The sequence below is a fragment of the Bemisia tabaci genome, chromosome 4, assembly GCF_918797505.1.
Source record: "Bemisia tabaci chromosome 4, PGI_BMITA_v3".
NCBI lineage: Eukaryota > Metazoa > Arthropoda > Insecta > Hemiptera > Aleyrodidae > Bemisia > Bemisia tabaci.
The window spans coordinates 21,140,495-21,212,583 of NC_092796.1; the positions used below are offsets into that span (position 1 = coordinate 21,140,495).

General features: G+C 38.7%; 4 protein-coding genes across 5 annotated transcripts; 3 read left to right on the forward strand and 1 right to left on the reverse strand.

Moving 5' to 3' along the window:
- The first annotated feature begins 7,867 nt into the window (after nt 1–7,867).
- On the forward strand, nt 7,868–21,922 carry LOC109036883 (uncharacterized). 2 transcript variants are annotated; one of them, XM_072299501.1, is made up of 5 exons: nt 7,868–11,011; nt 11,430–11,616; nt 13,614–15,339; nt 15,960–16,220; nt 18,034–21,922. In XM_072299501.1, exons 3-5 carry the CDS (start codon nt 13,614–13,616, stop codon nt 18,282–18,284), a joined length of 2,238 nt encoding a protein of 745 aa, XP_072155602.1. In that variant the 5' UTR covers nt 7,868–11,011; nt 11,430–11,616; the 3' UTR covers nt 18,285–21,922. The 2 variants fall into 2 exon arrangements, with proteins under 2 accessions (XP_072155602.1, XP_072155601.1); XM_072299500.1 differs by lacking the exon at nt 11,430–11,616 and having other exon boundaries at nt 7,868–9,477; nt 10,818–11,011.
- A 721-nt stretch (nt 21,923–22,643) lies between these two features.
- On the reverse strand, nt 22,644–33,409 carry LOC109036881 (uncharacterized). Its single transcript, XM_072299502.1, has 5 exons — nt 33,095–33,409; nt 31,875–31,960; nt 30,948–31,295; nt 29,871–30,180; nt 22,644–26,857 (listed from the first exon to the last, which is right to left on the reverse strand). Exons 2-5 carry the CDS (start codon nt 31,894–31,896, stop codon nt 26,155–26,157), a joined length of 1,383 nt encoding a protein of 460 aa, XP_072155603.1. The 5' UTR covers nt 31,897–31,960; nt 33,095–33,409; the 3' UTR covers nt 22,644–26,154.
- Nucleotides 33,410–36,516: 3,107 nt separating this feature from the next.
- On the forward strand, nt 36,517–54,057 carry LOC140224446 (uncharacterized). Its single transcript, XM_072299503.1, has 3 exons — nt 36,517–38,333; nt 38,865–39,037; nt 40,256–54,057. Exons 1-3 carry the CDS (start codon nt 38,102–38,104, stop codon nt 40,298–40,300), a joined length of 450 nt encoding a protein of 149 aa, XP_072155604.1. The 5' UTR covers nt 36,517–38,101; the 3' UTR covers nt 40,301–54,057.
- On the forward strand, nt 49,541–54,057 carry LOC109041657 (uncharacterized). Its single transcript, XM_019058066.2, has 2 exons — nt 49,541–50,470; nt 51,695–54,057. Exons 1-2 carry the CDS (start codon nt 49,881–49,883, stop codon nt 51,696–51,698), a joined length of 594 nt encoding a protein of 197 aa, XP_018913611.1. The 5' UTR covers nt 49,541–49,880; the 3' UTR covers nt 51,699–54,057.
- Nucleotides 54,058–72,089: the final 18,032 nt, after the last annotated feature.

Consider the following 72,089-nt stretch of genomic DNA (forward strand, 5'->3'; position numbering starts at 1 on the left):
GCAAGTAAATTTGATGATACTATGCCGGGCAATCCGGTGGATCAGCGCGAAGCCTTTATGTGTTAAATTTCTCGATTCATTTCCTTTTATTTCCTGGTTGCCCTTGCTTGAATAAATATGTAATAGGGTTTTTTTTTTTTTTTTTTTTTTTTTTTTTTTTTTTTTTCTGGAACCATCCGGCTCTTTATAAACAAATGACGGGTCCGACTGGGCACTTAATCCCTGAAAAAACTCTCATTTCCTCGGAAATCCGGGGGGCTAGAGCTCCCTTGGGCCGGCAATTTCCCTATTTAGAGTCCCTTTATAAGATTACGTGTCAATGCCCCGCAGATTATTGCCCCGTGAAACAAACTGGAATTTCATTGCTCCGCAAGATGCGGGGCATTGCAATAAAACTTATGGTGCGGGGCAATGAAACAAAATTTTTGCAATCCCCCGCAGGAATGAAATAAAATTGTTTCAAAGCCCCGCACCAAGAATTGTAGAATTTTATTCCCCCGCAGATTATGTTATTGACTTTTGACAACCTCACCTGGTAAAAAAAAAACATCAGTCAGCAAAAAATTCCTAATGCCATTTTTTATCACTTAACTAGTTACATTTGACAGCCCTCCCCCTTATAATTGGTTGATATCTCATCAGTATATTTTGCAAGGAAATAATATCCATTCAGCAGTCCAGTCCATTTATTTGTAAATATATGAGTGGACGGCAAAACTTGCATGCAACAAAGGAAAAGTATGAGAAAACTCACCACGGAATGCATCGAGCTCTCCAACAAAGGTAAGATCTTTAAATTTCAATCATCCGATATCGTAAAACACTTAAAGTACCGGAATTCACAAAATTCTCAACACTTCCAATGTCCTCCCTTCTCATTCATAAAGGAGTCAATATACTCATTGAAAATTTTAAACTAGCCTTTTTACTTTTTGAAAGTAAAGAGATAAAAATCTTAGACAGCGCTTCTGCTGTTTCAAGCATTTTTAAGGATCTTTTATCAAGATCTCGATGATGGGATTCTGCTGCTAAATCTCTGTTAATGACTGATCATATAAAGAAAAAACAGTCAAATCACAGAGTGCTAGTAGCTTTTATTTTACCAGGTTGGACTCCAGGAAAGCAGGCGCAGGGTGGATGAATTCTAAAAAAAAATAATACATAACAGGCATTAATGATTTTGTTCTCGTTGAACAAAAAATTTCAAGAACTGACAAAAGACCCTCCATAGTTTGGTATGTCGAACATGTTAGATGTAGATTTTTAGTGAGTCCGGAAAGAAGGAGACTTGTGGGTGAGCATGAGCCGAAAAGTGTTTTAGTGGCTTTCTGGAGGTTTGTCTGAAATTTAAAAAAAAAAAAAAAAAAAACAAACACATGCTTGCATTTATTAAGAACTTCACCTTACTGACTTCGCCGAATTATGACGAAAATAATTTTCTGATTTTACAAACAATTTTGAAAACTTGAAACCAATTTCAGCCGAGAAAAAGTAGGAAAAAATACTTTCAGAATTAGAAATTAGACGAGAAGTGAAATGAAATAACCTAAAATTAATAACAGGATTGATTTGTAAACATCTGCTGTAGCGAGGCTGCCAAGTTGATGAGAAGAGTTTCTAGATTTCACCGATAGAGGCGCTAGACACGCTTAACGAGATCGTGAAAGCACTTATCTACAAAGGGAAACTGATACCACATAGGTTGTTCTCATGTTCGAATGAGCCAAGGAAGTTATAATTGTTTGTCTAGTAGTACAGTCCATTTATTGAAGGCTGACCTGTATTTGCCTTTTCGTCCTAGCCTTTAAAGTGATTTGTCAAGCTCTCTGACGTGGTCGAACTGGCATGCGATCATGCGATACATCGCATCGATTAAGTCCAAAATCTCTGTAACAGAGGCGTGCGAAGGGCCCCCCCCCCCCCCAGAATTTGAAATAGTCTCATTTGCCCCCCCCCCCCCCAGAAATTCTGGATGGTGTAAAAACACCTTCTTTGATGCACGAATAACTTGTTAAATGCAACAATTTGAAAGTATTTTAACCTGTAAATGCATAAAATTGGGTAACTTGGTGTAAAAATTGTAGGAAGATTAGCGCCACGGATACCTATAGAGATGCGCTCAAATAGAGTTAAAATTTCAAAAATATTCCCCCTTCCGATGGGGGGGGGGGGATAGCGAGTAGTGCGGGAAATGATCGATATATATCCCCCCCCCCTCAAAAAAATAAAAATAATTTCAAAGATCCCGGAAATTCTCATACTAAACGTAATAAATTGAGAATGTCTGTCCTTGAAACTGGATAGTTTCAAAACTTTAATCGGCCGCCATTTTGAAATGATGTTAGACAGATTTGATCTGCCAGTATGCGCAATAAGCCCCTTTTATGCCAATTCTAACCATATGGACCGAAAAAACGATATTTGAAAATGCTGACCCCCCCCCCCCCCCCCACAGCACCGTGACTCATTTTTCTTCAATAAGAATTCTCCCTTAGTGCAATGAACTATACGGAAATACACTGTATTTGGGTTTTTTTTTTTTAATGTTAACCCCCTCCCACCCCCTCCAAAAAAAAACACGTGCACCAAAAAATAAAAATCCGCATCACCAAATAAGTGCTGAATAAGAACTAAAGAAAGCAAGCTGTGTTCAGATGCGTAAATTTTTTGCGCCCGGCTTGTTTTTTCTTCCTTACTAATGATTTGTCGCCTTTAAAAGTGTTTTTTTTCCGATTCCTCGTGAAAAATAGTGCATGTTCGTCGACCCGGATGGGCTTTTAAACGATTAAAACACCCCCGTTCGTCAGATAAAATTGAAAATGTTCATTGCGAGAATTTAAGTATCAGAGGATTTCCCGCTAAAAAAATCCCCGCGATCTCAGTGTAGCCAACCTCATTAAAATATTACATCCATTGAATCTCTAAATTTTCACTTAATCTACGGCTAAGGGCTTACTAAGATCGATTTTTATTAATAAGCTGAAGATTTTTGGCATAAACTTGTTGTTTCTTTGTAGAATTAAGTGATGAGCTGATGAGCTCGGCAAATCGTATGGTGCACATCTGATTTGGAAGGTTGGGAAAGCAAAAATAACAGTGGAGCCAAATTGGAGGTAATGGGCTACAGATAGATTTTGTAATTTCAACACAAATGGCATGTACTTACTGCGATTACAGTAAGACATGTCAGTAATAAAGTTAAATTTACATTAGTTATGTCTAAAGTTGACTTATTACCTCTCAAAGAGCTTTTAAAGGAATTACCATATGGCAACAGCGAAACGAGAAAACATCAACATAACCTAAAACTCTCTGCGTTACTCGTAGCTTTAGCTTACTAAATACTAACTTCATGCTGGCTGGCCCGAAACTCAGTGTTTATAATTATCTGGGCATTACTTTTTTGTTGTGATAATTTAAAATCAATTTTTCATCTCTTCCTCGTTTATGGTCCTTATTTTATACCCACTTTGAAGGAAATCTAAGCTTCTTCATTCTTATGAAAGAATCGATAAGTGCACTTAGAAACTGCAACTAGTTTCGCAACGACAATTCGAAATTCTTCTGAAAAGACGGGCATTTCATGCAGTTTCTGATGGTAAGCAAGTATTCCTTTTAATCAAGTATCTCAAGTTCAACATGAACATAATAATAGGAATCTGATGTTTTGCACATTGTAAGTAGATACTCCCTCCGGCAGTAGTCGAAGTACCTATGCGCAGTGCAAAGACCATGATCCCCACTAGATGATACAGTGTTCTGATTCTGTAACTTATTGCAAGCCCTGGAATTGTACAGGCTATGGTGCAATGTGGCATACATCTTGATGCCACAATAGTCCTCAACAGAAATCCAAAAAGAATGCCTGAGGCTGCACCAACACATGCTCAAACGCTTTTTTGCAAGCTTGAAACTGCGTAATGGCTGGTACAACCTGCTTAGAAGTCCAACCTAAAGTTGACCATACATTGATTTTTAAGTTTAGATGGTAGTTATTTTTATAACAGTTAAAAATCAGTTGGCAGTAAACATAAAGTAGTACTTTAACCAGCCTGTGGCAGATTTCACCTAGATGAAAGAGACTTGAAATTTGTGATCATACCTGGTGCATGGTGCACACACTGTAGTGCATTTTCCAGATTACTATGGTGATCTTGAGCGTGATGCGCAGATCTGTGGCACATCGCACCATAGCCTGGTGATTTACCAATTTTGTCAAACGTTCAGCCTCAAATGATTATGAATATTGTGTGGAAAATGCCCATCTGCGAATTTTGGGTTCAATTATAGATTATCTGGAGTGAATTTCCTGAACCCTCACTCCCTAACTCTATCACCTCTACTGCTACGCTCATGCCCTACCCCTCCTCCAATCAATGAATCTCTCATTAAGTTCCTGAAAATGCTCAGTAGCGCAAATCGACGGTGTAAGTCCGCAATCACATATCTTGTTTGCGGTGTCTGGAAATCTCCGGCTCTATGATATTTTTTGAAAGGAGAACAAATGGACATCATTCCTTGAAGTTTATGCTGAATTTTCTTCCCACTGAGAAGAAAAATCTCGGCAGTTTTAAAGAATTGCCTTTGACTAGTGTTCTTTTTAAAAAATAAAGTATGACAGGAAGTCTGCGATGTCGCAAACCGAGTTATGTGATTGCCGACTCACACTGTCGAAATACTTCGAGTGTGATCGAGTAAATGTAGGTTTACATGAATCCAATTGTAGTAGATACAATGAGATTTTCCTGACAATAAATTACATGGTTTAAATATTGACTAAGTCACAGATAAGATCATAAAAAGCTGAAGGGATTGCTCCTAGAAGCTGAGGTTGGGCTCTCAATTTTCACTATGCTTACCAGTGGTACTTATCAGTCAATTGTCAAACATTAGGTTTCAATTATTTTAAGTAGGAAATCTCTGTGACGGGACTTTCATTTAGGAAAATGAATTGAATATTAAAAATAGAAACGCAAGAAAAAATTCAAATACAGAAATTTACCTATCATACTTAACAACAAATTTATTCTTTATTTAGCATGACTTAAAAATCCAGCAGTCACTTATTTTTGCCTCATGTATGCCCTCTATCTGTAGTTCTCAATGTTATGGATGTAATTTTTTTTGGTCACTCACTTCATTCTGTATCCAACATGCCAAGGTGTAAACATTTCAAACGATGGAAGCTATTTTGCAATTTCTTAAAATTATTTGTTCAATGAGGAAATAATCACTAATGCCTGTTTTTTTATTCTTTTTTTCTAGAACTTCTTTACGAAGTGCTTGGTTTGCTGGGATCCTCATGGAAAAATGAAAGCTACTAGCACTCTGTGATTCAACTGATTTTTCCGCATTAGATCAGCTATTAACAGAGATTTAGCAGCAAAATCACATCATCAAGTTCTTGAAAATCTACCTTAAAATTTATTGAAAGATTGACAGAAAAACAATGCACTGCATCATAAAAGTGCAATCTCCTGGAAGGCATTTGTTTCAAAGAAATTTAGCATGTAGGATTTTTTTTTATTATTATTACTTTCTTCCAAAAGTACAAAGACCAGTAATAACTTTGAATGAGCTTATTAACTTTCCTATGAATTGAAAGGGAAGAAATTGGAAGTGTTGGGAATCCTGTGAAGTGCAATTCTGAAAGTGTTTTTAAAATATAGGACGATTGGAATTGAAATATCTTACCTCTTCAGGAGAACTAGACACAGTGAATGGTGAGTTGCTGCAAACTGTTTTTTTCTTGCATGAAGTTTTAATAGACCAGGCTGTTGAGTAGGAACTCCAAGGAATGGAAAATGTCGTTCAGAATTTTATGATGACTTTATGAAAAATCAGCAATTTAATTTGCGGGGGAATGAAACTCTAAATTTTTTGGTGCGGGGCTGTGAAACAATTTTATTTCATTCCTGCGGGGGATTGCAAAAATTTGGTTTCATTGCCCCGCACTAAATTTTTAGTTGCATTGCCCCGCGCAACAGCAACAGGCTGAGTTTCACGGGGCAATAAACTGCGGGGCATTGCTGTGATACCCCTTTATAACACAGAGTTAAGACAACTCGATTATCAGCTGACCAGCAGAGGGCTGAAAGAGGCCTAAAAAAAATCCAATTCTGATTGGTTCTCGCTCATGGAGGCCGAAACGAGTGCACCAAGATGGCGGCACCTCGAATGTGAACAAAAGTAATGAAAATATAACTAAATTGTGGTTTATCAAGAGTGAATTGTTATTTTAATCGCACCAAAATGAAAATAGATTAAGAAATTATCCACTAATCAATCTAATTTTAAGGTTTTAATCCGTTTTGTTGATGTTGTTGTTTTTGGATGACAGACATCGGAGGATTCCTTATCCTTATCCCTCAATATCGTTCGTTTGAGTGCACTCGTTTCGGCCTCCATGGCCAGCCAAGGCCGGCTGCCAGTCAGCTGATAATCGAGTTGTCTTAACTCTGTGTTATAAAGGGACTCTATCCCTATTGAGTCCTGCCTCCTGGTTTTTCGCGACGAGCAGCGCTGCCAACATAATTAGTCCACTATCATTGTCAATTTGGCTCCTGGTTTTTCTTTCCTAATACTTCAAATTACATTGATTGCTTTTCAATTTAATCGAGCTGCTTATGACCGTGACTTGATGAAAATTAAAACGCGCGATCGTGACTCTCAAAAATTGATTTTGGTTGCTTTTCACATTATAGCATAGAAGGTGGTATTAAAGCTGCCGTAGTGACAGTGCTGCTCGTCGTGAAGAACCGGAAACAGCCGGCCGGTCGTAATGGAGATGTTGCATGTGCATGTGTGAGGAATTTGCGATTTGGCTGTTAATTTTGGTGTAAAAGTTCGCGAGAAACACGATGGTGCCAGTGGTTTTCTCTGAAATCAACTCCCAAGCTCAAAAAACGCTTTCTAGTTGAGGCCAAAATGGAGGCGATATCCCACCCTATCCTGGGAGTCCACCTCTACATCAAGACAAACTCTCCAATTCTCCATGCAAAGATAGGGGTCAAATACAGTGGCAGGGCTGCCACTTTATTTGGGGACTCCAAAACTGAAAACACGGCAACCCTGCTAATGTATTTGCTCCTTATTTGCATGGAGAGTTTGTCTTGATGTAGAGGTGGACTATCAGGATAGCGTGGGATATCCCCTCTATTTTTGCCTCAACTTGAGAGCTTTTTTTGAGCTTGGGAGTTGATTTCCGAGAAAACCAGTACGTGACACCATTGTGTTTTTCGCGAACTTTTACAGAAGAATCAGTAGTCAAATCGCAAATCCCTCACACATACAAGATCTCCATTGCGGAATAGGTGCGTTAGCTTTTATTCTGGGGAAATGAGAGTTTTTTCAGGGATTTAGTGCCCAGTCGAGTCCGTCATTTGAATACAAATAACCGGATGGATAAAAAAAAAAACCAAAACATATTCATTCAAACATGGGCAACTACTTAGCAAACATACCTAAAGGAATATTAATGAATCGAGAGATTTCACACATCAAGGCATGGTACCTAGCTTGCTCTACCTTGTCATGGAAGTCTGAGACATGCCTACTTCAGGGTCTTGCTTACTTAATTATTTTTCATCCATTAGTTGGATTTACGCTATTGGGAATTCGCGTGTTAATTTTTTTTTTTTTTTTTTTTTTGTGGTATCCGCGTGAAGCAACGTGCATACCCAATAAGTGGGCGAAAATGTTGAATAGGGGATATTTCAAAGTGAAAGAAGTCTAAAATCAATTTCATCATTTCCCTTGGAGGTTGTATTTTCTCAATTCGCTGGACGGTTTTTGGGATCTTATAACGTACCTACATGGGCCCAATTGTTTTTGATTTTTTTTCTCAGTTTTCCCAATTCAAACTTCAGCTATTTGCGACGGTCGTGAGTAAACTTTTTCGAATGTCCCTGGCGCTTGTGAACGAATTTTAATGGGGATTTTTTATATTCTATTTATTGTCTTACAAGGGAGAAACTTTTGTAAATATTTAATGATGAGTAAGTTTTCGAATAACGTTTTTCTCTTCAAGTTGCATCATTGCAGACTAGGAGCCATGGTGTAGGTACGTGTGACTGTCGTGAGTTTGATACTATACTCAAAGGGTAGAAAAGTGTAAAACACCATTGATATTCGGCATTTATTTTATGTTACTTTTTAGAAAAAAAGCTTATTTTTCATATTAAGGCAAAAAAAAAAAATAAATAAAAAAATAGGAGTAGAACATATTTATGTGCAAATAAAATACCAGGGACAAGAATGTTCCCTATTTCAAATTTTCGCCCAATTACTTGTGTAAAAGAGTCTTCCATCTCACCAAAACCTTTTTCGCCGCAATCACACGCTGAATTTGTCAGCTGAATGTGGCAGTCAACAGTTAGCGCTCAACAGCTGAAATTTCACTAATTCGAGTTATTTTCATCCAAATGTGTATCAGAGCTATTCGAATAGTTCAGACAAATCCGACATTGTCCGATGGTCGCTGAGAATCTTTGCAAAAAAACCGTGCGCAAAATTCAGGCATCGGGCCTATGACTTCCACATTCAAGCCACATTCAGCGTGTGATTGCGGCATTACTCCCAGTCTACTCCCATTCCATTCGGCAATTTTCTCATGGGAATTCATGCATCTCCACGCTGCCTCTTCAAAAGCAACAGAATAATAAGTACGGCAATGAAATGATAAGAAAGGCGACAGTATATTATCGCCTCTCGACCAGGGTAGCCTCAGAGGACCTGCAAGCACTTTACGCAATCCAACCCACAATTTATATAAAAATAAAGCATAAATAAATATTCAGTGGTCTGTCTCCTGTTTCACTTTGGAGGTTGTATTTACGTTCACGGTGCAATCCCCCCCCCCCCCCTCCCGGTATGAATTAAATCCCTATGAAACTGTAAGACTTTTTACCGTACTTTTCCTGTAAAATTAAAAGTATCCCGATTATAATTTAGAAAGGAAATTATCGTCAATAATAGTGTTTTTTGAGTTCTTGGGGCGTAAGCGGTAGGAATCAGTGTTGAGAAATAAAAAATCGGATTTCACCCCAAAAAATTCATACGACTGCCTGCGAAGTGAATTGCTACCACTTTATCTTTTGCAAAATCGACATCCCTATTGCATGTGTTAACAGATGTCTACATAAGTTCGGAACGGTTAACTCTTGGTAGAGAATGTTAGTGGTTTCACGCACATGTAGTTTAGTTTACCATGTCAGATCTACACAGTTTTCTAATCGAGTTACGCGCATTATTTATTATTTCCGCTTTTTTGAATTTTCGCGGATTGCCCTCCGAGTGGGGAGACGAATCAGAGGTTACAATCCGCGCATGCGCCAAGCGCTTCGTAAAATTGGCGGGCTATTTCACATGTTGATCAGGTGACCGTTGTTTTGTTTTGTTTTGAATTCCCAAGGCGCGTGGTCTGCGACGAATGATGAAGTAGCATATGAAGTAGTCTGCTTTGCTGGTATATCGAAGGTAAGTTTCCACCATCCTTTTTCTCATCATTTATGACCAATCAAAGAATTCAATTCTCCTTAATCTTGTCTTGACTGGATGACAAACACAAAATTTCAACCATCAGGCTGCAGTCCATGTGCCTGACCGAAAGGCATGGTCGTGGACGGCCAGCTAAGCCAGCTTAGCCATAGAATAAAGAGACTAACGTCAAGACTGACCTACTCTACTTATTCTACGGTTTAGCGGTGATAAAGTCAAATTCAGAAGTAACGTTAAATGATTGTCGAACTAGGTGATCAGCAGGTAACCAAAGAGTCTAGCAGCTCATCCTGGTACAATTTGCTGCCTAGGTGGTAATGTCATTTCTGACGATTAGTTTTGTCTGCCAGAGAATATTTTCAGAACCCCTTCCTCTGCATGATCTCAATATTTCTGAAGTCAACATCAGATGTCTTGTCGGTAATCCTGGGACTGGTAGGCCACTTCGCTGTAATGCCTCTACAGCCACTACTGGCTTTAGAAATTGCTTAACTTCTATCAAACTACGCCGCAGCTGAAATTCTGTCATTGCGCTGTGGTGAACCAGTCAATAGCGTTGATGCATTGTCGAAGTAAACTTGTCCGATTCCTTTGGTTCTTCTGTTTCCTAACAGTCCCATCGACCTCCTGAGATCGTTGAGCATTTGGTTGAAACGTTAGGCAGTCACATGTAAACACACAATACATCGGGTAATTCTAACAAAGTTCAACAATGCCAACTGTTCGGAATCAGACAATTCCGTTTCCTAACGCGCAGTCCCAAACAACTTACTTTGACAACGCATCTATAATTTAGATGAGCCCTTTCCCGATACAAAACCTTACATTCAAAGCCGTCTCGCACCAGTTTCATTTCAAACTGAAGTCTTGACATTGAATGGATTTTCTCATTGGTGGTGGTCTTAAAGGTTTACCTATTGTCATCTTGGTTTGTTGATCGGCCAATTCATGGCTGTCAATGGCTTTATGACCAGGCACCCAAACAAGTTTAGTTTCTCTGTTTAATGCTCTAATGCCAGGATGTGTTCATTTGCAGAAACTCTCTTTTAGGAGCTGCATGGCTTTCATTTGGGTTAGTGGCGCTAAATTTCTCATTGGTGCTCACCAATTCTGTTGGTTTTCCTAAATTGTAAGATAGTCAGAGAACAGTCACGGAATGATAGAGTGAAATTTTGCCAGCCACTTTGGGTCGGGTACCAAGTCTTTTGGACAAGAAATTTTAGAAGATTCCAAGTGTAAGCATAATATAGTGTCACTGATTCTAGCGACTTTCAACTTATCTTAATAAGCCATGTATTAATTTTTTTCTTTCCCCACAGGTCTCACTAGCTGATAGAGGTTACTTGTGTGCTTATGTGGAAGTAGCATTTCAATCACACATATTGGCAGAGTTAATAGTAGTACCGTGCACTGAACGTTCATCAACTTGAGAAGTTAACCTTGTGTTACGTCATTCAGATGAAATAGTGGGTCGACTCAATCTATTTGCCGACGTTTTTTTATACATGACCAGGTATTTATTGGTATTTATTTTTTTCTTTATTTACAAACTTTTTTTGAAACATGAAGAGTCTCGTTCAAATATTAGAAACTCTGCCCAATGGGTGGAACTGCCTTTTGTTTCGGCTGGGACACGTACAATTTTCTCCTAAGAACTCAGAAATCTTAATATATATGTGTCACGAACTCTGTTCCAACATATGATGTACTTAATGAGCATCTAAATTATTCTCTCGAGTCGTGACTAAAGATTGTTGTTTAAGTAGAAAATCGGTATCGAATTGATTTTCCACCTGAACCCATATGTCAAGCTCATGTCTCCTATTGTAAAGATTCCTAGTGAATGATTATGTTGTTGACTGAAAATCAGGTGACAAAAATCTTCTTCAGCTTTAGGGTAGTAATAACTGCTCTTTTTATTTTCTTAACAGAAATTTTCTTTCTGCGACATCGCAATTGAGAAGAGTTTGCAACTCCGCATGTTGTGTCAGTAAGCCTTGTAGACCGGAAAATTTGTATTTAACTTCAGGCAAGGTACTAACCCAACAAGCAACTGTCGTTGTACACATTGCCATAGATGCTTAGTATCAGTTCGAATAGCTGACTTCTTGGGTCCAGGTGATATGCTTTGTTTGATAAAAAAATTAACTCTTCAAACTCAACGTTCCATCTGATTGGATAGGCTTTTCTATTTTAATCTCAAGGGAGAGGGAGGTGACAAAGCCAGTGTTTCTAGCCTCCGAAAGCACAGGGAATCCAACTTAGCAGTGGAAAACCATGAAAAATATTGGAACGTAGGGAGAAACATCTGAAAAGCAAGGAATTTGACACTTTACCGTAAGGACTGTTGAACATATTAGGTTTTGACTGTGTGAAATGTTTCATGGCTAAATTCTGCCCTATCCATTCCCCTGCAACTGCAGAAAATATCAGGAGAAAGAACAGGGCATTTGGTTCTTAATAAATACTGTGAACCATGGGGAAATGTAGCCATGACCTCAGAATAAGATTTTTGCATTGTTACATTAAGTATTAGCGCAAAACGCACAAAACTTGACGTTTAATTTACATACACCGGGTGTCCCATAAGTACTGCACTTTTCTATTTTTTGAGAAGACGATAAGAGCTATCGACATGCGGTTTAAACAGGCTTCTAAATTGAATGAAAACAAGACCAAGTTCAGGTCTTTAACTTAAAAATTGACTTCAAAGTTGACGTGCAAAAGTTGACCCTGTCGCTTTTCCGGCACCTTTTTTTAGTAAAAAATCTTAAAGCGCATAATGCAACAGAGCAAACTCTTTCCGGATAAACAAATGCAATGGAACAATCAAGCTGGCAATAAAGAGAATGCAAGCGGCAACAGTGTGAAGGTCGAGAAACGTTCCCATGGTAACCGCCGACAGAATCTCACGTACCTACACGCAAGCTGTCGCGCAAGTTTGGAGACGCGCGGGCATTTCTCTCATTCACGATGAGTTCGGACTTAAAGAAAGAGCAACATCATTTTATTCGTTATTATTTTCGGCGCGGTTCTTCAGCGAGAGAAATTTTCGGCTGTTTCCAGAACTTAAGAAAAATTTAAGAGGCAAAAGATTTAATTCAATCAAAGAAATTAAGTCTGCTGTTCAAACTTACTTTAAATCCATCCCGCAAGAAGAAGTTGAAAAATATTTCTTGTCAAGTGGAGAGAACGACTGGAACTTTGTGTCGAAAATGAAGGCAAATACTTTGAAAAGGTCAATGATGTTGACTCATCGGGGAAGAGCATTAACTCTCCAAATTTCAGTAAGCTTTATTGTTAACTTTTTTCAATAAACGAGGCTTCTTCTTTTTCAGCTTCTCTCGTTTTCTTTCTTACGAAAAAAAAGGTGCCAGAAAAACGACAGGGTCAACTTTTACATGTCAACGTTAAAGTGATATAATTGTGGCAATTTTTAAGTTAGGGACCTGAACTTGGTCTTGTTTTCAAGCTGAGGATTCAATTTAGAGGCCTGTTCAAATTGCCTGTCGATAGCTCTTACCGATTTCTCAAAACAGAGAACTGCGCAGTACTTTTGGGACACCCTTTGTAGGTGAGCTCTTTCAAATTTTACATTTTATTATGCTCAATTGATAAAAGAACCCTCTCTGTCACGTCTCGGGAAGAATCAGATCTAAAACCTGATTGGGCAACCGATTGTCTGCCTTTTTCTACTCAAGGCCATACCAGACCAACAGCTTTGACCTAATATCGAGTCATATCGATGTCATTTTCCCTCCCCCTCTATTAGTCACTTTATTCTTTAAATTTCAAATTTTTCCTCTCGTTACCTTTGGAATGCAAGATAATCCTATACCTAATTTTTTTATCATTAGTTTACGGTACCAACAAAAAAAGATTACTCACCTACAATGGATGTGACATTAACATGGAAAACGATGCACTTACTTCGCTCTAGTTCTCAATGTTATTCTGGACTCCTCAGGCTTTTAAAGCCTAGCCTCAAACATATAATTAATATTCTCTCCTAAGTAGCATCAATGAAGCCAAGCCTTTGTCACTAGCAAAGCTCTCTAGAGTTACTTGTCTGAATCTGACAATATTTTGCAATTTTCAATCCTCTTTTGTTTCAGATGCCAAAGATGTCTCTCACGTCAAACAAAGAAAAGCTAAAGTTGAAGCTTCAAAAATTCATGAGATCTTTAGATGCAAGCAGCGATGAAAGTGATTTTGAACAGCCAGTGTCACCTGTTGCAAATCCTCCAGTACCACCTGTTGCTGTCAATCCACCAGTGCCACCTGCTGTGGCGAGCACTCCAAAGAGGCCCTCCCTGTCTCATCAGGAGTGTAAAAATTTATTCAAACGAGGTGGGCATCTCACTGTGCCCAGTAGCCTTAGAGCTGCATTTGCTCCTTATGGGACACCGTCAACATCGAGTCCTGCACAACCACCTTCGAAAAAACATAAAATCGTTGCCAACACATGCACTCTAGGGAAGCAGGTAGTACTCATTCCTTTCGCTGCTGACCTAGGTGCTCCAAATAAAAATGATATTAGTGTCTTGAGTAAACTGCAGCTGGTAAAAAATTCAGTTACCGCCTCCAGCGTGTATACAGCTGATGGTCTGAAGTCCTTTCTGAAGTTTGAATTTAAACCTTTACTGGATCATATTGACTTTGAATTATTAATAAAGGAAGGTGGAGATTTGATTAGCCCTCAACTTCAAGAGGGTAGCTCCTTAACGAGTAAAAAGGCTTCTCAAATCTTTCACCAAAAAAAGGTTTTTTTGCGGCCGACAGAGGATCTCGCCATCGATATTTCAAATGTAATGGATATTCTTAATAAATTTAAACCCAAACAAAAGTTTGTAATTTTCAACGGTTACCTCTTTTATGATTTAAAAGACTTTGACACTCCTAATGAGGAAGAAGCCAGGGAATCGCCAGAAGATAGCTGTGTCCCCCCTGCCAATGAAAGCAACAACATGACTGAATCAACAGCTGCTTCTTGCAGCAGCAATGTACATGCTACTCCATCTGATCGTCCATCAAATATCCAGAGTGCAGCCCCAGCAAGTTCATCAATGGTTGAAGTTGTGGTGTCAGATGTAGATGGAAATTACATTCCTCTTGATGGTTTCGATGATATAGAATGGTGCGAAGTAACTGGAACGGAAGCTGATTTAGAAATAGAGTTAGGAACCGAAACTGAACCCCTTGCAGTGCTAACTCCTGCTGCCTTTCAGGATATTCAAGAGCTAACGGTGAAAGAGATTATTAAGGATTTGGGCCGTCAAATAATCAGCGAACAGCAGAGACCGCTGTACATCTCTAGATCCAATGTTTTTCGGTCTGCCCATATTGGACTCAACAGCCCACTCTTCGATCCAAAAAAGGCTTTATTTATTAAATTCGTGGACCAATGGAATATGGACGAAATTGGAATTGATACAGGGGGTTTAAGGAACGAATTTTTCCGATTAGCGCTGCAGGAGATTAAATTGAGTCGTATGTTCGAAGGAGAAGAGCTGTCTCGCAGTCTAGCGTTAGATGCAGATTCTCTACGTTTAGAAGACTACAAACTAGGAGGGATGATAATGGCACTATCTACTGCGCACAATGGTCCATCTCCTCAATTTTTGTCGCCAGAGCTTTATGACATGATTGTTAGCGGAGAATATGACAGACCAGTTGATATCTCCAAAATCATGGATGAAGACATCCGGAAGGAGATTGAAACTATCACCAACACCAAGAATATAAGGGAACTGGAATACGCCGTCACTAATTCATTGTTGCTCACAATGATAGGAGTCACCTCTGTGGACAATTTTAGGCGTAAACAAGGCATTATTAATGGTAACTTTCACGAAGCAATTTAATTTTCTCAATACTAACACATTGCATCCTTTCTCTTAACTGCTTTTATCAATTAACAATGATCACCTATTATTAAAGAATAAGATAACAGCTCATCCTTTGACGAAAGATATATTAGTGGAATCAAGTTTTAGATATTTGAGTCCCGCGTTTTATTCGCCCCCATCCCCCCTCTGAGATATGCCGATATAGAATCTTTTGATGAATTATTTTACCTAGGCCAGCTCACTTATTGGTATGTTAAGATGTTGTATATTAATTGTCAACATGAGACGTTGGTCCTTTAGATACATAAGAGAAACTAGAAGAAGGAAAGTTACGTTTTATGAAGTATTGATAATGTGCCACTCAATAGTCTTTCACAAACCATAATATGCCAGCATTCTACATTCACATACCCTGATTGTTATGGAATTGTTAGGTTTAATAAATTTAAGTAAAGAAGCTCTCATTAAGTTCAGTTCTTAGTATATTTAGTGAATGAAAGACATTTGAAAGAAAAAGAGAGGAGAAGTCTTGAATGAAATTATGTTTGCCTCTATACTTCTAATTTATACTTGCAAAGCTGATACACAATTTTCATTTATTCATTATTTCAGAGTTGATGGATTACTGCCTAAATATAAGGCTACAGCCCGCTTTTGAACAGTTTTGTAGAGGACTGAAGACCCTTAATGTCCTTGAATACATAAGAAAGCATCCAGCCGTGATGAGAGCAGCCTTTGTCAAGCCAGCATCTGTATTAACAGCTGCAAATATTAAAAGAATGCTGGATTTGAAATTCAGCACGGACGCAGAGCTGAGACGCAAGGAAGAACAGATGGCGACTCACTTGTTGTACTACTTGGACGATTTGGAAGGTGTGTATTTCACATGTATGCTTCTGACCAGTATTTTGCAAGAGGGTTCCTCTCATACTATTCCTGCTTCAGTGTAATTCATGATATGCCATCATAGAATGTATTTCTCACAATCTTTTCATCAGGTTTATGCAATGCATAAACCTGCTCAGCAGAAATTGTACAGGGTGAAAGTCTATGGATAATGATGTGAACCTCGATCTCTCCAAAATTTGAGTGTTCGGAAATTTAAAAAATTAAAACTGTCACCCTTCATTAACAATGTTCCAAGAAACAGAATAATTGAAGAGACAGCAGAAGAAGACAGCAAGAAGTCAGTGATGTATTTCTGAAGGCAGCAAAGAATGCAGGTGACATGACAAAAGTCTATTTTGATTGCCTACAGCTAGTTACCATTTTGTTCGTTACCTAGTCGAACGGCGAGATGGTCAATACTTGAGCATCAGCACGTGTAATATGGCAGCACCCACAAGACTACAGTCAGAGATGAAAAGGAGAGGAGGTTATTCTTTTACCAGAGGAGAAGTGTTGTTCAGTTTTGTAAAATTCTACCAAGAGCTGATCCCTTAAAAGTAACAATCTCATTTTTCTTTTTCTTTCCCCTGTCTAATTTATAGGTAGCTTTATGTGGCAGGCAATCGAACTTGAGTCCTGTAGTAATTTCTTTCCATGTAAATATATTGACCGCAGGACTCAAGTGTCCGCCTTACTGCCTCCAAGTAGGTCCATTTACTTATTCTTGGGGAGGGAGGACCTGAATGATTGATAACCAATATTTCCTCATTTGAAGCTAGTTGAAGAATCGATTATTACAGCATTTTCTGCGAACACCCTGTTTTTATTGATCCTTTTCCGTAAGTAGAGATGCCAAACCAATCGATATATCGCAGAACACGCCATGCCAATGTTGAAAAGGTGTACTCAAATTTAATTAGAAGTAGGGTGGCAAGTCCTTGTGAAGTGTTTGCAACTGTAAACAGTCTGAAAAGTTCGCCCTCAAACCATAAATTCTTTGGTCCTGATTAAACTCCAGAATGATTACCAGCGGAGCCATTTTTGGACTGTTGACAGAGCTCAAACTTTGACTCAGTGATTAGGACTTCCACTAAAGGGTAAAATTCTTTATCACTCATAAAATGCACATTCGGCTTAACTTAAAGTGAAGAAAGAATCTGCAAAATTCTTCTTATGCTTCATGTTACAACTCCGCAGTTCTGATGCCCTTAGTGAAAGCTTCCTGTAAGTTTCTTAAAGTTTTCGCAAAAGTGAAGGAAAATGATCTGTGGAATAAGATGTGGAGGAAAATTTTCGCAAAAGTAAAGGAAAAGGATTGTGGAATAAGATGTGGAGGAAATTTTTCTTTAAACACTGATGACATTCGTGGGCCTTGTGCAATAGTAGGTAACTCACTTATGTAGTTGCCCATAATTTTAAATATTTTACATTGATTTTGCGTGCTGAATCCGAATCTGCAAAATTGAATACAAATTATGCAAATGTTAAAAGGACTGTTAGGCGATTTTTCCCTGTCAGGTTGCAAGAAGTTTGAGTTAATAAGGGAATCTCCCGTAGGGATCTCCATGGTGTGGTAAAAATAGGATCAATTCGCCGATGAGCATGGTCCAAGACTGACATTCCCTCTAAGGCATCAGATCTTGTCATTTTAGATTTACAGGAAAAGGGCCTCTTCTTAAGTGTGTCTAAGAATTTGATCGGTCGGTTTGCATGGACTAGAGGTATTACACCCTTATGTCTGATTCAACACTCTTTGATAAATTATAACAACACATATTAATATGTTCTTCTGTTGCAGCTGGGTTACTTGACGCTTCCATAGAGGACTTTCTAATCCTCTTAACTGGGCATGCAGCTGAGCCTCTGGGAGGATTTGAGAAGAAACTTACGGTTGCATTTACACATGCTGTGAATGCAGGTGATAGACCTTATCCTACGGCCTCCTCTTGTGCCCTGAGACTCACTTTGCCTGTATTTGAATGCACGTATGAAGAGTTCAAGGAGAAAATGAACGAAACTGTCAAAACAAAATATTTTGGCATTAAGTAAACGGAATCATGTCTTCAAGCTGCTTTCTGGTAAACAGGAACCTTTACTTTCACAAGATGTCATTTTTTCTTATGGCCTCAAAAATTTCCTTAAAATGTCAATTCTGTAAGTTTATTTTTTGTTAAAACTAAAATTAACTTTATCTCGTTATCGGCGCGATATTTCACACCACAAGTAATTAGTAAGTTTGCCATGTGATTTAGAGTAATCATCTTTTTTTTATGAAAAATTGTAGGATCGCATAAGTAGTACTGTTCAAAGATTTGTTTTGCTTTGATCTTGAATGATTTGAACTTATGCTCCTGATACATTCAGCATTTAATTGACAGATATTTGTCGAAGAGTATTATGGATCACATTGTTATTTACTATTACTTAATTCGCCCACTAACTTGAAATTAATTGGAGAGAACTGAAGTCATATGTTTTTCTCTTTCATTATTTTGCTGCCCAGTGTGTTTTGTAAAGTAGGCCTTTGATCAAGTGGTTGATTTCAAAAAGTACCTAATGAAATTGAAACGCCCTCAACAGCTTTGCAACTCTGCTTTAATAATTTCCCATTTTGTGCTATTCCTCAATCGATCTCGTCATGTATCTCCTGATGTTGTTTTTATGCGTAAATAGTTTACTTGTTCAGAGCTAGGTTCAAACTAGTAGTCTGTAAGTCGGCGTTCATTCATGAAGCTTAATTTTTGTGCTCTTTTGTTAAGTTTTTTTTTTTTTTTTTTTTTTTTTTTAAATGTTTTCCTAATACACATGAGCATTTCAAGTAGCACAGCCCATAAATGAGTCAATTTGTAATGCCGGATTATAATGTCTCAGCCTCTGTGACCTCCGAGATTTCTATTCAGTTAGTAATTACAATGTCATGTACCGATTGAACTTAATCAGTTTTTGAGGATCCACAGTAAACTCGGGTGTAACTACTAGACCGGTATTTCAATTTATTTCATACCATTCGCCGAATCTCTTATTCATTAATTTCTTGATGATAAATATTCTTTATGTAATGAATTGAATTGTTCAACATTTTGATGGAACCAGACCTCTTTAACGTTCCACTTATTGATCATGTTTAATGTTTGTGCTCATTCGTTAAGTTGTAGTAAGTATTTATGTTTTCTCGATGTTTTTTAAATTTTATTCAAGCTTTTCAATTCACACAATGACTGACTGAATTTCCTTTGTCTGATTGTCTGTATGACCTTCAGTACTTTGGCTGTGTACCTCATTATAATGTTGTGTTCTTTTGAAAAGTTTAATGAAACTCCTATTCTTCCTTAATTGTTTTGTAAATTTTGTCGATTATTGGGTGGGTCCTTGCCAATGACTCAAATTTCCAAATTGGTGCCTTCCATGATTTTCACTGTCAGAATGTGCAGTTTCATCGGTAACATTGGTTTTGCATTTTTCGTGATGGTATTAAAAATGCAAAGCCTCGCAATAGTCTCTCGTTACCGTGCCAGAAACTGTGCATCCTTTTATAATAGTAGTGCGATTTGGTTGTTCATTGGGGGGACTGCTCGTTTTGTATTTTTTTTTTTAATTGATTTCATTGCTTGGTTCTTAAGGATGAATTTTCGGTTTCCTGCTTACCCTTGGTGCGCAAAATTAATTTGTTTAAAGTATTTTATTGACTTCTCTCCTTATTCATTTAATTTTGGCGTTCCTTAAACAAGCTGTAGGAAATTTTTATTGGCTTCTTCTTATTCAGTTAATTTTAGCGTTCGTATCTTTCTGCAAATGTTACGTAAAATTAGCTGAGCATTGAAAGTCTCCTGCTACTTGATGACTTATTAGCTGATACTCGATGGCTGATTCTATAATTTGACCTGTGCACCTCTTCCTAATTATTTAATTATATGATCTGTTGTTTCACTGATGACATTGGTTTACCCGCCATTGTCACGGTTATAACTCTTTTAAGGCGCTACAGTATTTTGTTACCTTGCCAGCATCCTTTAAACATTATTAATTAGGTGTTCCTTCAAAGTCATTTAGAAAATTCATCTGCTTAATTGGTTTGTTATGTTGAATTTATGTTTCGTTACTAAGTTAAAATGTTGAAACCTTGAATGTAACCAGTTGTTTTCAAGTTTCTGCATATGGTATAGTTTAATTTGAGTGTTCATTTGTTAAATTTCAAGTTTTGTCAATTGCTTTAGTAGAGTGTTAACTTTGTCAATATTATATTTTCTATTTCTTAGGGTTAATTTTCCATCTGGGTGACCTTCGTTAGTTACCCAGCCAATACCTGCAGAAAGGTCACCTTGATTCAGTTTGACCCTTCATAACGTAACAGTCCAGTTTGCGTAACTCTTCATTGCAACTAATTGTAGATACATACTCAAAAACTAATTGATAGCTTTTCATTTATTACACTAACACTTCCTATCAGAATTATTTAATAGTTTATAATTTTTCCCACCTTTTTTCCTTATTCTTCATTTCCTTACGTTTACGTTGGCATATACCTCTCATCTTTTTTGCTTATTACTCCAATGTGTCTACCTCTATTTTAAGTTTTTTACCTTTTAGTCTATGAAAATTGTTTACTTATCCATTTATTTCTTTTTTATTGTCTATTTTTTAATGCTTGCTGCATGTTTAAGGTGTAAGTACTTCGCTGCCTAAAGGAATTGAATTAAGTTCCATCAAAAGCATTCTAACATTATCCTGCATCAGTAGCTTTGAAACTGACCTCATCATTTCTGTGGGTTTGCCAATGTTAAATTTTATTAACGATTCTTTGACTTTCCATTTCTCTTTCTCCTGTCACATTTAGAGATGAGCACTGTCTGAATTTCATTTCTGTAGAGGAAAAGATTATTTCTTCACCTGCTTTATGAACATTAAATTTCCGTTCATTTTACGTAGATCAGTAAAGGCAAGTGAAAACGGACAAAATTTTTCCTGAATGTAAATGAAGGAAGGAAATGAAAGTATGCATCTCACTAAGTGTCTTAATCAATTCGAAAAATGACAAGATAGAATGCTAGCAAGAGGCGGAAGTGACGCTACCACATGATAGGTTCCAATCACGTTGCTAATCATTTGGGTTGAATTTGTCAGAAAGGTAACAAGTCTCAAAAATATTAACCCGAGAAAAAAAGGTTTGAGGTTCAATTCCTCCATCAGACTCAATTTCAGAAATGAACTTTCAAGTCCACGTTTTGAGATTAAATATTTTTGTGGTCTCAGAATTTTTGGCAGACAAAAGTGCGGTAATAATTGAGCTTGAATTCATTCATATCTGAGAGTTTCTTATAAATTTGACTTGGTTTCTTTTGGATGAACTCAGATCATTTGACTTTGAAAATTTCCTTCCCCACCGATTCAGTTTGCAGCAACCGAATGTACTGTCTTTCAGGCAATAAACCATGAAACCAAGGTTTTCATGTACAGCGAATGATAAATTGGGCTTGCTTATTCTTTGTCGATCCTGGAACCTTATTGTTAGTTAGATTTAAGGCAGTCCATACCAATTTGTTCATGATCTTGGTTACTTTCTGTCATTTTTAGTTTTTAAAACGCCTGAATTGTTTTCTCATGTGATCATTTATTTTGCGGTATGATTCTGTGTTTTTCCATTCATTGAATTTTTCATTTTAAATATATTTTTTACGTCTCTTTTTCAATTGCTTTTGTTTCTCTCAGTCCTTTTTAATTCCATTCATGACCATAAAGATTTCTCACGAATTACCGACGTTCTTTAAACAAAACCATTCCATTTACGGAAAAAATAGTGCTGAACATCTCGCATACCTATGTGAAACTCTAGCCCTGAGATTCCTAAGGACCCCTTAATTTTCAGCGTTCCTGTTCTGTAAAACTAATCGATAATTTAATTTAATTCGCACTACTTCAGGGGGATGCATTCCATTTAAGACAGAGGACTCTTCGAACACGTATGTCCGAGTATATTTCCTTCAAGGACGTCGTGAAAGTTGCCTCTTCTCTGGTCCTAAAACTGATAATAAGTATGAGAATCTAGATTTGTTATAAAGTGTTCTTGAATGGAAAGCAGAGGGACTCTCGTTCCATTTCTTAAGAGCATCATTAATTTTTTCGAGGCAAGTATTAGAATGTGGCTACGTTCTAGAGGCTGGTACGTAAACTTCAGTTTAAAACCTTAAGCAAATAAATTTCCCGTAAGTACCTGCCACTTGTTCAGCACAATGACACCATTTAATCATAGGAAGCATGTCTCAAATGGAAAACAAAATTCTCAGTTGATAAATTAATTTGAAAATAATTACTCTTTTAAAGAAGGTAAATTTTCTTACATGAACCATCGAGGAGTTTCGATCCCTAACATTTCAGGAACAGATTAATGGAGCATTGAAATAAACTAAAATGTTGACACCTTCATCACTAAAAGCTTTAATAAGAAATGTGGTCAGACAAATGCAGTTTTTTTTCTTTTTTTTTTCTTATTATAATTTAGAGATCAAGAAAAAATACAAGGATTTATACAATAAATACTGAACTTAAACTTAATCTATTACGGCTTCAATCTCTTGGATTATATTGCCGATATGTACAGCTGCTAATGAGCGATGAGTCAATAGACATCAGACTAGATTAAACGACTTATCAATAAAATCAAAATTTATATATACGGAGCAACTGGGACTTTCGAAGAGTCCAAATCTGCAATGTTTAGGAATCAATGAAGATTTCCATAACAGGGAGTCAAGCAATATCCGACAAAACCTACACACGGAAGGTAAAAATTCCGGATATGGTACTATCTACGAATCACTGAGGAATGGTTAACCTCCAACAGAATTAAATTCATCTGACAATCAGATATAGATACAACTGTTTATGAACTACGAAAAAGCAATCCAAAAATTATTTGGGAAAGGGCAACTACGTAATAATAATAATTCCACTCTCTGTTTCCAGAGTGTTGGTATTTATCAAATGAGATAAGGAACAGCTTTTAACTAATGTTAACAATTAAAGACTCGTAGCATCTCGTCTAAGATGGGGTTAACTTTGTTTTCAATGCTACGATCTCTCTTCTCAGAGAGATTATTTCTTTTTTAAGACAAGAGAATTCCTCCTAATATTTTAACTCTAGATTTTAACTAACTTCATTTTTTAATTTTTTAATATCATTATTACTAATTTTATTTTTATTTGAGAAATTCTCGTCTTCTTGGGTTTGGGTCTTAATCCTATCTGCTAAATGTCTTTTCTTCTAGTATTATATTTTTACATTCTTCTGCAACTTTTTTATATTGGTGTATTCTCTGCTTCCTTAATTTCTTGTAAAATTTACAACCCTTCCAGGTCGTAAAGTGATGTTCTTTGTAGTGCAAGCACACAGGCTTCCACTCACTCTGTTTAGATTTCTCACATTCTGAACTAAAATGATGATCGTTGCAGATTAACCATATTATTTTACGGTAACAAAAGTTCTTTGTATATCCATATTGGAGGCAATTTTTGCAGATAGGAATATCAATTTGTTTGATCCCTATTCTTTCTATCTTAATTTCATATTCATTAATTATTTTTATCTCATCTAATTTTTTCCAAGCGTTATTATTACTTTTAATATCTATTTTAAAGAGAGGGATCGGTGCTTTAGTGAATCTATGTCGGAGTTGTTGGATATTTTTAACTTCTATTGGTTCATGTTTTTCTAGCTCTAGTTTGAGGATTTCTTTATCAAAATTGATCGGTAGTCCTCGAATAATTCTTCTTGTTATTTTTCCACTAAAACTTTGAAAGGTAAAAAATTCGATTCCTAGTTCATTTAATTTTTGGGCTAAGATCCTGTGCTCTGGTATTGACTTTAGTACAATTTTTGTTTGTTTTTTAGAGCTAACTTTTAAAAGGAAATCGAATTTGTAGTCTTTGAGTATCTTCTTAATTTCTTCTGGATTTTCATGCATTATAAAGATTGGAGGAGGTTTTTGGTTTTCATTCTTGGCGTCAAGGTTATTTTCTTCTTTGGAGTTATTATTTTCTATTACTGAGTTTATTATTTCTGTTTCAGTTTCCATTTTTTCCACTTCTGGTTCTATTGAAAGGACTTTGAAACTTCTTTTGGTATTTTCTGGCTTTGATTCTTGGGGCACTTTATTCTGTAGGGTATCATTATTAGTTTTATTATGGCTATTATTATCATTCGATATAGGGTCTAATTTAGGTTTTTTAGTAACTGGTTTTTTAGACTAAGGGAGATATAATCAGCTTTAGTAATTACTTTAGTGGGCGCATATTCTTTTCCTCTTCTTAGCACTAGAACAAGTTGTTTACAATGATTGCATTCAAAAATTGGGACTCTATGCAGACATTCAGACTTGTCTTTAAGATCAGCCAATGACATAGGCAAACAAGAATTACAAGATAATAAAAGTCTATTGTGTTGGCATTTTAAATTTCCTTCAAACTGGAAGAGGCAATTTTTTTTCTGGAAAGAAAAGACATTTTGGCTGATTTATCAGTTTGTTGAGAATCATCTCTAGTCTGGTTAGACTGTTGATTATGAGTCGATGAAGATGGTGCAGAGAAGTCGGAAGTTTGGGTCACTGATGCTAGCTTGTTCCGATCAGATATGCTTATAGCCTGAGGTAAACTGGGAGACTGAAATAGCTGTGAGTATTCTGTAAGGAGAGTACTAAAGAGTCCAGGATGATGTTTCTTTAAATAGTCCAACGATCCACGCCTCATAACACATTCCCGAACTTAGCAGGGGAGTTTATCTTCATCATTAAAAAGGATTAATTTATAGCAAGTATCGCATAAATATCCAGCCTCTCGATGTTGGCAAGGTAGTTGTACATAATTGAGTTTTTGGCAAGATTCACAGTTTTTGAATTCTAGTTTATGCTTGCAAACATATTCCGGCAAAACGATGAACGAAGACATGATAAGCCTTTGTTGTTTACCGAGGCAAAAATTAAATAGACCGACTACATAGAAATAGTAAAAAGGCAAGTCTAGTGCAGCATATGTAACACGAACGAAATAAAAAAGAATAAACAGTCTAAGCAGAGTTTAGATAAGCAGTTCTGACATGTGCATGGATTGCAGCAGCGGTGTCAAGTTTTGTTAAAAAGTGCTGATAACGAGCTGATAAGACTCGAAACAAGACAAAACAGTTATATAATCACTAAAAATCACGCCGTGGACCAATCACAAAAAGATAAATATCTTCTGGTGACACAAAGTACAAAGGGAGTCACTGTAAGAAACACAGAGTCGCGATCTAAAGCTATCGGTAGGTATAAGAAACAAATTTTTTGGCCACTTCAAACCTATCAAACTACAGTAAAAAGTAGTAAATTCGCAGGAGCGAGAAGCAACGGAACATCCTTTGGCGAGAGCACGAAACGCATGCCAGACAAATGCAGTTGGAAACAGAATCAGAAATTACATTACAAATTCATCAACAGCAGTGAGTTCTTGAACAAGCGTAACAATTAATCTCAAAAATCATAGGAAGAAAATCTCAACTCAATGCCAACTTAGACATATCTGTCACCTGGAAGTTTTTCATGTTCTTAAACGCGCGGAAAATTGAGGCTCAGCACTTTCGGAAACAGCAAAACCAGATTTTCCACTTAATGGACGGAAGGAAATTCAAGCAATAGCCGATTAGAAAACAGCAGAAGAAGAATTAATGAAAAATGAGGTGAATGCATTCATGCAAAGAGTGGCAATCTGCCATGGGATCCTTCAGTAGATGGACTTGTTTTAAGTGAACAGCCAATTTTCTGGAGTGTAAAAATTTCATCATTGTTGGTGCTATTTTTTTCTGTTTTAAAAAAGGGGTCGTTTAAATTTCTGACTTGGAACTAAAGCAAGCAACAAGAATTGGTTCAGAATGAAATGCCGATATCACAAAACATTACTCGTTACGGCTTAAAGTTATAAAATTCTGCACAGATTCATATTCGTCGAAATTTTCAGGATTTGGAAAAAACATTTCTGCTCTTTCATGCCATATCTGTTCTGTTTCATTCAAGTCAGTATTATCATCCGTATCACTATCACTATCAGAGGGGTCAAGATCTTCTTCCAAATCAGGCGCTTTTTTGCCACACCTATATAAAACATTGGGCGCAGTGTAATTTGCAGTCCTTATTTTGTGGGCATTCCATCTGGACGCAAAACGATCCAAGAACTTTTGAATCACAGGAATGAAAGTATAGTGCAAATAAAAAACTTGCTCATCTTCATCTAAATTTAAAGCTTCAATTGATTCAAGGTTTTCAAATAAAACCTTGAACCTCAATGTTATTTTATTCACCTCTTTCCAAAATCTTTCAATCCGTACATTGTGGACGGACCGGCCCGTGATAAAAGGTCTCGTCTCCGGTCCTCGGCGCTCTAACATACACCTAGCAACACCAGTGTTCTCTAGCCCTTTATCACTCCTAACCCGTTTCGGCCACCCAAATCGCTGAGTTGCTGCTTTGAATGCCTTTTTCACGGTGGAAGCTTTTTTGTCTCTGGAAATCTTCAAATACATAACCTTACGGCTGTAACCATCAACAGCACCATGGATGTACATAGCAAAGGGTTGCAACTTCTCATTTGCATCCATATTCCTGTAAAAAGCAAATTTGATGGGAAATTATTTTTGTAATTAATATTAGGAATGATATATTTGTTATAAAGGAGGCATGACAAGCACAAGTAGATGCAAGGTATTAAATTATAGAGGTCCTCACTAGATCGTTTATCTAATACAAATACCGGGTGTTCCAGAGCATCCATCCACTATCTTTTTCTCGGAAATGGCCGAATATTGAGCGTCGGAACGTAAACTGTTTGGTGGTAAAATTTAATGAAAATATTTACAGTCTTCCAAAACCCCCGGGGGGTGGTTAAGGGAGGTACCCCCCGTTTCTTGCATACTTCAAATGGGAAGGGCATGTTTTGACTTCAGATTCGAATTCTATGGTCAAAAATGAGAACTTTCTGTTCGATGCATTTTTTCCCTAGACCCCCATTTGTTGGAGTTACAGGGCAGTTTTGGGGGAAATTTCAATTGGACACTGAAAGCGTTAAAATTATCCAATTTCCAAAATCTGATATTTCTCTGGAAGAAGAAATTAAGGCCTTTCTCTTGATGTGGCAAATGACCCGTTGATCCAAAATTGTGAGTCCATGGCCCGCACGACTTTGGGACTTGGGAAGTCAAAAAGTTCCGATGGTAAGGGTATGTTTTGATTTCATGGGAAAAGTTAAGTAGAAATGATACAGCATATGGCCTAATTGCCTCATTTTTTCCGCCTTTTTTTTCTCCAAAGATAAACGGCTCCTTAAAGAGCGATGGGATTGTAAGATAATTTGGGGCAAGAAGGCCACATGCCATATCAATTCTATGTAACTTGTCGCATACAATCAAAATCTGAAGTCAAAGCATACCCTTACCATTGCAGGGTGTCTACAAAATTTTCAAAATGAAATTCCCTGACAATTCCAGGTTTTCCATGACAAAAAATGACAAAAAATGACAAAATTCCCTGACTTTTTGGGTTTAGCCTTACGATGAGCTAGTTAGAAAATATTAAAAAAAAACTATCCTTAGGAATGACCCCGTAAAGTCATATTCTGAATTACCATAGCGTTGGAAGGAGTTGAGTAATACTTTTGAAAGGAACGAGATCCTAAATACTCAAAATAAAGCTAATTCCAAAATGGTATACTCAGAGCAAAATTCACCTTCAAAATTTAATTTTTAAGCTCTACTACGGTCTCTTTGTGACATATCGCCCCGTATACTTTTGAAAATTCAAACTATAGTTCATCCTGGTAATTTCATAAATATTGGCATATTACTTAATGCCCTGAAATACGAGTCTCTTCTCGATTTTAGGTAAATTTGCTTGCTTCGGGATATTTTTTTTTTTTTAAAGGTCCATTAATTCAATAGAGTCCATTCCTTATATCAACGTATTGTTGGCCGTGTTGCAAACTGGTTGAACAGAGCAGTTTATATTATCAGCCACGCGAACGCGCTACTCGGCCAATTCGGCAGTGACGAGCAAAAATAGCCGCGAAATGTTCGAATTGCGAAAATTCCCTGACTTTCACCGGTTTTCGATCGAATTCCCTGACTTTTCCCGGTTTTCCAGACAGTGATCAAATTCCCTGATTTTTCCCGGTTTTCCAGACCTGCAGACACCCTGCATTGGAAATTTTTGGTTATGGCCCTCCTAAGCCCCAAAATTTTTGCGGTCGTGGGCCCCACAATATGGGGCCAACAGGGGTCATGTGCCACATCAACAGAAAGGTCTTGATCTCTTCTTCAAGGGAAATTATAGATTTTGGAAATCAGATAATTTCAACGCCTTCAGTGTTTAATTGAAAGAACCCCGCACATTCCTTATGGGAAATGGCTCTCAGTAAAATCTGATGAGACTTGGATTTGTTACTCAGCTAGTCATTCTGATCAAAAGCTCTCATGGGCCGAAAGGGATCCCACGAGCGGTTTTCGAGATATTCGCCGTTTTATGTGCGTAAATTGAAGTTGCGTTGGCCGGACTATTGTGCGGTACTTCTCGTGCGTGCCCTTCCCTTCTAGTCCACTCCGGCCGCTCTCCGCTTCCCTGCCGCCCGCACCCGAGGCTCGGACTGGAAGTCTTATCACCACCCAGATAACACCCTCTGGCCGGGTTACGATGAGCAAAGCCTCGTGAGCGTCGGAGTCTGGGCCTCCTGGGTGGTGGGGAAGTGGAGAGCGGCCGGAGTGGACTAAAAGGGAAGGGCACGAGAAATACCCCACAATTGTCCGGCCAGCAAACCCTCAATTTACGAACATAAAACGGCGAATAGCTGAAAACCGCTCGTGGGGTCTCTTTCGGCCCATGAGAGCTTTTGATCAGAATGACTAGCTAAGCAACATATCCAAGTTACATCAGCTTTTACCGAGAGCCATTCCCCATAAGGAATGTGTGGGGTTCCTTGCCTCCAAAAATGCCCCGTAACTCCAACAAATGGGGGTTTAGGGAAAAAGTGCATTGAACAAAGAGTTCTCATTGTAGACCATAGCATTGTGGTGGACACGTCAGTGATTCTTCAAAATTTGGCAAAGGTAAAGAAAAAGGCTTCTGCAAGAGCTAAGCACAGACAAATGTCGCGCTTGTTGCATCACTCATTAATGAAGGAGACTATTCTGAAGATAAATACTGGACTTCAGCCAGCCGTCGAGAATTTAATTCCTACTGTTTAAAAAGCATATGTACGACTTGAATCGAAAAATGATGGACTTGGTGCGATAACATATTTCATATTGTTTTGGAGCACATAAAAGGCTCAGGAAAACCCATACCTTTTTCTTTTTAGTTTCAATAAAAAATGCAAATACTTAGTTACCCTGCATCCTGCAAGGGCTTCACATATACACACAAGTCACGACTGTTGCATTACTCATTGATGAAGGGGCCTACAAGCGATTTGCAGTGAAGTATAATGGTTCCGTTCCTGTTCGAGATAACAAGAAAATTTGGTTCCCTAAGTTTAAGACCTTGGCCGGATTCTTTACCCCTTTAAATTTGTTGGGTTTTAGCAGTTTTAAAAATTACAAGGGGCAAAAATAAAAATATAGATACTAACCAGATGTAATTAGGTCCTTTCACCCGATATCGCCTCCTTCTTGTGATAACTCTTCGTCTCCGAACAGTTCCAACTGGATCAACGATTCTCAATTGTTTCCGAACCCTACTGCGGGGGACATAAAACCCTAGAGCCCTTATTTCACCTGAGATGTAGGGCTGGCCGCAATGTGGATCTTCATCTTTCATCCTTACAATCATGTTTTGGAGGTCTTCATCACTTAAAGTGGGAATATTTCTGGGGCCAATTTTACGTTGCAGCGTACTCCGTGAAATCCCAAATGAATCGGCTATTTTTTGCTTGGAAACACCTGCAATTATTAAATAGTTTTCAACATTTTTGATTTAGTCATTTACATTTTAACCTTAATACTAGGAGTGAAAAAAATTCCCAATCTCACAAAAATTAAATATTCTAGCGGCAAACATGAGAAATGGGAGGGCCTACTGAGAGGTAATTACAAACAGAAAAGAACTTTTTTGTTGGCTCATTTTGAAATTAGTGAGGAATATAAAACATTTTCCCATAAGGAAGAAATACCGTCTTGCGAGAACAAAAAAAAGCTTGAAAAAAAGTCTATCCACTATCATTATACATGACAATGGATAGAGAGTAAAACCAAGAATAAAATAATTGGTCTCAGAAATTCTGAGTTATGACAAACCAAAATTTAAGCCGTTCATGTAGACGTGAACTTTGACTGAACAGTTAAAAAGCGTGGATTTTTTTTACCTTAATGCATAAGTACATAATATAATAAACCGTTGCGTGTCATCATAAAATTGAAAGCGATTTGTGTGTGCCAGGTATGCAAATATCTTGAGAACCCATTGGACGTACTTAACTTTCAGAGAAAATAGAAACACTGCGAGTATAAAAAATACTCTCTGGAATAATAGTATGCATTCTTGTCAAAAATAGGTGAAAAGACATTTCAGAGGCTTATAGATGACGATCCTCGAAACAAAAGTATACCTATGTGGAACTTATATGGTAGAGAAAAATTTGGCAATTTTATTAACCTGTTAACACCACACTCTGGCACTCTTGATTCTGAAATTTAGTCACGAAACTTACCATTTTGGATGTAGTAATTGATCAGCTCGTTGTCAAGTGTGATGCTTGGCCTTCCGCACATGCCATTTCTGGTGACTGATACACTTCCCTGCAGTTGTGGAGTATCAGTTTCTACAGGGACAGTTTCTTCATAGAATACGACAAACTCCAGCAGGTACTCATATAGCTGAATTAAAGATTCCTTCAGTTCAGTCTCAGGTAAATTTGATATAACGCTTTGTAGCTCCTCTCCTCGCTCATTTAACGACTGAAGACATGCAGACAATGCTGCACGGTCATCCTGCCTTGCAAACTGAGCTCCTAGGTCTAACTTGGAGATTATTCTGATGGCAAGCTCTCGGCACTGACCTGGAAAAAATCATTAAGAGAAAGCAATGAAGGACATTACTTTTGAATTGGCGAAAGAAAAAAGAATTTCACGCTTTTAATAAAAACTATTTCAATCAGCCACAAGACAAAAATTTGGCTTCATGTAAGAGATGCTTTGATACATCAGATATTCTAGTTGCTAGTCTGGTCTATCAGTTTAGTACTGCTTCATCAGGCATAGGCAGACAATCTACAAACGTCATGGAGTAGATTCACGCAAACCAGCTCCAATATAATATCGAATATCCTGTGGTAAAAAATTGTTCCAGGCAGGGGATGCTGCTGTGTTTGAACTGCTTCCTGAATTCGGAACCTGGGCAATTTGCAAAAAATCCTCGTTACCTTTAATTTGGAATTATCGAGCGTAAACTGTAATGTGCGTGGAGAATGCATGCTTTCCCTCTCAAAAAATTCAAGTGACATGTCATTAAAGAAATGAATGCTTTGTGCTGTGGAGGTACATCTGGCAAGCAGTCTTGATGGGCTCCTGGCTTTGTTACAACAAAAATAGGTATGCATGAAGTGAATCTTACTAAAGCCATTTCATTCGAAACTTACCATTGATTACCTCAGCATCCATTAGATCTCCAACTTTGGTTGTAAGCAAAGGAAACTTTGGTCAGGATGAAAACATGTAATGACGGCTGAAAAAAAAAAAATTTTGAGCTATGCAATACGAAATTTTCAGGCTACATTTACTTAGGTCTTCTAATTTCATGCATTCCAATAAGATGAAGTATCTTCCAGGACTCTAAATTGTGGATTCATAGTTTCATGAATTTGGGTCTCAGCCCCTGTATCCGATATTTCAGTGAAGGCACCTTAAAGAAATTATAGGTTCAGGTACAGTATTTTTGAAATCTGTTCCTCCATTATATCAAGGAACAGCAGATCTTGCAGAAATCTCAAATTGTCGTTGGGCACTGCATGATTATAGCATTCAACAATTATCTCCAATTTTTAAAATTACTACGGATGATCATGAACTTCACATAGATGAAACCGACAGTAGTTGATTTGATGTTTGACATTGTTTCGTATCTAGAATCCAATCTGCTTAGGTCATTAGGTACCTATGCTCATTCAAACTTTTAATTTCAGTATCTATATGCATTCCACTGTGGTTGAGCGAGGGAACAGAGTATCTTGATCACCGTAGGGAGCCATGTAAATGACGTAATGATAAGGATTCTGCAAAATTTGTACTGCGTAATACACAATAATGTGTCCTCAATATTACAAACCAGTCCTAACTTCTTTCTTTCAATCATGATTGAATGAGCATTCCATGCATGTTGACGCCGCCACAGTAAATAAACATACCTGATCTTTTTCTTTGTAAATCACATCAATTAAAACACTGTAAGTAATTGGTGCATCCTTCGCTAGGGAGGTGACAATGGCCTCATGCCCTTGCCTTTAACTTGGAGAACATCACTACTGTGAAAATTAAGGGAGCATGCTAACAGAGTCATAATTTTGAGGTGGGCGCCGAGTGGGCTGATTAATGAAATTTTACAACGTCCAGTCCATCCAACCAACTTCTAATTCATTGAACTGAAGATAAATGAATGTAGGAGGTTGACTGAGTTTACACAAGGTCGATTAGCGTGGACAAAAAGTAGAATTATGCAGATAGGAAGCTGATCAAGTAAAAATGGATTGGGTGGATGAGAAGTCGATTCAGTGGACTGGACTGGGCTGGGCTGCAGAAAATTGCTTTATCAGCTGCTGGCCAATAAAGTCTGTGGCATTTTAAACTGTAATTTTGAACTTACCTTCGTTAATTAAGTCTTGCAATGAGTTCCCTCACACACAAGCAATGAGAGACGAACAAAAATTTAAGCTGACGTATCAACAGCAACAGTAATTCGAGCAGAAGCGCATTGCTGAGATGTTTGTAGGTGAAGATACACGTAAAAAGAGGTTTATCTAAATGAAAAGTCTTAAGGTACTTGGACTTGGAAATTCATTGCACTTGCACCTGCACACACTGCACAACTAATCATATCACATTCACTCGCGCTACGGCGATACATGGATTGAATGGAAACTGGGTTCGGCAGTCGACTCTCGATTATGTTCATGCTCGAAAATCGAAAGTAGTGAAATCTGGTGCATAAGAATGCTTTTTTAAAATTTGGCAACATAGATAAATGCATGCAACCAAATGAGTCAAAAAAATAAATTAATTATTTTGTAAGTTTTGCAACAAGGCGAGAAAAATATCACTCACTCAAAAAAAAAATAACTCACGTACGAAAAAAATCCCTCAGAAGAGGAAAAAAATCCCACACGGGAAAAAATATTCCTCGGGGTAATTTTGTATTAAAGACACGGACGGCCAACCATACATCATGTTTCATGCAGACTGTGAATATATCGATGCCAAGAAAATGAGTGCTATTATTAACCGGTGATTGTTCTGTATTATAGAATTTATGTTTCATTTTTTTTAAATATTTAATTTTTCAGTTAAATGCATTTTTGGCTCTATATTTAAATTGTTTGGTGTTTTCACTTTTTGTCGTTTATTAATTCGCCTCATGCTGTTCTCTGACATCCTTGTGAGAATGGTCCATTTGAATTCTTCTATCATCCTAGTGGATATTTGGAATCCTAGGACGGAGAATTGGGAGCAAAAGTGGCTGCAAAACAACAACCTTAATTCATTTTCTATACTTATTTTCTTATTTTTCCCTACTATCTAATTCTAATTCCCTAATTTCTAATATTTCCCTTTCCGAGGGTGATTTGATCTCGTATTTTAAGTCACATAATATTCATCATGTTTCATGCAGACTGTGAATATATTGATGCCAAGAAAATGAGTGCTATTATTAACCAGTGATTGTTCTGTATTATAGAATTTAAGTTTCATTTTTTATAAATATTTAATTTTTCAGTTAAATACATTTTTGGCTCTATATTTAAATTGTTTGGTGTTTTCACTTTTTGTCGTTTATTAATTCGCATCATGCTGTTCTCTGACATCCTTGTGAGAATGGTCCATTTGAATTCTTCTATCATCCTAGTGGATATTTGGAATCCTAGGACGGAGAATTGGGAGCAAAAGTGGTGTAATTTCATAGCAACTTTTTAGAATTTCTGTACAGCTTTCCTAAACCATAGTTACGTGATGTGCACTTCCTTGATGATCTAGCTTGGAATTTCTTAAAATTTAATATGCAAAATAATGGTGTAATTGTGTAGATACTTAGAGTGCAGGAAACAATGTGTGGAATATTATTCAAAAAATAAGTAAGATTCAGAAATTTTAACAAGTATTTATGGACCTGCCCCCTTTTCTGTTCAAAGAGTCTCAAATGAACCGTTTTTCCTTGAGTATATTGTTAACGTATTCGTGGCATAATAATATGCCAGCATAATGCTGATGAGTATATAACCACACGGAAAAAAATTAAATTGCTGATTCAACAATTCAATTGCTAAAAACAGTGAGTGCGATGTTTCAACGTAGATTTTACAACAAAAAAATGCTACTTTAACCACTGGTTAAAGTAGCATTTTTTTGTTGTAAAATCTACGTTGAAACATTGCACCCACTGTTTTTAGCAATTGAATTGTTGAATCAGCAATTTATTTTTTTCCGTGCAGTATAATGCTAGCATTACACTCGTGAGTGTATAGCTAGCATTACACTCGTGAGTTTATAGCTAGCGTTACACTCGTGAGTGTATAGCTAGCATTACACTCGTGAGTGTATAGCTAGTGTAATGCTAGCATAATACAATCCTGTGTGCAAATAACATTATGCTAGCTATACGCTCGTGAGTGTATAGTGGGTGTATAGCTAGCATTACACTCATTTTTAGCAGGGTCCGCACCCCATCATCCGTTAAAGATAAATTTCAGGAGGTGAAACCAGGCCAATATTATCATTTCAGTCTGAAAGAAGGCATCATTCGGATGCTAGAGAATGTTTTGGTCCAAGGGTTTGAAGGCATAGAGCTGTCGATAGGTATTGATGGGATACCTCTTTTTCGCAGCAGTTCCACAGAAGTATGGCCCATATTAGCTTCTATCATTAGTATTCCTAGCATAGTGGACAATGTATTTCCAATAGGCATTTTTTCGGGCCCTAAAAAGCCTTTAGACTGTGCGGAATTCCTCGCTGAATTTGTCAAGGAAGCTAAATTTCTCGTCACTAATGGTATCGATATCAATGGTCACCACTTAAAAGTTACTATCCGAGGTTTTTCTTGTGATGCCCCTGCTAAAGCATTCATCCTCAATACCAAAGGTCATTCGGGATATTTTTCCTGCACACGGTGCAATCAAGAAGGAGAGCACATAAAAAACAGAGTGACTTTTCTTAAAACATCAGGATTAATTCCCAGAACGCACAAAGGTTTTTTATTGTACCAAGATGATGAATTCCATCACGGCCCTACACCTTTGACAAATATTCCCGGTATACAGTTCTGTAGATCATTTGTATTATGCACCTTGTTTGCCTGGGGGTAACGCGAACACTATTCTACATTTGGTTATTCGGAAAGCCTCCTCTGAAACTTGCTTCCTTTGTTGTGAATAAAATGTCTGACCAATTAATTTTCCTTAGTGCTTTTAAGCCGTATGAATTTTGTCGGAAACATAGAAGTTTAGAGTATGCAAAACGCTTCAAAGCGACAGAATATCGCCAATTGTTATTGTACACTGGTCCAGTCTTGTTGGCTGATCATACCAGCGATGAGCACTACAATCATTTTTTGTGTCTCCATGTTGCGATGACCATTCTATTGCATCCCAGGTTAAAGAATGTGTATCGTCATTATGCCAGAGACTTATTGAAGTATTTTGTGGAATCAACCAAAACTCTTTATGGGCAAGAGTTTTTAACTCACAATTTTCACGGTCTTCTGCATCTGACCGATGATCTAGATTATTTTGGTTCACTCGACGTTTGTAGTGCCTTCAAATTTGAAAACTACCTGGGTCACTTGAAAAAACTGATTCGCAAAGGCCAGGGTGTCTTACAGCAATTGATAAAGAGAATGTGGGAACGGACATTCATCATTAAAAAAGCACCAGTAATTATAACACTGAAAGAAACACTCCGGCCGTGGAAGCCGTACTTACGGGCTATAGAGACATACCGTCCGTGTTCCGGCCTCAGAGGCCGAAAGTTCCGGGCGTAACACCCGGAGCACTTCGACTGCTCCGGGTGCTACGCTCGGAACTTTCGGCCTCTGAGCCCGGAACACGGACGGTATGTCTATAAAGCCCGTAAGTACGGCTTCCACGGCCGGAGTGTTTTTTTCAGTGAAACAATGGTCTCACTGGCCAACATAATGTAGGTTTTCTTCCTGGAGGTTGCACAGGCCCTGAGTATAAGTTCCTGTCCCGAACTTCGTACAAACTATCAATAGAGAAACCTAACAATTGCTGTGGAAGTAAATCAGGGAAAGTTCTCTTATTAGAAAATATTGCCCATTCCACTGTTAACAACAAGCCAGTCGTAATTGCCAGGGAATTTCTCTGTAAAGAAAACCTCTATTCTACTCCTCGTGAAAGTTCACATCTAGGAATTTATAAAGTCCGTGAGCTATCAGAACTAATGGTAATTCCACTCTCAGACATTACTGGAAAATATTATCTTCTGCCATTGCAATGTGGCTTTGCCGTTTTTCCTATTTTGCACACCGAGCAATAAGATCTTCTCATTGTGATAAATTGTCGGTACCAACCCTAGTGCCAAGCTGTGTAGACACTAGTGATTTTTTAGAAATAATCAATTTAAATTAGTTAAGTAAATAGCTGCAATATAATTATCGTAGCAAAAATGAAATGGATATGAATATCTCCTGTAAATAAAATTGCGAAATACTAACACAGTAAGTTTCACATGAAGGTAGATCGTCAATTTCAACAACCATGGTAGCAAAAATGAAATGAATATGAGTACCTCCATGCCAATTGCCATTAAAACTTCCAAATACTGGCATAGGTAGTAATTTCCAGATGGAGGTAAATCCTCACATTAAATACATTGTGATACCATTACTGCACTAAACTGTAAATAGCTCTAGATTCTGTAAATTCAAAAACTCTTTATGTGCCTTGTTGGCAATATATCTTCAAAATTGTATGGAATAACATAAAAACCCACGTTTCTTAGCCTTCTTGGCACTTTTTCTACAATCAATTTGGAAGAGATAATAATGGACTCAGTAGCAACATCGTCTTTCGATCTCTGCGTTATCTACGATTAAATTCACCAACTGAAGAGAAGAAGTTGTGGCGCTTCGATAAGCCAGTCTAAGTTTCTTCAAAATCCATTAGAAAAGCTAGTGCATCTCAACTCTCCTTTTCCAATGTAAGTATGATAAATGTTCTGCTACATTCATTGACGGCAATTTTCATGATCCCATTACAGTACTGAAGCAATGGAGCTCCTAAATTTGTTACCACTGCTGCTGGCACGGACCGAGTCTTATTTGTTTTCCTTCTGAGCCTCTCATGTTGGCCATAGTAGCTTATTTTAGGTAAAAGTAAACTTTTCAATCGTTAAAGTTGATGAAAATTTCTTGCCTTCCACATATTAATGAAGGAACTTTTTTCAGCTTATTAGTTTCATTGCTTTAGGATAATTTTTTGTTTAGTCTCCCACCAATACACATAAATAAGTACAAACCCTGGGGAGTCGGAATTTTCCACACTAAAAATGTGTGGGGAAAATGTAAGTCCTAGGTTTACCAACTATAGTTTCTACTTTGTCAGCATACGCCTAATTCTAAATTCTACGCTCATGTTTTCAGATCATGAATAAGGACGAGAGCAACATAGATCTATCAGTAGTTCTCTTTTTAGAAGAGGATGATGCTCCGGCTGTTGTTGCATCTAGCTGGCTGAGATTTCGAGACAGAATGTGTTATTGGCCGTCTCACATTAAATCTGAGTGTAAAAGAGAAAAGCTGGTCCATTCCTCCGCTGTCCCAGACCCTGAAGAAGGTTGGGAGCTTTGCCCAATGAGGGTCCTTCAGAAAGGAATCAGTGAGTATAAATCATTGTTAATTTTCATCCTGACCCCTGGTCATCTTCATTTTTGCAGGCATTGGTCTAAATAATTATATTTTTCTCAAGCGTGTAAAAACTCGCTAGTATTGTATTTAAACCTACAGACTACAAATTTTAAGTATTTGTGTTATTCTAATCCCCTTGTATGCATATCTCAAACAGTTGCCAGCAACAGCATGTATTTAATCAGTATGATAAGAATATCTTTGTTCAAAATGCAGGAAACTGAAGGACTGTTGAAGAACAACATGAGCATATTCTGTTATATTCATTTCATGAAAGAAAATAATCTATTTTCTGGAGTCAGATGGAGGCTAAAGGTATTTTTGTAAATTTTAGTAAGGAAAAATCTTTATCTTCCTCCAAGAAAGGAAACTTCATAGGTGTACTTCACATATCTGGTAATATCCTCTTGCTACATATTTTTCCTTTCTTTTGTCCTCTTTTCTTTTCTCCCTGATTTTGATGCTTGATATTCTTCTAGCAGATATGTTTCTAATTTTACAGAGGATCCGTTGATTGCTAGGAACAAGGCAAAATTGGCAGAAACAACCTCAGACATAGATACACAGCCCCTAAAAAGACCCAAAAAACCTGTTCAAAAATTTTCTCCGGAAGAATCATCTGACGAAGAAAATCAGCGATCAAATAAGAAAGACAGGAAAAGGCCAAAGAAATCTGTAAGTTCTAAACCCAGCCAGGATTCTGACAAGAATGAACGCCAGGAACCTGCTCCTACTATTTATGCTTCGCCTGCAAATGTTAGTGGTACAATACCTTTTAATGCCTCAAACGCTTCCAGTAATTTTGAACTTCGTCCTAATGCTTCTTCTGAGAATTTTAGCAAATCGCCTGATACTCCAAACCTTTATGGTAGTAACTCTAATGCACACTTTGTAGGTGCTTCAAGCAACTTCGAATCTCACTTTGCCTTTGCTCGCACTGATGGTGAAGCACGTGATCCATCGCTATCCTCTGGTAACTCTCTTTCTTTTCTAATGCTTCTGATTCTCCTAAATTTCAGTTTTCCTTTTCGAAGTGTGTAATTCCAGCATTTTTCAATAAAAGGTTGTATGAGACTTCCAATGCTGTCAAGATTGTACAAAGTAGTTTTCTAGTTGTAAGTTGTAACTGATTAGACAGTCCTGCCATGAATTTTTCCTTGAATCTGCTCTGAGATTTTCCTCATCACTATTAAAAGGAAGTAAGTCGAGTGTGAATGAATTTCATCTGCCACAAATGCTATAACTAATTGCACAAATTTTGCACTAATGTTAAGTATTAAAGTATTAAATATCAAGGGCACCCACTTTCAGTGCACTGTTGTGTCATGGGAGTAAAGAGCTGTGCACTCTTGGTCTTGTATACTCTCGGAGAATTGGTCAAGACACTTGAGATCGTTGGCCGAAGTCAATGCTACTCGAGTGCTCTGACGTCAACTTCCAAACGTACACAAGACCAAGAGTGCACCGCTATCTTTACTCCATGACAGTTGGGTCGTGTCTGCTACCACTAGAACTATTCCCTAAAATACTAGGCGAAAGTAGAACATACCTACCAAGTACCTTCACGTAGGCTAGTCTTTCCACCGCTGCATGTATATTTTAATGGGTTCGCTGTAACTTTTTGACTCTTGCCACTTAGGGTTTTTTTTAATTTTGCCATTTGTATCCTGTTTTCAAAGTCATTTTATCGTTAGTGTTACGAATGAAGTCAGAACTTTCTAACTATTGACCTGCAAGTTCATTATGCCAATTCTATCGTTAGTGTTACGAATGAAGTCAGAACTTTCTAACTATTGACCTGCAAGTTCATTATGCCAATTCTTACTGTAACCGCTTGGTTTTTCAGTTCTAACTTCTCACTAATCATATTGCTTTCTATCCTCCCATCTTTAGGGCGAGATTTTTCAAGGGCTCTACAATACCTCAAATCTGCTGTAGAAAGCAATGGGAGACTACTGGAAAAAATTCTGGAGAAAGTAGAGAAGCTAGAAATTGGGGCAACAAGCGAATCTGCCGTAAAAACTAACGCAGCGGAAAGCAACATTGATGAAATGCTTCCATGTAAAACATATGAAGATGCATTGAAAGTGGAAGAGACTATAATCAAGCCGACTGATGCACTGAATAAATTGGTGAGTGTAGCCCCTCATTTTTAGTAAAATCATTAACTAAGCATGCATTTTGCCTAGTTGCAGCACTAGGATCGAGGAAGGGCTGATGAATAGATAATATGAAAAATAAGCCTTGTTGAATTTTTTATGGTTTCATTCAGAACACCGAGAAAAAAAAAGATGTTAATTTGACATACCGCAGAATGTTTAAAGAACTAATGGGATTTTCTGTTGCATCAACTTCTTTAGCAATTAAACTAACATTTTCGTTTTGTTACTTCAACTAACTGTGCATTGACTAATTTGACATCTGCCAAAGAATGTTGAATCAACTTCAGTGTTAGCTGCTTCAACTTTTTTTGTCAACTGTAAATTTTACATCCTGCCAAATTTAGAAATGACAAATGTACAAGAATGTTAGATCAACTTCTTACTATGTCGCCTCAACTTTTAAATCAGCTGTAAGTTTAACATCACGTCGAAAGTCTAAATAACAGCTATAATATAATGTTGTATGAACCACCCGTTTTGTTCCTTCAACTTTCCGGTTTTTGTAAAATCAACGTTCTGCGAAAAATGTTGAAAAATGTTGATTTCAGCGAGCATATAGTGTACACCTCGCGGAGACGATTATGTATGATTACCACGCGGCACTCAGTGCAGTGCAACTCGCAGCCCTCAACCCACCCCTCCCCCTCCATTTGCTATCGTTACGCTTAAGAACAACTACGCCTTGAAGAACATTTCAGATGGCATTTCCCGAGAAAGTCAACACGAACATGCAGGGTCTTCATAAATTTCAGCTCCCGCCCCCTCCATAACTTTTGAACCATTGCATTTAGCCAGATGAAATTTTTAGTGTGACTAGATCAATAGAAACTAATTTTGGGCCTACTTAAAATTTCGGGGTGGCACCCCCGGGCTGTTGGGCGGACCCCATTTTAAAAGTTTCAAAGGCAACCCCCAATTTAGGGCATTTTCAGAAAAAGGATAAAAAACGAAAATTTTTGAGCTAAAGAACCAAACTTGGGTTTCGAATGTTCAGAATTACAAGCACTTTCAAGAAAAATTGCAAATTGTGACTTGTGACCTGACAAATTGTGAAGTTCGTATGCCGCCTCCATCGGCTACTCCGCTAACCGCATCCCCCCACCCCCCGGTAACTTTGAAAGTTTTCGCCTAACCTTTTGACAGTGTTGGTAAGTCATACGGTACCTAGTCTTGAGCATACTCGAACTGTCGGGGCAACCCCCCTTCCCCTGGTCTCTTGGTAGACCTCAAAACAAAAATATCAGTGACCAGTTGCTAACGTTCCAAAGTTACGTGGGTGGGTGGGGGAAGTGCGGTCCGCGGAGTAGCTGATGGGGGCGGCATGCGACCTTCACAATTTGTCAAGTCACAACTCACAATTTGCAATTTTTCTTGAAAGTGCTTAATTCTGAACATTTGAAACCTAAGTTTGGTTCCCTAGGATTTTTCAATCGGCGCACACGCTTTTCTGAAAACAGGTCTATTTTTAAACTTCGATCGCAAATAATTTGGCGAGAAAAAAATTTAGAGTTCTCCACTTTAGCTCAAAAATTTTCTGCTTTTATCCTTTTTCTGAAAATGCCCTAAAAATGGGGGTTGCCATTTGAAACTTTTAAAATAGGGTCCGCCCAACAGCCCGGGGGTGCCACCCCAAAATTTTAAGTAGGTCCAAAATTCGTTTCATTGATGTAGTAAAAATTTCAGTTGGTTAAATACAACCGTTCAAAAGTTAAGGGGGCTCTGAACTTTTTGCGCACCTTGTATAAAATTAAGTCCAGACACATGCAGATTCAAATTTTCCCTTTATTTGACAAATATTTAAGCGATTTGTTTAAAAGTTTTTGAAATACCGTGAAAACTCTCCGCTTCGGCCATTCTGCGCGGCCTTTGCTTAACCACGCTAATTGAATTCGAAAGAGCCTCGGCAGTGCCGCGCAAACGCCAACCAATAGCGGCCATTCTCGTATCAACCAATCACAATAGCCGGCTCGCACAACTGTTCCCGCGTCCCGGCTTCTAGAAGTTTGTTTGTTAGTTTGTTAGTTTGGTGATTAGGCCCTCAATTAAGTGCGGTGTTTAATTCAAACGTGTATTAAGTGTGGTGTCTCTTAATCCAAATTACTTCACAGTTTCGTTTCACATCTCACAATGCCGGTCTCCAGGTCAAGAGGACTAGTGAGGCGAGGGCGTGCCCTGCACAGTCGTTATATGAACAGAACATGCAACGTTCCTGTAAGTTCTTTCCCATCGTCATTTGAATACATCTCTCAGGTTTCTATCGCATCACTCTGTAAATTATCATATGCACACCTGTAAATGACTTTAGATCGGATCGGGGAAAACCTAAGTATGTGCATGATGACAGCTTCTAACCTTAGTCGCACATCTCCTTTGATAGCCATATCTTTGCACGAACTTGCTCCAACTTTTTGCAAATGGTTCAGCTAAACTCAGGTTTTAGCCAGTGCTGTTAGTTGCAGCAGTTGGTGCGCTCTCTTCTGTTTTCTAGTTTACGCTACGAGTGGCGTACCCAATATTGACCATCAACATACCATTCAGTGATGAACGAAGTTCTTGGAGGTTAGAATCTTATGGTCAAAACCATTGACGTATAATTCAAATTGTACACGTGTATGCGTAAATTATGAGCGGCTCCAGTTTCACGAAAAGTTCATCCGATGGCTTCAGCATTGAGAACACATTTCTTTGACTTCAACACCAATTTTCATATCATCGACACATATAAGGCTGTTCTTCAAAAAACAACGGCAATGATCCACATAATCAAAATATACATCCGTAAACCAAAAGTCCAATATATTTCACCCGGGAAGTTTCAGACTAACCACACTGAGCAACGTTTCAGCAAATACCGACAACTTTGTGGAGGAAACTACAATGCATCCGTCCAACAGATTCTGGAAGCAGGAAAGAAGATAATGCATCCGTCCAACAGATTCTGGAAGCAGGAAAGAAGATAATGCATCCGTCCAACAGATTCTGGAAGCAGGAAAGAAGATAAGGATGAAATCGCTGCCAGGAACCAAGTCTTCTCAGTATGGGAAGATACAATTTCGTATCCGAAATATAAGTGTCCTCTATCCGAGGTCAAAAATGTCAATCCGAATTGTGCCGTTGAGATGTTAGACAGTATTTTGGATCACTATGATGAAAATGATGTTTCGATAGATAAATCTGCATTACTCCTCAAAGGTGGTTATGCTGCCGACATTTTACTCCCCATTTAGCGAATATTCTGCTGAAGAATTATGTGAAGGATCATAACGACTTGGCAGCTCGAGGCAAGTGCCAGGACAAGAAGCGAAAAGCAGATACTCGATAAGATTAATGCATCACTTCCCATTACTTTTGTTGGCTTTAAATTATTATTCTTAAAACTTAACACATCTCATGATTTTCAATTTCCTTGCCTTTGTTTGAGTGTCCGTTTGCTTTGATACTTGACATAATGAAAGTAGGTTACTAAATTGTCAGTTTCAATTTTTCTATTTCATTACTCGTTAGCATTTCCCGTTATGAATGTTATGGTTTTAACTTCAGATGCAGCTAGAATTCAACAAACACTGAAGAGGAAATCAATTTAAAGTTTATTATAGGTACTTAATCTCATGCAATTACACTGTTCCCCGCAAATCACACAGAATTTCAGTTTGTCTCGTAAATTTGTAAGTAGTTGTCAATAACTGTGTGAGTAACACACATTTTTCATTCACATTTCTGCACTTAATGCGTAAAGTAAATACGTGCGCTTCTGAAGTTTTGAGTCGAAAGATTTGTCGATCCCTTCTTCAGCTGAATTTTATGTCAATTATATCGATACAACTCTACCTGTCTATCATCCTCTGGTAGCAATTAAGTCAGTGGCATACACAAGCAGCTTGTTTCTTGGATGCAACGCTTTAAAATTCGTACATTTTCATTACTAAAGTTTGAGACCACTTTCCACCCCCGAGCCTGTTCAAGCTCCCTAGAATTACATCGTTGAAGGCTCCCAAAAAGAAGCTATGTAAAAAAAAACAAAAGCTTTTAAAAGGAAGAGAAACTCTGGGGATAAGTACGTAAGTCCTAACACAGGGTAGATCGTAAGTGCGAAAAAATTGGGTCCAAAATGTTACGGTGCATGTGACAATTTCGGTAATAGTTGTAACTCCTTTTCCGACTTAAACCGCGAAAATCTATTTCAGGCATTCTTTAAATGTGGTGATATTCAGTCCTAACGATGTTTTATATTAAAACAGGTTACAATGTATGATAAGAAAGCCGATTACCCTTAGATTACCCTTTGATGGTGGCTCCGTATTAGTCTGTAAGAAAATGTTTTTGAACACGTTATGCGTAAAAGAGAAATTTGTTCGCGTTACTTCGTCCAAAGTAAATGAAGATGGAGTTCTTGAGGAAGAAAATCGTGGCAAGAGGGCTGATTCATCAGCTGAGATAGATTTGATGAGGCGAAAAAGTGTTGTAACTTATATTGATAGATTTCCAAGAGAAGAATCGCATTATTGTAGATCATCCACGCGAAGAGAATATTTGCACCCGGATTTTAGTCTTCCTAAAATGTATCGGCTGTATTTACAAGATAAACCAGATGATGAGTCAATCGCCATTGTACAAAAGAGTAATTATTTACCGTTTCTTTTACAAAAGAGTTTTTTTAAGTCTATGACTTTGAGTTTTCACAGACTCAAAAAGGATCAGTATTCTCTTTGTATGACTTTTAAAACAGGCGATGAGAAAAGTATCACCCCCGTGAGGCTGAAAAAATCCAAATTCGAAAAATTAAACAGCTTGAACCTAAAGCTCTCTGTTCCCTCAGAATTTAGAAACTAACGCCTCTTCTAGACGAAGATGGACTTTTAAGAGTAGGTGGCAGGCTTCAAAATGCAAACATCGCGCTCAACGCTCGTCACCCCCTCCTCCTCCCATGCGAGGACAAAATGCATCCCACTCTCCAATCCTACCAGCGGAGGCCTGAGGGAAGCCGCTGTTAAAAGTATGAAGTCTCAAATCTTCAACAAATCTTGATATTATTTGTTTGTCGGTAACATTTACGAACAATTAAGCATCCAATTTTTTGCGACAGACATTGACATTTCTTGTTAAATCATTTTTTTGTGTGCATATTTTGCTCTCATCGCAAAACGCATGGGAACATGCCGCATTAGCGGACATGAAACATGAAATCTAATTAAGATAATTGAAAGTCGTAAAAACCAGCGTGTTTGTCAGTTTATCAGCAATCAGATAAACTCAAGAAAACGTCGATCCAATCATCCGTTGGCCCGCAATGGCCAAAGTTCGGTTTCTAATGGATCATACCTCGTATGTTTTGCTGGACAAAAGCTGGGTGGAGGCTGATCAGTGTATAAAAAGCTTTTCCTATGATTTAATTACAATTTGCCTTTTTGTCGCAGAAAACTTTAATGAAGGAAGAGACAAAAAAGTTAGATGATGATGCCGAGTCGGACTCATGATGAACCTCTCATACCTTCATGGGAAAAGACGAGGTATACCACGAATCAGCCTAAAAATCAACTTAATGAATTCTATAATTCGCTTGGATCTGACGAAGATGTATTTAAACCAAAAAAGAAAAGGATGTGTACCACCAGGTTTGAGTTAGGAGAAGGATCAAGTACAATGACTCCAATCAATAATGACCTAGTTTTTGCAAAAATTCAAGATGCTCGCGACATAGTAGCATCTTTTAGAAGTAGTGAATCCCTCGGAATTCCGCCTCATCCGTCGAGGTTTTGGATGATTTTTCATGTTTACGTCAAGATCCATCCATATGGGTCATAAATTTGCGCAGATTTCCTCCCGCTCGGGGTAAGCCCCATCACGCCCCATCCATGGCTCGTGACGTCAGCATTACTGCCGCGAAAGCGGAAAAGCACGGATACAATGCTTTTCTTATGGAGAGAGCGAATTTTTCTTAATGAATCATTTAAATTCTTAATTTTAAATCGTTTGAAACTTTCTGAGTGTCGAAAGGAACGTTTAGACATCAGCATTCAGGGTTTCGATTTTGCCGAATTTATATTCTTACATTTTAACAGTTTACTCTGCATCGGCCATTTTTACACGCGAATCTATACCACTAGATGGCTTGTGGCAATCGCTAACTTCAAAAATCATTTGAAAAAATAAAAACGAAAATTCAGCTGAATTGAAACTCTGGACGCTAACGACTATACGTTCCTTTCGACACTCAGAAAGTTTCAAGCGATTTACAAGTGAGAAATTTAAATGATTCATTAAGAAACAATTGCTATCTCCCATAAGAAAAGCATTGATTCCGACTTTCCTGGTTTTCGCGGCGGTAATGCAGACGTCATGCGCAGAAGATTCTCATCAAATGTTTGAGTCACTCTCCAGGTTTTTCACTCCTAAATCCATTTTCTTCTTTGACTTTCAGATCTCACAATGGAGGAAAACGTTAAAGAGTATTTGAAGAAATTATTGGAGGACATGACTCAGAATGCATCAACGTCAACCCAAAAACCAGCGAACGCTCAGCTCCTCGCCTTAAGCTATCTATTCCAAAAAAAGAAGATGCCTGAAAATAAGCCACCTCTTAAAGATAAGTTCACGCTGCAATCTATGTTCGAAGAGGAGCTCAAAAAAGGAGGAAAAATTAAAGAAATGCCCGTGATGCCGCAATCAGACGCTGAATTTAGCAGATGAATGTGGAAGTCAACAGTCATCGCCCAACGGCTGAAATTCAGCAAATTCGAGTTATTTTCATACAGATGTGTATCAAATCTACTCGAATAGTTCAGACAAATTCAAAATTGGTCCGATGGTTGCTGAGAATCGTTGCTGAATTTTTTTGCTGAAAATTGCAAGGTATGATCTCAAATGAACATGCTTTCAGATCTGAAGTATTGTGGCACCAAAGATTTGGTCATTTGACAGAATTACCAGTATTTCGTAAATCACAATCTACAGTTATATGTGATGTTTGTGTGGAAGGAAAAATGTGCCGAAAGAAGTTTAATACCAGTCGAAACAATGCCGAAAATGTTCTCGATAAAATCCATTCTGATTTGTGTGGAAAAATCAATCCGAAAAGAATTAGTCAGGCTTCATACTTTGTGACATTTTAGGATGACGCCTCCAGATATTCAGAAGTTGCTATCTTGCGGTACAAATTGTCAGCAATTTATGCACAAGTCCCTTGTTTAAGACCCCGGATCCAGAGCTCCTTAAACAGCATTTTTCTTTGCCAGTTATTCCAAGGTAAATACAGAAAGGTGTGTGGAAACGACGTAACATTTGAAGAATTTATTAATGAACTAAATTTTTTGTCTAACACAGGAATACAGGTTGAAGTACAAGGAGAAGTAAAACATTTGTTTTTCGTCGTTTCATTATTAGTCGCTGACAATTTGGGGTACAACCAAATGCTAGGGTTAGTAGAGTCCTTTGTTGCCAATTATCCTTGTAGGATTTGTCGACTCAAACTGAGCGAAATACAGATTTTATGTTGGGATGATCCTACAGCCTACCGAAACATTGAGAATTATGAGGAAGATCTGCAAAAAGACGATTATTCTTCAACAGGAGTAAAAACGCGTTGCGTATGGAACAGAGTTGAAAATTTTCACTTAACTACTAACTGTGCAGGGGATGCTATGCACGATGTTCTTGAAGGTGCAGCTGGCTTAGATATAATTTTTGTTTTGCATTCTTTAAAAGATGCTGGATATTTTACTCTTCAGGAATTGTACTTAAAAGTTGCATACTTTGATTTTGGTGTTGACTGTAGGAATAAGCCTCCAGATTTTGCGGACGTATTTACTGATGATTCTCTGTCTCTCTCAGCATCCGAAATGCTAGTCATCATAAGGTACTTACCTTTGATAATTGGAGAGTTTATACCTCGCAACAACAGAATTTGGGAACTCTTCTTACTGTTCAGAGAATGTACTGATTTAATATTTGCACCGTCCCTTCAAAGGGAGTGTGTAGACTTATTAAAAACTTTGATCGAAGAGCATCATTCCTTGTACAGAGAGTTGACAAGGCGCCCTTTAACCTTTAAGCAACATATGATGACACACTATCCAAACCTGTTTTTAAGATTTGGTCCTCCCCGTAAGACATGGTGCAATGGTTTTGAACGAAAGCACCCTGACTCTAAGAGAGCAGCTCTCGCATTGATATGCCGCAAAAACTCTGCCAAGTCAGTATCCAAAAAGCACGGGTTACGATTGGCCCATTTTTACAATTCCTCATCTTTATTCCATGATGTTCTCGATTCTGGACCCCGGGTGTCTGTGGTAAAGCAAACATTAGAGCAGCGCTATAATGTTAATTTACAAAATTTGCCAAATCCTCTTGAGGAAACATCTTGGATATCTCTTTATGGTCTTGTATACAAATCGACAATGATGCTTCCTTTTGAATTCTTTGAAGATCTACCATGTTTTGTTTGCATAACTAAGTTGTACTGAAGTACTTGAAAAATTTAAGCAGTATGTTAACCAAGTAGAAGTCCTACACGAAAGACGTATAAAATGTTTACAATCGGACAATGGAGGAGAATATAAGAGTGATAAATTCGACCAGTATCTTGTAGAAAAAGGGATTAGTCATAACTTAACAGTAGCAGGGACGCCCCAGCAAAACGGTAGAGCCGAGCGACTGCTTAATCGCACTTTACTAAATATTGTCCGTTGTCTTTTATTCCAGTCTGGCCTTCCGAAAGTTTAAGGGCAGAAGCTCTAAAAACAGCTAATGATATCCGAAACAGTTGCCCATCTCGTGCCATTAATATAAAAATTCCAAGAGAAGTATGGTTTGGAAAAGAATTTACACCTGCAGACAGAGGAGATGAAAATTTTTGGGTGCAAAGCGTGGGACCTAGTTCCCAACGCAGGAAAACTTGAGACTCGAGCAGTAGAATGTGTATATCTACGCAAGGCCAGCGGAGTTAACATCAAGGAATCTAATCCACATAATGTATCGTACTTCGAAAAAATTAAACCCAAACCGAAAGAGAAACTTGCTGGAGGTTTAAGAAAAGGTTACAGGTTGTACAGTTAACACGGAAATAAAATATGAATCTCTAGAGACGTAAGGTTTGAAGAGGATATTTTTTCATACAAAATGACTATACCAACACGAATTGAAAAGAGTCAGCCGATAATTGTTGATGTTTACGACTATGATAGTGACGAAAACCCAATTCAAATTGAAAACGAGAATGTTTACCCAATAATAGACGTTAATCCTCCTAATAATGAGAATACCACTCTTAATGTGGATCACGAATGTCTTACTGGCCCTCGTAGATCAGAAAGAGCCAGGAAACCAAAAGTTTGTGAATGCTGTTCCAAAGATAATCGAAGATGGCTGATACTCCGGCTTTAGATGCAGAAACAGTGAGGAATGCACTGCAGAACGTCTTATCACAACCACAATTTTTGGCGCAAATTTCCTCGTGTCTTCTAACTGCTTCATCTGCAGCATCTGCCACACCTGCTGCAATAACTCCTCCTGCCATACGTTCTGTAGGTAACCCACTTGTTCCACCTCCTGCATGTATGCAACCTCAGTCTGTGTCTGCCACATTGACTTTACCTGCCGCATCTGCTCAGTCTCTTACTCAGTCCACCTCGAATGTCACACCCACTTTACCTGCACAATCTGCAATCCACTTTCCAGGGCGCTCCATCCTGCAACAGCCCCCTGGTAGTAGAGCACGGGCAGCAGTGACAAATTTAAACTTAGCTCTCAGCTCCGCGCTCAAGAAAAGAAAGCTAGAACAAGAGATGAAAGCTAATTCTCCTCGACCGATTATTTTTCAGAGCAAGCTTGTGTTACTCTCTAAAAGCGACTGTTATGACCCCATAAACAAAGGCGATGAACTGCACTTAGGTCGAAAGAAAAGATTCGCGGAAGGCGTAAAGTTTAACAGAATACGAGGGGTATTCGTAAAGTAAGTTAATATTTGTCATATCTTCTAAACTAATAAAGATAATTTAAATCTGTAAAAAGTTCCTAAATTGTCATACTCTCAGCTTTTCAAAAAACTTCAGTTTTTTAAATTCGGTTGACTGAGTGCCGAGTAACATCAGTTTTCCCACACCCGTCTCTCGTCACTGCGTGTCCAAAATTTACGCGCGCTGAAAAGTTCGCAGTTTTCAATGTTTATCTCACCGATTTGCTGGATGAGATTTCTTATCATTACTTCAGTAGTCTTGATGCACAATAAGGCATAATCTTAGATATCATCACCCTAAAAGATACAGCTCAAATCGGTGCAGGTGTCCATCATGAATCATGATTCGGTCACCTTTAATCAGTCTCTTTTCGTTAATCATGGAAACTCCATTGCGAAACGTGTCTGATTGTGAGTTGCGCGCCATGATTCGTTTTTTTACGGCAAAAAACCAAAGTGCAGTAATTATTAATAGGGATTTACGTTCTGTTTATGGTGATTCGTGCATGAGCTATGAAATGGTCACAAAGTGGCGACGTGCTTTCTTAGAGGGGCGTGAAAGTGTTCACGATGAGCAAAGATCTGGCCGGCCGTCTTTAGTGAAGGACGATAGGAATGTTCTCGCGGTACAAAATGTTGTGGAAAAAGACCGACGATTTACCATTGATGACATTCTTGAACGATTGCCTCCTAGTATTGAAATTGGGAGAACCACTGTGTTTAAAATTTTGACCGAGGAGCTCAATTTTTCGAAAGTTTGTGCGCGCTGGGTGCCCCGTTTACTGACTCCTACCCACAAGGAAAAGCGTTTGAGCGCGGCTCAATTTTTGTTCCAACTGAAGAGAGAGGAAGGCGATGATTTGTTTTCCAGGATTGTGACAGGCGATGAGACGTGGGTCCACCACTATACCCCCGAAACCAAAGAACAGAGCAAAATGTGGAAAACGAGAAAGGAACCTTCTCCAAAAAAAGCAAAAGCTGTTCTGTCTGCCGGAAAAATGATGGCATCAGTTTTTTGGGATACATGGGACACAAACGGGAGAATTACAAAGGCCCGTGCATAAGCTGTATCCGTTGCCGTGCAGCTAAGCGCCCTCTCCGTCTTTACGCCGTCGCCATGCGAACTGAAATTACGCCTCTTCTGTGTCTGTCTTCATACTTCCGAATCCCTCACTCCCTCTATCTGTACCTTTTTTAATCAATAAGTTTATTTCCTTTCAGATAATGTCAAACCGAGAGGAACAGACAGGTCCACAACAGTCCTTGGACGCCACGGGTATGAGGGTGCTCCAATGCGCCCCGCCACCCCCACCCGGAATGGACAGAGTTTTCGTCATTACTTACGTGCATAATCATGGTCATGAATCGAGAACCATCTACAGACTTGCAAATCCCGTTAGAGACGTGGGGGTGCAAACCGAAATGATTACGCCACCGCCTCGGTTTTCCGCTGCCACAAATCAACCACCGCCACCGCCTCAGTTTTTCGTTGCCACAAATCTACCAACGCCACCGCCTCAGTTTTCCGCTGCCACAAATCAACCACCGCCACCGCCTCAGTTTTTCGTTGCCACAAATCAACCTCCGCCGCCGCCTCAGCTTTCCAGAGAACAGATCGTCGCGGGCAGGGGCAGGGGCTACATCAGCCCGAGGCTGCAACAGCGGCTCGGCCCGGCTCCAGAGCAACGCCCGGGACCCAGCCAGTGCCATCAGGACCAACGCCCAAACCCAAACCGGCCACGACCAATCCTCGGAGCAGTTCGCAGTGTGTGGTGCGATGCACCACACACAATAATGCAATGTGACGAGCTGTTGAGGCTTACTCCGTCTCAGCGCCGGGTCGCGCAGCGCCGAAGGGGGCGTTGTCCAAATTGCCTTTCGACACATTCCTTACCTTTTTGCAATTCCCCCAAGCGCTGCGCGGCGCCGAAGTGCGGAAAAAAGCATAACACGCTTTTGCATGAGGGACCGGGCGGCATTCCCGCGAGGTGCGTAACCACCGAAGATATTTTGTGCTCCTTTTTTTTGTGCATCGCAAGCTTGGTAACGTTGACGATTTGCTTTCCACTCTCTCTCTCTCTCATTTTTATTAGTTTAGCCACTCGAGACAGCACCTTGACGAGTGAGCAGTTCTGTTTCCTTTTCTATGCGCAGTACCTAGCAGGTGATTGTGTTTCATTCTCTCCCATTTGCATTACGCCGTCGCGTCGCCGTGTAGTTAGTCTCACGCCTTGCACATTTGCTATGAGTTTGGAGTTTTGTTTTTCCGCCGTCGCCACGCCTTTTAGTATGTCCAGCTAAATAGCACATTTTTGAGCCGCGGACATGTGAGTTTGCCATGGGGCTTCCGCCCCCCTACGCCTTGGACTTGGCCAGCCGCCATCCATTCTAGCCTTATTATCAGCATGTGAGTAGTTGTTGTATATTTGCGGGGGGTATCCAGGTTAGGTTTAGTTCTCTCTTTCTCTAGTTTGCCATTTTCCTTCTTCTCTTAGGTTTTTCGCCCTTTTACACTGAAAAAAAAAGGGTCAGATTTTAGCCGAACTGGTCAGTTCAGCGGCGATTAGGCTAATAGGCAAACTGTTTGAAGTAGGAAACAAAACCTTTGAGCTCCTAGCATAACCAAGTTTATGTGCTATCTAAACCCTATTTTAGATTCATCACAAACCTAAAAGTTTATGTTGTATCTAAACCACTTCTAGGTAGTAGCTGAACTAGTTCGGCTATAATCCAAACTGGCCATATACCGTCACAAACTGTTTAGGCAGGTGCAGTGACGAATCACGTGCGTTTAAAAAAGTCCGTTACTTTTTCAGTCTCAGTTGAAATGCTAATGGCGTCGCGAGTCGGTCGTATCGAGTCGGTTAACGAATTAAAAGTAATAAAAATTGATTATCTCAAGTGCTGTGCTATTTCAAATTCACCGCTCATTCTCGGAATCAGTGGCGCTCTCTGAATGCAGTAGAACTTAACTCTCAGTCAGTCAGTGCTGTTGACTTGATGTCAACAGAAACTGATAACAATAACACCATCCCGGTGGGTGAGTCAAGGTATTATGTTACTAATTCTTTAATCATTAAACTAAACACATCTGAAAGCATTATTGCTGATCTTTAATCTTTCAAGTAAGGCAGTATTCCTTCGTTCAAGAGTGTAGATGTTTAACTAATCTGTTCGTTCGAGCGGCGTGCTGCGTGACAAGAATTCGCGATGAAACCGGAGGACTTTAGTCTGACAGTGATTCTTATCATCAGTTTGTTAAATCAAGAAACATCAGCATTATCCAAATCATCATTTGATCGCTCGATATCGGTGTTATTGTTTTAATACATGGGATAGTAACAGTGTGTACCTATCTATGAGTCGCTCGTAATTAGAATCAGGACCTCATGTATGTATCAAAGCTCAATATTTTGGTTTCTTTCAGCGGCACATAGATTTTAAGGTGACAATTTTTTCTCAGGTAACTCATCTGAAATATTTTTAACTTCGTATAACAACTTAGAAATCAATTTACATCTCCGCTCAGCGCCAGAACACAATTGTTTATTTTTCATTAAAGCTAACCTCAAAATATATTTTCATTCTTTATCCGCCTTGGTTTTTCATAACAGTCACTGCGTATCCAATATATCCATGAAATGGACTGTATTTTGTAGGAAGGTACCAAGTCGCATCAAAATCAAATTCAGGCAAAGAGGTTCAAAGTTTTACCACTTCATATGACTCAACCAGAGATTAGTTCTGGAGGAATTCTTTCAAAGGCTGCCCTGAAATCATTTTATTTCAACTCATTTCTCCATCTTCTCTAGAATATCGATCCATCAAACCTGCTTAGTTCAACATTATAGTTTCTAGCTCTTTACTGCAATTAAATTGCGGAACTATAATTTGACAGTTAGCAGAATATCCTTCAATGTACCCACACTTCCAACCTGCAGAACTTACTTTGCAGATAACTGAACAACAATGATTAGCACGGAGGAGAAGTTCGTAAGTACTTAAGTACATATACACCTACTAGCAACTTTACATATCTAGCCCCATTTTCAGTTACAATATTAATAGTATGTTTCATTTTCATGGAACCGGTTATGACTCCAGGTTTGTCTTCCTATAAGCTGTGTTTTTCTGTGCCCATTATTCAGGAGTCAAGAGTAGAGGATTGGAAGTCTGGAGAAGAACCGATCCATTTAATGCTACATCATTAGCATGTCCAAAATTTTAATTTCCAGAGAATTATGTGGTGATGAAAAGCCAGAGCCCTGTTATCCTCTGATTTCTTGTATTTTAATGATTTGAGTTTAGGTATCAGATTTGTAATGGGTGGGTAGTGTACCTTTTTGATCGATTGATGATAAAAAAATTGATGGATGCTTGTCCTACATTCAATTTAAATTTACAAGTACCTGTTAAATGAATTCATAACGAAAATCAATAATTTCAGTGATATTATTTTTATGCTGTCTACATACACTGGGTTCTTATTCCGTGCCAGGATTGTTATCATTTACCAAAAAATACCTTGAAACTGAGCAAAAGATTTTTTCTGGTATGACCTTTTGGAACTGCATAATAAGGGAATAATGCGTGTTTAGAATTTGACTAGGCATTCTATCCACTTTCCCCCTTGTAAGCTAATCTTTTTTATTTAAGACCTTCACATCATTTTTTCCTATTTTAGAGAGAGTAAGGAAATGCTGATTATAACAAAATTTGAGGAACAATTACTTTCATCCCTGTTGAATGAAAAAAAATAAAACGAAGCACCTACCTAAAAAAAAAAAATAAATAAAGTAAAAAAATACCATGAAGTAAAAAATAAAATAAAGTAAATTAATAATATTAAGTAAATAAATAAAATAAAGTAAATTAATAAAATAAAGTCAATAAATAAATAAAGTAAATACATAAAATACCTGAAGTCTAAAGAAAATCAACCAAAAACACAAAATGAAGTAAAACAAATGACGTAAAATAATATAATGAAGTGAAAAAATAAAATGAAGTAAAATAATGCATTAAAATAAAAATCGAACAAAAGCTTTGTAAATTGGTCAAGATATCCTGGTTGTCCTAGCAATTGGAAGCTAAATGCGGGTTTTTCGTCCCCGATCATTAAGTTCTCGGCATGGCTCAGTAGGTAGGATCCTCGTCTTCGGTTAGGTAGGTCCCAGGTTCTAATCCCGACATAGGCCAAAAAAATTCTGCACGTAAATATCGAGAAATATGCCTCTAAAAGTCTCGTGGACCATATTTTTCGCGGTTTTAGACATTATTTCCGTAAATAATCCATTTTGGGGGGCTCTTTTCAACTGTCCCCTGGCTACAAACCCCAAAATTTGCTGCCGATGCTTCAATTTAGCGATCCAAACCAGGTTTAGATTTATGCCCAACTAGTTTAGATATTAGCTAAACTTCCGAGTCAGCGTAGATACCAAAATCGGGTTTGCCTACTATCCAAAATAACTAGCTGGGGCCATATCAGCTATCCGGAGTTGGTGTTGTACACCGATATTCCGGCAAAAATCCAAACCCTTTTTTTTCAGTGTACCCATAAAAGGTCGTGGTCCCTCGTGCCATTTTTCTCTGCCATTTAGCCATTTCCTTCTCATCTATTCATTTCCCTCTCATGCCATTTAGGGGGTCGGATAGGGGCCGCAGTCCCCCCGATTCCGATATTCCTCAAAAGCCTTAAATCGATCGACAAACCTGTGAGTCTATCGACAAACCTGTGAATTGATTGACAAACCTATGAGTCGATCGACAAGCCTGTGTATTTATCGACAAACCTATGAGTTGATCGACAAACCCGTGAATCGATCGACCAAGCTGTGAGTCGATCGAATTACGTCGATCGGTTCTCGTTTTAGTTTTTCGATTGATTCATGTCGATTGACTTGATACCGTTTTTTTTTTTTTTTAATTAATTGTCAATCATTACTCGTCGATCGATTCACGTTTTTTTCCAATCGATTCATGTCCATCGAATCGACACCGGTTTTTCAATAATTTGTCCATCGAATCGGTGTCGATCGATTCACGTTTTTATTTATCGGTCGATTCTTGGCGATCGAATCCACGCCCTCCTAAAAAAAAAGCGCGTCTAGCCATTTTCGCGGCTCAAAGCATACTGTCCGATCAACGAAAATTCGAGAAATTGACAGCGGACAGAGCGGAAAAAATCCACGAATTCCGCTCCTAAGGTGCCGTGCTCCAAAATGTGAGCGTCTTCTCGCCCTCGACTCGGTAGCAGAGTTTTCCGCCGGCGTCCAGGACGCCGCGGACGGACGCGCCTAAGGTTCCGTGGCTTTAGTTGCCGGGCACGGCGGAGCGGAAACTTACTCGACGCCTCGCTCGCTCGGGTCGTCCGCCACGTACGATTCCGCAGCGGCATTCCGCGTCTTTTAATTGCCGTACCTTTTACACCGTACTTGAAATACCTGACGCTCCTGTCGGGCTCTTCTCACAACTACGTCGCCGCAAAATCAACGCGGAACAGGTTTTTAAAATTAAGACGGGTCTCTAGCAGTTCTTACTTTATGCTAGATAGGTACGTCCTTAATTTGGTGAAAGTGCGTATCACACACTGAGAAAAAACTATGGCTTATAAACCTATTAGAGGTAAATATGGAACACCACTAATAGTAGTACCTCTACATATAATAATAGCACATATACCTTAGTTATGGTACGGGGTACCTTAATTAGGTACAGAGACCTTAGTATGGTTCACAGACCGAGAATCATTAGTTTATTTACGACTATTATAGGTGTTCCATATTTACCTCTAATAGGTTTATAAACCATAGTTTTTTCTCAGTGCACATCGTATCTAGTGAATATCAGTGAATATTACTTTACAGGCAACTTTCAAAAATTTCGTCCAAAAAACAGAGAACTTGTTGACCATTCACCAAAAATGTCAGGTTGAATAGTTTTTTCTGTGTAAAAACTTGATTTTCCGCCTTAAAATGTTGCTTCTTTCCATTTTGCTCCTTATACTCCCTTTGGAAAAAATACATTAATTTTAAAAATGCTCATTTATGAAAAGGATCTGCTTTGCACAATTTTGACAACTACTTAAATTACTTTACCATCAGAAAATTGTATTTGGCCATAAACACTGTCCTCTGTTCCAACTAGTGGTTCTACAGTTCTAAGTGTTTCCAATCTTTGAAAAGATGGATGTTTTTCTCCCCCGTGTTCTCAGAAGTGTTTACCTGTGCTACTTAAAGTGTTAATTTTCCTTTCAGATTGATATTGATTACATTAGTGTGTATGGAACTCACAGGGTAAACACACTCCTTACTAGTTGGGAGGATGTAATGCCAAAAATCTTCGCCCTAACTTCATTTAAAATAAAGAAGGAAGGCTTTACATATACAACTGATAACCTGAAAATTGATCTGACTTTTTACAGAGCTGATAAAGCCAGAGCTAAGAAGAATCTGGGCGCCGCCCTCGCTGAGTCGCGTGCCACCCTGATCAACCGACAGCTTCCCCGCCAGGCGGGCGAAGGCACGTCCTCCAGTCAGCAGCAATCTCAAAAGAACTGGTAGTCACGAAACGAAGTTGAAGAAAATAGCTCAGTATCTGAAAATCGTGTCAATTTACTTACAAAATGTACTGATCCACATGAAATGCTAAATCTAATATTTTCCTGCGGGCCGATTATTGAAATTTTGTGTTTGTCAGGCGGACATAGATGACATAGGTTAAAAGGCGGAGCGTGATTGGACGGCTATGTCTTATCGCTGCTTTGTCGTGCCTATGTCGGGTTGAATTCATGACAAGCTATCGGTGCCTCTTAAGTTTCCGACAGTATGTCGTCCATTCCACCTGACAAAGGCACGACAAAGCAGCGATAAGACATAACCGACCAATCACGCCTCGCCATTTAACCCGTGTCATCTATGTCCGCCCGACGATCACACAATTTCAGTAATCGGCCCGCTGAGGATTGAATCTTTTACAAGATTTTTAGAAATTAGGTATTGTGTCATACCTTCTTATTTTCTATTTGTTTTTGCAGTAGGTAACGCCTTGGAAAGTTGTCAACTTCACGGCCGAAAATCGAGTTCGGGAGGTGCCCGTGGGGTGGTTAAATGAAGATGGAACATGCCATTGGCCGCATAATATCAGATCTGAAGTTAAGTTACACAAATATATTGTGGAAGAACGTCGTCCCTCTGATAAGTGGAGATCCTATTCAGTCAAAATCTTGGTAAAAGGAAGATCATTCGGTGAGTTCCATGATTACCTAGTGGATTATTTCCTCACTTTTTGCTTGTCCCTCTCAGGAATCCAAAACTCGAGGAGGGTCAGAGAACATTTTCATGACATTTGGTGCACTTAGTCATTTTCATAAATAACGCGCCTCCACCTAGTTATTTGTTTCTCTGTGAAATTATGTTGCACCAATTTTTTCAATACCTAGTTTAACTAATGCAAAGAGGAAGAGAAAATATTAAAATAATTTAACAGCCACAGGTCACTAAAGTAATGAACTAGGTACCTACAACTTTTAATGAGAATAAAAACATGTATTTTTAGCCAAGGTAGTTGATATATGAGGCTACCAAGATAACGCCTCCGAACAAATAATGATACTTCTTGGATCGCCTTCATGCATTGGATTGCATATCAAACGGAGACTTGGGTGTCAAGGGAATTTCCTGCATAGCATGTTACACAAGAGCAAGTATTTGTGCATAAGAGTGTGGAAAGGAGTCCGAAGTGTAGCAGCCCGTTGCAAACATTCCCCGAAGCGGGAGTTGGCCCGCGTCCGGGCCGTGCAGCGCACTACCTCACCTCCATCCCTCTGCCGCTTTCCTTCTTTTGTGGCTCTATATGTATTTCTGTCTCTCTCCTTTTATTTATAATGCAATTTACTTACTTTATACTTTTCATCAATGTTATTTGCCAAAATTTAAGACATATAATGGGTATATAATTTCCTTCCTTCTTTTGAAATATTTGGGCAAGCAGCGCTTGCCTTGCTTATCCAAACTGCACGCCACTGAGCTGTATCGATTTTTATTGTCATTTTTCAAGACACTCACAATGCTGCCGAAACGGCCGCTTTAATAGCAGAAGATGTCACTGATTTGGAGTCAGATGCTGAGACATTAGACAAGTCTATCAAATGTGTACCATCAGGGCAAAATTCTGAATTATCGCAAACGGAGAATAGCCAAAACCAGAACCCTTCTGCAACACCCGACAACATTCAACCTGTTTCAAAAAAGGCGAGAATGGAGAGGAAAGAAGATCCCACCATTGGTATTCTAGTGATCATAATGCAAGGAAAACTTTTTCAAAGACTAAAGTTCTTTTCGCTTTACGTATCATGGATACCGACCTCCTTATTGCTTCGGCAGTTTGGACTTTCCTACTAATAATCGCGGCCTACCGGGAAGAGTCAAAACGGAGGCGACGCGGAGAAAGGAGATTTTGGGTTCGGTAAGTTTTTCTTGTTTAGAAGTATTACTCCAGATTTTGATTTTTGCTTTTTTGTCTTCAGATTTTTCTCTTGGTACTGGATATCTCACAGAAGCAACCTAAGATTTGTGTTTTTAAGTTATATCAGGCCATGCCACAATGCAGTGTGAACGTTGGTTGTAGAGCCGCGACCTCATCGATGATCGTGAAAATTGCGGCGATTGAGCACCGGGGAGGCCTCGGGCGGGCCATCTCGCAGGTGGAATCTCGAAACGTCATCGAACGCGGGAGGGAATCGCGTGCCGGGCGCGCGCGAAATGCTGGTGTTATTGTTGGCTTTTTGTACGTCCTTACCTCATCTAGTTGTTCAACTTGAGTTGTTTGCAAATAAGTCAGAGGCACTAAACTAGGCCTCGAATAGTAATCTCTTACCACCCTCTGTAACTCAGTAGATATTATGAAGATACTGTATTTGATGATTGCCAATGAATTTACCAAAACTTGGTATGAGCCATTTCACTGATGCAGGCCTTCCGACCTCTCACATTAACCCTGATAGAATGAAATCTCGTTCTATAAGGAACGCCTCATAGAACTGGTCGCTTCCATCGCTGTCAATAGATCATCTAAAGTCGGGTCGAGCAGCTCAGGAAAATAATGAGTCCACGAACTCCACATTAAACCCCTCTTACTGAACTGTGGCAGGTTTCAGGTGGTCAACATCTGCTCCAAGATTTAAGTCTTATCTCCATGATAATTGAGAAATTATTTTACTCTCCTGTTTGCTTATTCAAAATGGACCACTAGACAAGGTACGAATTTCAGCATTCTGATACATGCTTCTTAACCAGAATTTCACGTAGAACACGATTCACACAACGGGAATTACTGAAACCAACTCCTAACGAAGATATAAACGTTTTTATTTCACATTGGCTACAAGGAATTCGAACTGCCCGCTCATAAGAAACTCAAAGCTCTACGCGAGTCAAATCGCGCACTACAACGGTTTCTGCAAGCCTCTCAATCGAGCAATGTTCATTTTCCACCATGTGTGGTTCAAACTATAAGCAATTTGCTACAGCTGAGCCAAAGCGTCAAGACTGAGGTTGCCAGATTTTTACATCGCAGAGACTTTCATGATAACGTTTAGCGCGCGATGTGAATCACGTAGAGCATTGAGTTTTCATGAGCGGGTGGTTTGAATTCACGCATCAAGAATCATCAAATATATTCGTAAGGAGTTAATTTCGGTAATTTTCTATGTGCGCATTGTGTTCTACGTGAAATTTTAGTTACAAAACATGTATCAGAATGCTGAAATTCGTACCTTGTCTAGTGGTCCATTAAAGAAACAATTCTCCTGAGACACGAGGATCGGAGAGTCACCTTATCAGTATCAGAAAAAGGAGCCTATACAGCAGCCAAGCTCCGTTTGCCTGATGCGGCCTTCACTCGCACCATGAGTGCCTATTAAGTCGATAGGGCCATTCTAGACCGTTTTGGGAATAAACTTGCCGGTCGGAATTTTTCATTTCTAGAACCCATTGGAACAGTACTGTTAGAGTTGGAAGGGCCAGTAAATGGTGCAACACTTGTCACTGTTTATAGACAAAAAGCTATATACATTTACCCTGATGAAGATTTGACGATAGAAGTAGATGATGAGCCACTTTTGTCAGAAGATGACCGGTTTGATGATTTGGAATTGAGTCCTGAAGATCCTCTTGATTGGCTTCACAGTCCAGATGTTCCAGAAGAGATCCCTTTATTAAACGATCTGGATATTGCTGCCGAAATTGATATTCCTGACATAGATGCTTCAACGAACCCTGGTGATTACTTCAATATTCCGGACCCAGTTGAACTCACAGAAGATGTCAAGATAAATGCTCCAAATGGAGCTTCTGCCAATATTAATATCACTGGCAATAGCCAAAATGGAGCTACTGATATTACTACAAACGACATTTTAATACAGCTTGCCAGAGGCATTAATAGGGACGAATCGTTTATTCTCAATATTGACCATGAGAATGTATTTTCATCATCCATTCCGTGCATTATTAATGCAGGGAGCAAGCTGACTAATAAACTTAAAATAAAATTCAATAATGCAGCCGGAGGAGAGGAGATGGGAATTGACATTTCAGGGTTAACACTAGAATTTTGTCAACTGGCAATCACTGATTTACAACAATCTATGCTGTTCTATGGAACTGACAAGAAGCTTTTGAACAATGACTCTCATGCAGTGAAAGAAAAACACTTTTTTTGTGGAGGAGTGATTGTTGCTCTATCATTGATTCACGGAGGGCCATGCCCAGACTTTTTTGCGGAATTTTTATTGGATTCTATCTTTACTGGGTCGGCACAACCCAAGATGGAAGATTTGAAATTCCCGCTGGTTGCTAAAGATATAGAGGAATTAAGGTGTGCCAAAACTATTGATGAAGCAGAAACAGTTCTTAAACATTCAGAAGTTCTAGACATTGCTGGCTGCCGTAAAAGGATTCATGAACTGGAAGAAGTTCGATTAATGAAGTGCGACGATTTCCGGTCCGTGATAGAAAACCCAAAACTTTTCCTGATTTTGTAACGCTGTGTGTGGAGGAGACCCCTCAATCGTACCAGCAAGCCATCAAAAGTGATGACAGCTCCAAATGGCAAGCTGCCATGCAAGAAGAAATCACATCATTGCATGAAAACTCCACCTGGGTGCTCGTTAATAGACCATGTCTTGTCAATTTGTACTAATTTACTTAATTCTGAAATTTTTGAAGAAAGAAAGAAAATTATCAACAATCTACTTTACCGACAAGCACAGATCTTGTTATTCCATAACTCATCCAAATACTTCGCGGCCTCGGCCGAGATTTGCATTTTCTCTGGTATCCAGCTGTTTTTTAAGGAAGCTTTTGCTCTGTGACATTTTCATTTTGTGCCGTTTCCTGTACCCGAGCCTTGGATTTGTTTACGTCCTACTGTTATGTACATTATTTCTAGTAAGTATGAATCACGCTATTTCCCTACGCTTAACGATAATTTTCTTATGTCTATCTGTACATTGGTGTTGGACCGCGAAGGATCCTATTTGTCTCATTCGGCGACTGTGTGCGGGTTCTTCTTCGAATGGGTTTTCAGCCGAGGACCGCAACCTTGCGTTAAAGTCTCCGCTGAATTCATTAATCATTTAATTCTCCGCCAAAATCATTCACCTTGCGTTAAAGTCTCCTCTAACGTCTTCGGCTTTGCGTTCAAGTAAAAAATATTTAACCTTGCTTTGAAGTCTCCGCTAAAAAAAAAAAAAAAATTTAACTTTTCGTTAAAGTCTCCTTAATATCTTTAACCTTGCGTTAAAGTCTCCACTAAATCATCTTCGTTTTCCCTTTAAAACTTGCCTAAACGTTTAACCCTATTTCCGGCAACGCTCTACTGAGCTTTTCCGCTAACGAGTCCTTCCCTTGGTGCACTCAGAATTTCTCGATGACGGGCTTTCCGTAAGGTTGTGTTGTAGGCGAACTTTACGCGATCTGTTCGGGTTATATATATTTTTCTGAGATTTTCCGCAGTTTATCTGAAATTTTGCTATCTGTTCGGGTTTATATACATATTTGAGATTTTTCGCTGTACATTGACATCTTGTTACATATATATATTTTTGACATTTTATTATACATTTTCCGATCCAAGCTCCGATTCTTTTTTTTTTTCTCATTCTCTCTACCCGAGACTTTCCACAATACCTGTAATTCAATTCTTTTAGATTTCCTTTTTTTTTACTTCCAAAGAATTGATTCTCCTAAGAACTGAGGAACCAATCTGAAAAACCAATTAACGACGGGCAAAAACTGAAGTTATTTTTTTATTATGCTGCAAAAGGTAAATGAAATATGATTATAGGCTGTTGTATTAAGGGACCCTTGTTTTCCCTGATTCCTTATCTATCGCCTACAAAGGAGGATGTTGGAACAGGAAAACATTGGAGGGGTGAAATTCACTTCATTCAACAAAGTTGTTTTTGAATACGTTTCACACATACCCATAATTTTAGAGTCTTACATATTGTTGGATACCTAGCAAAATTGTTTTACCTTTTTCATTTTTTCTTGCTGATGCGAAACAGTCGTATGAATTTTTGAAACATGTTGAAGTAGATTGAACTAAATTCACTCAAGCTAGTTGGGTTTTTTCTTTCATTGAAATAAGAGTGATCTTTTCATATACAAATATATTCAAAATAATTTAGTTTCTGACGCCTCTTGTGATTGGATTTGCAACTACTGTCATTTGAAAATCAAGGAAGACAGAATACCCTGCATTGCATCCATTAATCAAATGGAAGTTCCTCCGACTCCACCGGAAATTGCATGTCTGAACAGCTTCGAAAAAATGTTTATTCAGCTGGCTAAAGCTTTTCAAGTGGTGGTCAAAGCAGGAACAGTTATGAACAAAAATATACCGGCGACCAACCTAAACTCCAAAGTTGTGGGTAGAACTTTCCATCTGCCGTTGCCCTTAGAGCGAAGCATTCAGAGAGTTCTGAATTCGGAACGTACAGTGTTGCCAGACCAACAATTGTTTATTTTGGTGAGAGGGCTCCCGACAAAAAATAGAAAAATCTGGGAGTCTGTGGTCAATTTCTCGAATGTACTGAGAGCCTTACGATGGCTGAAAAATAATAATCCTTTGTACCAGAACATCGAAATGCCTCAGTCAGCGGAGGAGTTACTGCAGTACAACCCGGACACCGATATTTCTTTCATGGAAATAATGTTGTGGGAACGCTTAAGTCTTTACAGGCTTAAGTTCCCCACATTCGGCTCCATAGATGAGGCGTGCTTTGCGCCATGGCTTTTCGTGAGAATTCACGGATTTCCATGGCCAGCGATAGAGATAGGTCCGTCGGAAGTTTCCAGACCCAACCTCATTTTCTCGCCTTTCTAACCAAGCTTAAACTAAATTAGAATCTGTGCTTAACCTAAATAAAGTCAGAATTTCAAATTACGCCAGTTCCCCGGATGATCCATGAAATAGGAGGACCAATCAGAACGGATTTTTTTTTTTTACCTGAGAAGTCCTAACTCTCCGGAACTACAAGGGCTCCAATCTATAACTTTGTGTGTGCGTGCGTGCGTGCGTATGTACGCAACATTTCCGAGCGGAATCTTAGGTTAAAAAATTAAATGTCAGCTTATTTCTCAGCATGAGTCTCTAGACAAGTTGCTCTTGAGAGCAGATTGTTATTTTTTGTACACATTTCACCATGCTAGTGACCTGCAGCACAGTCAATCATGACACGTCAACCAAAAATTTGGATCATTTACCTTCTCCCTGCTTGTTTTTCTAGCTTGTATGAATTATCAGTCTAATACTTCCTCCTTTTTTATGTTTGTTTTTATGTAGAAAATCGTATAGTCCGGAGGACTTGGCACAGCTTTTTAAATGCTTGTCGGAAAACCCTGGTGCCCTTGAAGCCGCCATCAGCAGCAGTGTGCATGAGTCACATGCCACAGAAAACATTTCGTCACATGCCACAAAAAACATTTCGTCACATGCCACAAAAAACATTTCGTCACAGTTATTTTTTAAGCCAGCAGCATCTGAAAGCAGTGCAACTCCAAAACTCTCACAAACCCTCTGCTTGAAAAGAAAAGCAGCAACCCCAGCAAAAGAACAGTACCCTGAGTTTACAAGGGAAGTCATTTTTGTTGAACCAGATTGTTTCAAAGTACCTACTGGCAAATTACTGAAAAACTATCGGAAACAAAAACGAATACGCGATACGGCATTTTTCCTGAAAAAGTTCACTGAAGTGGACATTGAGGAAAAAATTAAAAAAATCTTCAAAGACCATATCAAAAATGATGAAAATTTAGATATTCTCATAGAAGAAGATGGGGATTTGGTACATATTGATCTGGAACCAGGTCTACATCTAACTGGAGATATATTGGCTAAAAACACTAGGACTGTTTTTTTTGCCCGTGTTCATTCGCAAGAGGTTCCTCCTGATTCAGATGTGTCAGATGCAGACGCACATGATACAGATGTTTTTTCAGAAAGACTACAGAGTTCAGTAACCCTAGAGCCCCAAAAGTCACATCAGCAGAAAGCTCTAAAATTCAAATCGTCCTCAACCAAAACATTACCTTCAATCAACTATGCTGAGATTCTTTCCAAAGAAATTTTCTCTGATTCAGATGTCGAAGTTCTATCAATTAAGCACAAGGAAGTGCTCGAAGATGGTGCGGATGTCGTGACGTCGTCAGATGACGATGTTTTTCTCCCTAGACGAGTCAAGACTCTAAAAGATTCAGGTTCTCTAGGACTCAATGGAGCAATAGTGAAAGAGCCTAGAGGCAAAAAGTGGAAAAAGCAGACAGCCTCCGAATCCAATCTGTCTTTACCGGGAACATCATCATCAAATTCGTCGCAGCTGAACGGTAAGATTGTTGCCGCAACGCCCACTGGTCCGTGGTACTTCACGGACGAATTGGGCGTATGCCACAAGCTTGAGGATGTTGAAGTTGAAGATATGAAAAAATCAATTAATGAAATCATAACTTCGTGTAATTCTCTAATCAAAAGCTGTGAAGTGAAACGCATCTCAATATCGCGTGGCCCAGGCGAGGCCGTATTGAAGCAGCTTCGTTCAGAATTACAAGCTATTAAACCCTTTTCTTCCCTGGTTGTCAGATTTACCAAAGAATCGGGTGTCGGGTCAGGACCACTGAGAGAGATGTTTTCTCTTGCTTTGCAAGGCATCCATGAATCAAATCTTCTAGAGGGAGATGACTATGCAAAATCTTTAACTAATAAATTAGAAGGGATAAAATCAGGGGCATTTCATGATATTGGACAGATAATTGCACTCTCAATTGTGCACAACGGCCCATGCCCTGTTTTTTTTACCAATGTCTTCTTTCGGCTCCTATTTGACTTGGATGTACATGCAGTATTGACTGATGTTACTGATGCGCATGTTAAAGATGAACTTAGGAAAGTACAGGAAGAGACTATTTGCTCTGCAGCAAATGTTGCTATGCTGAACTGCTCGGTATTTGCATCAGCTGGGGCGTACTGCCACCTTTCTTCCGAAAACTTTGAGGATGAAAAAAAAATTGCTCTTGAAGGTTAGTTTTACAAGCCTAAGCTTCTCTTGATATATGTATATAGGGACAGAATGAGCTGGGTCACCGACCTCCCCGCCGACCCTCGACCCCGGGTAGCTGCCCTCCGCCTCTTCCTCACGGGGGTGCGCCTCCTGTCCGCCCTCATATCATCACCAAATTTATATTCCCCCATTTTAGCGATATTTTAAAAGGAATTATTTAAATTATTTCAAAATTTAAAACAATTTTAAAATTTATCTTACGTCATAATAAGCCTTTCCGATTGTGTGGTATTTCCTTCACCTCTCGCAGTCCCCCCTCGCACGATTTTCCTCAATGACCAGGCTACGCTGGGTACTTACTAGTTTTCCTGATCAATTATCTAATCGATTCTGGACTTATTACCTATCAAGTTTCATGTGTTAAAATCGAAGATTTTGATTATGGGCTGATAGACTAAAGTAATAAACGACCAAACTTTTTCAAGAACTTTAACTGAAATTCGATTAAAATGTCAGGAACTGAAATTAAAACCTTAGTAAAATACCTATCTTTAATATTAGGTAATCGAGTACCAGAAGATGACGAAGTTTGGAATCTTTTTGAAAAGTACAGGAATATCATTGAACTTCTTATGGAACCTTCCCTACAAGTAGGTTGTAGTGATCTTTTGAATGCTCTAGTTGCAGAATATCTCAGGTTATACCAAAGATTAAACTAATATCCACTTGGTTTAAAAATACCATATGATGATTAATGACGGTCGATTTATTAAGAAACTTGTGCCGTTGAGAAAACTTTGGTGTATGCGTTTTGAGGCGAGACGTTGACAGTTCAAGGTCCCTGCAAGCTCAAATTTCTGCCAGAAAAATATTCCAAAAACCCTGGCTATTAAACACCAACTGCAGTTTAGTGATGCTATTTTTTCAAATTGTTTATTCAGACCTGACCTAGATTATGGACCAACTACTCCTGTGAGGTTGTTAAATTATAACACCTTTTACGCCGTCGCCATGCAAACTGATATTACGCCTCTTCTGTGATCTGCTCTCTACTTCCAAATTCCTAATTCATTCTAACCTTGCCTCCTTTTTTTTCTAATCAATAGGTTCATTTTCTTCCAGGTGCACTGGCAGCTTACTGGTCATCAGAACCAATCAGTTACGAGATGGAACTCTGACGCCTGATAAACCGAATTCCACCGGCCCCATGGGGGATGGATTGCCAAATAACGGTACAATATCGCCATAACACCCAGTTCCAATCGAACACGAGTGTCGAAGCGATTCTACGAGGGGTGGATAAGAATGTACAGGTGGCTTTGGCAGATTTCACAGATTTCACGCCGGTGAGCACTTTGCTTATGCAAAGTCAGCTCACATTTACATCCAAGTTACGGAAAATATGTGTCTAACGATTAGCCGTCCGGAACTTGAGGCTTTTTACCAGTGAGGAGTTCTTCACCATTCGTTGTAGAGAGAAATCTTTTGCGGGGACTTGGACGGACATGACCATTGAGCGAAGCTTGATGCGCTCAATGAAAACCTCAGGTGGTCTCACTTGGGGTCTAGGCATTTCTGATAGTGTGCTCGGAAGCAGTGGCGTGGCGTGATTTGCGATATATCGATTGATACGCCACTCAAACCTATGAAAAAAGATCGATTATCAGGGTGTTCGCAGCGAAAACCTTAGAAATCGATTCTTTACCATAGCTTCAAATGGCGAGATATCGATAATCGATCATTCACGCCACGCCACTGCTCGGAAGGTGGATTACCGGCGCACCTGTAGTGTTAAGAGCCGTTGATAATTTAGAGCAATTTTGCGATGTTCATTCTGAATCAAGTGAACAGCATCGAGATTTACGCGACTCTCGATCTAAACGAGACACTGCCGATTTCTTAAAAGTAAAAGATCGGTTATCTCAAAACCACCCTTTTCCTGTCTATGACTTCTGTGCGTCAATTTCCACCGGCGTCATTGGCACTAAGAATACGAACTGCTACTAAGGCCATGACTTATCGTCATTTTAAGGAGGGGGGGGGGGGAGAGAGAGAGAATGAGCGCGGCATGGAAGGTACGTAAATGAGTAAAAAAAAGCCTCACATGCTTCGACTTCTTCTTGTCGTATCTGATCATGCAGACTGAACAGAGGGTCAACTTTCGCGGTTTTGCTTTCTTCCGCATCCTGAAAATGGATTTAAACGCATTTGATCACGTATAGATGTAAAAATTGAACGCGGTGCTGGATTTTTTTTATTATTTTTTGTTTTGTTTTTCGAATGTTACAGGAAACGGCGTTGTCCATGCTCAGTTTTATTTCATCAAAAAAATCCGGGTTGTCACCTTAAACCGAAGAGTAGACAAGGAAAAACACAGCAGAAGATGACACGAAGTGGAAAACAATACTGATTCGTTTGTTTTTTGTTACATTATTAATTCTTAAATGATTTTTTCCTATCCTACTTGAAGTTGTTGTTTATTTATTCGTCTACACCAGAGGAAAAATAGGGATTTGAGGACACCCTGCGCATTATTATTATTATGCGGAAAATGTTTATAAATTTAGCCTACATCTGGTTAATTGGTTTTGGTACGCGGCTTTCCTAGCCTGGCTGCTTGAGCTCGCGACCCGAAACCATCCGTTGATAAGGTGGCCGTGTCCAGCTTGCGGATCGTGGGAAAGCACCCCCGCACAGACTTCATTCAGACTCATTAGCTCATGCTGTAGTGTTTGTGAATTGTTTTCATTTACATTTTATTACACCAAAAAAAAAAGGATAAGTCCCAGAAGCGCATCGAGGACGAAGTGGAAGTGAAAGAAAACCATCAACTCCGCAGCATCGAGGAGAAGGCGGAAGTTAAAGAAGAACCAACATCTCCGCCTCCGTAAGTGATTTAGATCAATATTTAGAGTATGATCAATGAAACAGCCTCATAGCTTGGATCATGCAGACTGAACAGAGGGTCAACTTTCGCGGTTTTGCTTTCTTCCGCATCCTGAAAATGGATTTAAACGCACTTGATCACGTAGATGTAAAAATTGAACGCGGTGCTGGATTTTTTTATTATTTTTGTTTTGTTTTTCGAATGTTACAGGAAACGGCGTCGTCCGTGCTCGGCTTTATGGCACAAAAATAACCCGAATTCACACCTCAAACCGAGGAGTAAAAGACAGGAGCAGAAGATGACACGAAGTCAAACACGATACTAACTTTGATTCGTTTGTTTTTGTTACATAATAATGTTTCATTCTTAAATGATTTTTTTCTTATTCTACATGAAGTTGTTGTTTATTTATTCGTCTACACCCTATTTAATTAATAGTAAAGAATTATACTCACTTTTAATGATGAGTTAGAAAAAAGATTGTTGAAGTTGAAAAATTGGTAGCTTCCAGTTAGGAACACGAATTAACAGCAGGAATTTCCATGCGAAAGACAGTCACTTTTGGAGAGACAAGACATACCCATCCTGGAATTATCTTGTTGTACCATTCAAAGACGATGGTCAAATGACCCCCCAAAGAAAAGCTTAACGAAGGTTCAAGTGAAAATTGAACACGCTTCCCGTAGACTGGACGACATCTTTACTCGCATGAAGTATCTGCGTATTTTAAAATTAGAGTATGCAAAATATTATATTATTTCTGCATGTGTCCTCCACAATATTGTTCTTGAAGAAAGGTTCAATTTTGTTAGCAATTTCCTAAGGTAAATAACTGGCAGTAATAGCAAGGAAGAATGCCACCATAAGATGTTCTAATAGGCAATGCATTAGACCCGGACGCTTTAATTTTCTATGTACCGTATGGAAAACATCTAAGCCGGCTGAGCTTATTACCAAACGGGTGCTCCTTGAATGGAGATTGTCTTTTCTCTCTATTCACAAAGAAATCTGCTTATATCAAGTCCTCATTTAATGAGGCATCCACCTCTACCTCCTCAACCATTTTGTTGGATGATTCCAAATGGATGATTGCAATTCGGCTGATTCAGTATTTTTACCGAAAAAACGTTTAGTGCCGTCTAATTCTAATGACCTATACCTTCTTTTTAATGAGGACAAAGGTACCTATCTCTACATTGATGAAGTCGGCCACTCTCATAATTTCGTGGACGTCTCCCGCACTAATTCTGTTATGAACACAAGAACACAATCAGCACGAGAAGCTGATGAAGACGCAAATGAAAATGTTTCTTTATCTGAAATTTTGGTGAAATATCAGAATGAAAGACGTTCAACGCTTTACGTGAATGTCTCCAGGTCAACAGTTTATCAAGATTTTCTTGCATTAGTGAGATTAAATCAAAGTGCATTCTCACCACTTCGCCGTGTTAACGTCTCATTTAAAAATGAATTGGGTATAGATGCAGGTGGCCTTACTCAAGATTTTTTCCGCCTTTTGCTACTATCAATAAAAGATGATCCGTATATTTTCACAGGAGATGAATTGGACTGCATTTTACAATTTGGACCTATAAATTCTAGCTCATCTGAAAAAAACACATATGTGCATAGGGAAACTAATGGCACATACGTTGTTTTTAAACTGGGCCGGAATTTATAGGTCGAAATTGCAAAATGTAGTCCAATTCTCGAGGACCCTAGGGGAGTCGGACATCCAAAATTTCAAAAAATGTTGAAACTAAGTTTTTCAGCAATCTGTTTTCTCTATATCCTCACAAGTAAAAAAAAAACACCAAGAAAACTCAATTCTGATGATTTGTTGAGGCGGGAGGATATTTTGAAGGTATGAAGGTCGAGCGGCTTGCCAACGTAATTTCGTCTCTGAGAATTCACTGCGAGGTTTCTCTCATCAATTATTGCATATACGGCTTTACACTTGTTTTTAGTTCAGCATTTGTCAGCCATATAGAGAGCAGCACTTGTCAAGCCACATTTGTGTTGGAAGTAGCAGGATATTTACAAAGCAAGTCGTGGTATCAAAAAGGTTAGGTATCAAAGATTTTCTTCGCGATATCAAGGCTGTTCTCGTGATGTTAGTGCGTCATTAGTCGCATATATTGTTTTGAATAATATGTTTATAATAATAT

Bases quoted from the DNA above. Each gene is read 5' to 3' on its own strand.
- LOC109036883 (XM_072299501.1), top strand. From the start codon at position 13,614: ATGCCAAAGATGTCTCTCACGTCAAACAAAGAAAAGCTAAAGTTGAAG. The intron at 15,340-15,959 runs GTAACTTTCACG...TCATTATTTCAG, and splicing joins TAAACAAGGCATTATTAATG to AGTTGATGGATTACTGCCTA. The intron at 16,221-18,033 runs GTGTGTATTTCA...CTTCTGTTGCAG, and splicing joins CTACTTGGACGATTTGGAAG to CTGGGTTACTTGACGCTTCC.
- LOC140224446 (XM_072299503.1), top strand. From the start codon at position 38,102: ATGAATAAGGACGAGAGCAACATAGATCTATCAGTAGTTCTCTTTTTA. The intron at 38,334-38,864 runs GTGAGTATAAAT...CTAATTTTACAG, and splicing joins GGTCCTTCAGAAAGGAATCA to AGGATCCGTTGATTGCTAGG. The intron at 39,038-40,255 runs GTAAGTTCTAAA...TCCCATCTTTAG, and splicing joins GGAAAAGGCCAAAGAAATCT to GGCGAGATTTTTCAAGGGCT.
- LOC109036881 (XM_072299502.1), bottom strand. From the start codon at position 31,896: ATGGATGCTGAGGTAATCAATG. The intron at 31,296-31,874 runs GTAAGTTTCGAA...GATTTTTTCCAG, and splicing joins GGATGCTGAGGTAATCAATG to GTCAGTGCCGAGAGCTTGCC. The intron at 26,858-29,870 runs GTTAGTATCTAT...TGCTTTTTACAG, and splicing joins AAAGGACCTAATTACATCTG to GAATATGGATGCAAATGAGA.
- LOC109041657 (XM_019058066.2), top strand. From the start codon at position 49,881: ATGGCTGATACTCCGGCTTTAGATGCAGAAACAGTGAGGAATGCACTG.